Here is a 70,815-nt window from a genome sequence, read left to right as displayed (position 1 = left end):
GAGCCTTAACAAGCTCGCAAGACAACGTGGATGGCGGAACATATCGTCGATCGAAGAGGTAGTGAGCTTGAGAGAAGTCCTTATAACGCGGCAGGTGGGGACTTGGAGGGGCGGCGCGGGTCGGAGGGTGTAGCGAGGGGAGGAAGCATCCGATGTGCAGAATAGCTGGGCAACCACAGTGTCGTCGATGAAGGGCTGCGGCTAGCCATGGAATGGGTAAGGAAATCATGAGATGAATGGCTCCGACGACGCACCCGTTGTCTCTGGATCCACTGCAATGCCATCCCGCGCTTCAACGTCCCCCTCCCTTAACTCGGACTCTGGACGCTGCATCCAGTCGCGCAGCGCGTCAGCGTCTGGCTCGGAGCTCCTTATCCGGGCTTGGCGTTGGGAAAGACGCCTCGGCGTACGGGTTAGCGGAGTGGCGGTGGACAGTGGACGGTGGTTACATGCTGCGGAGGCGAAGGCGAAGAAGACGATTCCTTGGGCAAGTCGTGGCGGCAGGAAGAGAAGAGCCGATGACGTGATCCACGCGCGCGTGACGCGCGATCAATTTGTCAACACACTCTTGCCGACAACCACGACATCGCCGTGGGCGTCGTCGTGCTGGCGCCCCGCGTTCAACGCGCGCACATGGCGTTGGGCACTACCGCTGATGCGGGCACCACGGCCGATCTCGGGATCGATTGAGCTAAAACGGTGCTGACTGAAGCCATTCGCAGAACGCGAAGGTCCACGAGGTCGACCTCGGGCCGCAGGAGCCAATTGGCTTCAACTTTGCTTCCCTGGTTCGTCCTTCCCTTTGGACGCGCGTACCGTCCCGATCCCTGTGCGGTGCCCGTCCCGGGGTCGGGGCAGAAGGTGCGTCTCCCCCAATCCTCCCTTGTATCCCTCGTGTCTCGCACATGACCAGCAACGTCCCAGCTGGCCGACGCTGGCCCGGAATCCCCGCTCCGTCTCCGGTGCCCGCCGCCGCCAAGCCCGCCGCTCGTGCTAAAGCCGGGACACCTTCGCGGAGATCTCTGATCCACCTCCCCGCCGCAACCGGCATCATCCCCGTGCGTGTGCCGGGCATTACTTCCATCTGACGCGCTGACGTGTGTGTGGTCTTCTCGCAGCCGAACCCCGGGCGTGAGGAGGAGGCGCACCCCGGAGCTGAAGAGCTCATCGACAAGGTCACAAGTTGTCTACGCCCCTGCAGCCCGCAGGCGGCCCGCTTGCATACCGCGCGAACGTGAATTTTCGAAGGCAAGATGCAGCGACAGGCGGCGAGATTGTGCAGGGATGGATATCGATGTCTGGGGCGTTCGTAGCCAGATATGGCCGAAGGAAATAAGTGTCGAGGACTCAACGGAGGTCTTTGCGCAGGGAGAATAATGGAGATCGCCCGGGCCTGCCACCGGCTCCATCGTCCGTGCACGAAGTCGACCAGGGGAGAGCCTGAGACTGGGATAGAAGTTCGAAGGGGGCGAGGAAGAGATAATGACAACCCTCTGTCGCCCGTTCACTCCCGCAAAACGCCCCAGCGCTCCTGAACTAGCGAACAGTGCTCCGGCCCTCCGGCGCCAAAATCTGCTGAGGAGTCCATCGACAAGGCCTGTCCGGAAAATAGCTTGGCCCGTCTGTGGCCTCGCACCTCGGCCTGCATCCGGCGGGCGCCTGAGTGCGAATTAACCAGCATAGGCGTGGCCAACAGGAATGGATATCGCATCTAAGGCCAGGTAGTGGCTAAATATGAGGGGGGAACGAGTGTCGTGGGCTCCCGTCCTTGCGAGGAAAGAATGTGGCCAAATATGATCGCAGGGGAGTAAGCTACTCTTCGGCAGCAGAGAGCGCTCGCCGAGATTGAGCCACTGGACACTGGAAAGACCTTGGGATAAGGATGGTCCAACCAACGACTCGGACAACATGGCCAACATAACACAGCTGCCTGCGCTTTCCGACCCTTCAATGAGAATGCAAAGTTTGAGGCGGGACAGCGCGATCATGATCACGTACGTACTCGTTGCCTCAGATGACACCGCAATGACCCTCCAGTTCCACCGTTGTGCCCGTCGCGGCCCTTTCCCCCTCCCACTCTGCTCAGCAAATCCGGTCGCGGTTGCGGCGGCGTGGTCCGGTCGTGTTCTAGGACAAAGGACAAAGTATTGTGTGTTTGCGAAGGACACACAAAAGGCGCGTTCATGGCGTCCATGGTGGAGGTGAAGTCCAAGGAAAAAAGCCTGGTGACGTGATCCACGTGGAAACGCCTCGGCATGACGACCGATCAATTTGTCAACGAACACTTCCCGCAGACGCACGAGCCGTGTGGTATTCCCCTCTTTCTGCTGTTGACATGTCACACCCAAGTCAGAACTCAGATCTGGTCACCATGCACATCGAACCTGAGAGACGCCCGTTTTAGCGCCGCAGCATCGCTCTGGCCAGCAACGTATGCCGCGGCGGACAGAACGGAAGCAGAACGGAAGTATTTGGACATCAGAAGATGGATCGTTGTCGGGCACATCAGTAAAACAGCAGGTTGGTCTTTCACTACTTTGGTCTTTCCATATCATCTTTGGTCTTTCAGATCCAGTCTTTCATCTTCCACAGCCAGTCTTTGAGCTTGTATGCCATCTTTCATCTTTCTACTATTGTGCTTGTTAAAATACCATTCATGGGTGATTTTTTCTGGACTCTGGTAGCTATATATATTCATTTCTCTGGAATCAAGTTTGAGAACTAAATGATAATAATATCTTGTCTCTTGTCCCAATTTTTAATCACTGGCACTTACCGGGTACCTATTGATGAGGGGGTAACAGACCAACAGTTAAGCAACTAGCATCATGACCTTCAATACTTAGTCTACAGCAAGATGTCAAGCTGAAAAGTACTTGCAGATTGCTGGAACGGCTCAATACTGCAGCAACGACCATGTGCCGTCCATCAATCAATCACACCATCACCTGTCACCACGCAAAAGTGGCGCCATCGATGGGCGATCGATGGGCAATTTTCTTCTCTGCTCTTCCCTCCATGTCCCCAGCCGCCACTCTATCGTCCACTCAATGCTCTCCCCTACAGCCGTCAACCATCAACCGTCAACTCAAAGCAAGCATGTTCCTAACTCCCGTCTCAAAGCCTCAAGCCCAGCAAGCAGCCTGCCATGCCAATGAGCCTCACAAGTAGCCGCAAGAACCTCAAGAAGCTTCAAGAGCGCTTCCATATGCAATATCTTTCAAGATACTAATTTCTCCTCAATGCTGCTCGCAACTCAACCGAAACATTACCACAACGACGAACGAGTGGATAAGGCGAGGCTGCGAGGGAGGATGTCGGGGTGTCGGAGACTAAACTGGTGAGTTGTTATGCTCCGCAGCGCATGCTTGGATTCATATCTTCGCAGTGGCGGCAGCGCAAATACTTCCGACATGCACTCCGCACTGATGCGCAGTGTCTGGTGGGAAATTTGGGTCAGGTGTGCGCGAGGGGAACTGGCCGCGCAAGGGGGGACTGGCTGCGCGACGGTTACTGGCTGCGCGAGTGAGGACTCGCTGCGCAGCGACGGTGACTGGCTGTAGTCGAGCGGTGGTATTCGTAGCTACATAAGCCAATATTATTATGTCTTTGGACATCTTTTCCTGTGTCTTATGAGGATGTATCGGAATCTTTGAGCGCACTTTCATAAGACTTCTCAGTCTTTTGAAAGACAATGGTCTTGCCGCAAGATAGGTGAACCTACTTATGAAAGATGTCACGTCTTTGGTCTTTTTCGTCTTTCCGGTCTTTCGAAAGACCAGAAAGACGAAAAAGACGAACATGCTGTTTTACTGATGCAATTGGTTCTGGATTACCTAGTAACCCGGAATCAATTGCAAATTCCGGCTCCACCGTGACAGGCAGGCATATCCTACTTAGAACGGCCGCGCCTTCCCTCGCACGACCATGCCCCAACTTTCCCCCTTGACCACGCTTGGCAGCGACTGGTCGCACTCCGATGCACAAGGGCCCACAATCAACCTGCATACCGCTGCAAAGCCGCTCATTCGATTCATGCATAATCACCAGGCGCTCAAGCTTATCCGGGCTCATGGAGATAAGCCCCTCACAGCAGATGTGCTGCATCAGATCTTGGGATATCTCGATTCTCAAGTATGTCATCCACAAATACTCGCTGTTAGCCGAATTAACCCCCCCAGTGGTGCCAATGTTGCTGTTTCCACAAAACTACAGATCCTGTCAGATTTGCGCAGCAGAGTGACACAACATGCTAGGGATGCAGAACTACTTGGGGCCTCAATGAATGATCCTCAAAGCCTCTCCATCTATCATGTGCTGGTGAATGATGTTGATTCAAGAGTGCAGCTGCAAATGTGGAAAATCATTGGGCAGTTGTGCCAGAATCAAATATCACTTCCATCCAACCTCCTTGTAGCATGTGTTGGCCCTATGATTACCTACCCCAGGTCAGCTCATTTTTGTTTAACCTTGACATTTCTCTGTACAGCTGACACCATATGCAATAGAGCAGAATATCATATAATTCTAGCACAGATGTGCTGCATCACTACTTCAGCCACCCTAGTTGTGAACACTATCAAATCTTCTCAGTCCTTATTCATGATCCCATCTATTGCCCTACTTCTTGTAGACATTCTACTTGAAAAGTTGTCCAATGCTTGGGAGTCTCAACCCACAAGAAGATGCTCCCTCCAAATACCTATCTACAAGCCAATAGAGTGGGTAATCATATAGTTCATTTGTAACATTACTTATACTATCCAGCCATAAACATGATACAGAGATGGCAGTTGAGATTTTGCATAAAATCATAACTTCGGGAGAGACTATTGCAGCAAGAAATAGCAAAGATCAAAATCTTTACTTGATCCATAAAGCACTAGCAATCTTTAGTGATAGCAGAGACTCTGCTACTTATCAAGTCTTTGCTTGCCAATATGCGGCAGCCTTGGCAGCACAGTGGAGGCTGTCATGGAAGCAACTCAATGAAATTCAGCAATGCTTGCGAAATCTAGAAATGTACAGTTTGACTATGCCCTGTCGTTAAATATTACTGCTAATGATATAATTTCAGTGACAAAAGTGTAGGATCAATCCTCAAAGCTGAAATTCAGACAGCTTTCAAGATTATATCTGAGACTCTCCAAGATATGGAGAGGACCTCTGACAATGAGGAGTTATATATGATATCCTCATTGAAATATCATCAAGGAACTGTATTACTTTGTGTTTGATTGTTAAGAACTCACACACCTGTGTCCTATATGTCAATATGTTTTATATATCCAAGGTTGGATAGCATTGAATTCCTGATATAAACACAGCAGAAAATCACCAAGTTTGAGTTAGGTATAATCTCATTGGGTAATATACCAGGGCTGTTGGTTGTATATATTACACCAGAGGTATTGACTATGGTATCCTGACGTTTTTGTAAGGGCAACCCTGGAGACTCCGACAAAAGCCTAGCAGGGGAGGATCCAAAGAGAAGAAACTCTAAGGGACTGCCTGCTAGGGCGCCAACTATATACTGGTCATCCGTAACTGCTGACGTAGAGCGCAGAAGGCCTGAGCGGCATCGCAGGCTCTGTCCCAAGGTGATCGTTGGGAGGGTCTTGATGGATTGGTGATTGTACGATGGTCGGGATAGGTTGGAGCGTCCGAGGGGGCACCGGTTGGATGCGCCTCGGATGCGTTACGACAGTCCAAAGGAGGCCGAAGCAGGGTTCCCCTGACAGTTTCACAGATGTTAGGTTATGATAGATAAGGCCACCTGTGGATTCCACATATCCTCTCTTATCAGAATGACCATTACTGTAGCAATTTATTCAATTCGGCAGTCACACGTCACAACCGGCCCTCCGGCACCGAATATTTTGGTATGTCACGGGCCCCACAGCCAGATGGCGAATGTCAAATGACCATCAAAGCATCAAAAGATTTTGGCTAAATAGGCCGAAAATTTTCGGGTGTCACACGCATTGACAGGCAGTGCTGAAAATTTAATTTCGGCACCAATGTCACACCATTTTGGGGTGCCGAATTGAATAAATTACTATAGTAAGTACCCCCACTGGCCATTTTAATTAGGAGAGATGGCTCTGAAACCCCTACACTGTAATAGATATAGTGATGGCCAAATCTCGTTTGGTCCAGTTCTTGGCCTATTTTGGCCAAATGCCAGACTGCCAATTCCATTCAAAACGCAAATTCGGTGAAACTGAACGCCAAACCCCAGTTGCAACCGGCCCCAAACCGGCCTTTTTAGGACAAAAACCACTGAACCCAAGCTTCAGTTTGGTTTGGAAGAGGCTTTGGCCAAACACAATTTTACACAAACACTGAACCCCAGTTCGGTCTAGTTAAGTGTGCGTTTGGACCGACTATTCGAACCAAATGTGGCCATTACTAAATAAATATTCCAATAAACCTGCTATACAGTGAATGAATCCCAGGCTGGAATTTTTAGCAATAGCAGTCGCTTCGTTGACCAGAAACCGATGGAAAGTGGACGTAACAAAGTGGGGTGCCGACAGCGCCCCACGCAATTTAAATACACCCTGTATTAATTATCACATGCGCTGGGATTGTCTCCCGGTTGACTGGGGGACACCGGATCTAAATCCTAACAGGAATCTTGCAAGGTAACCTTAGCCTTGGACACCAACACTAGTATGTGACATCACATCATCACAAAGGGACTAATTACTAACTATTTTATTTCTAGTTATGAAAATTTTAAATAAGAAACACAAACACAAGCAGTAATAAATGTTCAAAACTAGTTATAAATGGTTTTGGTGATCAGACCCAGATTGAGCACTTTGTTCCACAATGAGCTTGAATATCTTGTTTATCTTTATGATCTAGTGTATATTAACAGAGAGGAAACATAATTCCTTCAGCTGTAACAACCTTTTCCATCTACTTCAACCATTAAAGTGAACTCTCTGTTGATTATATTAGTAACTCAGGCAACATAAAATTTGGTTGCACAGCAAAAGGAAATAATTTGACCTTAGGGTGATTTTCAAGAGAGTGTCAAAGTGTTTCTAAAGCCCAGAAATAGATGCACTGCACTGTTAATGTCAGTGTCGTCGAACTGCGAATGGGTCTGAGGAGCATGAAATGATGGGGTTTAGCACAGAGAATAGACAATATTAGCCTGATAACTACATCCTATAGGTACAACTTTATACGCTAGAGTATTAGTGATAAGGCGACACCGCATGCAAGAGGTCCACCAATACATGCAATAGTGCTTGCTGCGGTGTACAGGCTGTTGCGCACCGTGAGCGGGGAGTTGGGTGTCCGTGCACGCCACACGGGAGTGCGATAGGGTCAGTCCGGGGCGTGCACCACCTGCTGTACCCGTACGCACGATTTATCCAGCGCTGTCCATATGGTGACAATTTCTCGCAGAACAGTGTTTCAGTGTTCCGCTTCAAGGGGGGGTTCAAGTCTTGAATCATGAATATAGGGTAGGAACTTTTTCTTCTGACCGCTGGAGGACCTCCCCCTCCTGCCATATCGGGTAATATGTGATCAAAAAGTGGGATAAAAAATTCAATCTTTGTGAAACTTTTTTTGCAATTTTTTTTTATATATGGGTATGTGTATATGTGTATGTATGTCTGTAACAAGCACACATGGCAGGCCATATCAACTCCTCAACATGTGCACCTCTCATCAATTACCTGATGATGGACCTTTGAGAGAGTGGGCTATCCAAGCTCATGGGCCTGGAAGTATATAGATGTAAGTATGAGAGTTGTGAGGTATAGAAATTGGAGTATACTGTAATAATTTATTCAATTCGGCGATGAAAAACTGTGTGATATCGGCGCCGAAATGAAAATTTCAGCGCTGCCTGGTAATCTGTGTGACACGGCAGGCAACTCTAAGTCCTTTGGCAAAGAGTTGCCCAGTGTCCCTTGGGCGTCCCTTGCCACTGCGCTTTGGTGCCTCTATATTAAGTACTTATACATACAAGTACTATGGCCTAAAATAATACTTACTTCCTTCTTTGAGTTTCCAGTTTTTACCAACATTTCCAATTTTATGGCATCAACACCGACTTTGGTAGGATTGGTGGTGATTTCCAACAAATCCTGCCCGTTGTCCGAAAGGGCTCTTGCGCGTCTATTCGGCATTCACATCATGATCTCTGGGGCTGCATTTATGATTTCCTACAGGTGAAGTTACATCAAAACATGTGCTTGGCGGCAGGAGGAGCGCAATTTTGCAGCCTTTCTATTGGATTTGCAACTTGATGACGGAAGAAGTTTGGCCGCCAACAGTGCAGTCCCTCTTCGTCCTCGCATGCGCTGCAATGACACAAGCATCCTCATCAATTCCCTCCGAGTCTACGTATACAGCCCTACCCTGGCAGTTCTGATGTCGTTACTACACCATGAACCCGACCCGGCGGGAGTGTTGAGGGGCAGTGCCAGGCCGACAAAGCCTAGCCTGAAATCAGGCCGGGCCGGCCGCCCCGCCCGCCCTGGCCTGGCAGAGGACTTGCACTGAGTGGCTACATCATGTGAGAACCGGCTTCCGCGGGTGCGGGTGCGGGCCGCCCTGAACCTCAGGTGGGCTGCCCTGAACCCGCTGGCCCGCTGCTTGGCCTGCCGGGCCCAGCATGTCCGGGCCAGTGATCGGCCGGGCTGCCGGGGCAATCTTGTCACTGGATGATGGCTGCCTCCAGCAATACCAAGTCGATGGCAACAACCACTCAGTTGCATACGCCGTATCTCCATCATAGTCAGGCGGGCCTCGGGAAAGCGGGCCGCTGGTGGGAGATGGTCTCATGAGTTATGGAATTAATATTCATATTTTGGAGTGAAATCTCGCTCCGACACTCTTGATGCCAGTGGCCTCACAATATAGTTGCTTTTACCGCTATTATTGCTTTTGTAAATATTTTTAATGAACAGAGGTAACAAAGCTCCAACAAAGCCTTAACAAAGCATCCATAAGATGGAAAGGGACAATGGCGACACTTTAGCCAAAGGACTTCACATTGCCCGCCGTGTGACCGCCGGAAAAAATTCGGCATATTCAGCGGCCCGATGGCCGTCTGACATTCGGCATCTGAATAATAAGTTGTGACACGCCGAAATATTTTGGTGCCGGAGGTCCGGGTGTGAAGCCTGACCGCCGAATTGAATAAATTGATACAGTATACACTATATTTCCAGTGTCTTTACTGTTGAAAATGGCGATTGATCCGAGGAATGATGGGATCAAAAGGAGCAAGAGATGTTTGCAATCGCAAACTGGTGAGAGTTCGATGCATTAGGGCAAACGATGCCCAACACCAAAGTTATTTTCGGTATATACACTACAGTCCATATATCTAGTATATTCTACAGTGTTCTGAATGGTATGTAAGCATGCGGGCAGAATAATCTAGAAGAATCACGGCGAGTCGCACTGGTGACACGTCAATCTTCAACATTTATACCCATATAAGGCCCAAATCTTTTATATACAAAAAATTTTGTTTACCTCCTGGGGACCCCCCCTACCCCAGGTCCCTGATGAGGATCTCGAACCCCCCTTGTTCCGCTTACGCTGATGCAAGGATAAAATGTGGTCTGACTCGGAGCTGGGGGTAGATTTGCTCGTAGACAGCCTGAGTGGGCTCGTTGGACATAAATAGCGTCCTTGCTGTTACACCTTGCCATTGCGATGGACAAATACATACAATGACCGCATCGTGATTTGTGAATCGGCCCGGCATCCGCCGGCCGCGTCAGCCGGCGTGACGGCCAGTGACGTGGCGTGACGGCGAGTGACGTGGTTACGTGTCTTTCTTTTCTCCCCCGTCATGAGCTCTGCAGCGTCTATCCTACGGCGTCTGCCAGCGCATTCGCACTGATGCACAACGGGCTCGCATCGCCACGCGCTAGTGCTCGCCCACACTCCAGCGAAGAGAAGTTTCCAGATCATTCCAAATGGCGCCACAGCCCGGCCTCGAGGTGCTGGGAGTCATCAGAAGCGCGGCACCGACTCGCACTGCCCGATGCGGATGCGCCGATAGACCGCCGCGTGCCTATTACGCGGCCTATTTCGAGCGCTATAAAGTGCGCGTGCCCGGGAGCGCTTCTGTGACTCCTCTCCTTCCCACCCCCATGTCGCTGCACACCACCCTCCTCCGCCTGCTCGTCCCGCTCTCGCTCGCGCTTGCCGTCGTCGCAGGCGCCGTTGCCTTCGGCGTGGACGGGCTCGTGCTTGGCACCGTCGACTCGGATGCAGAGCTGCTCGTCGTGCGCGGTGCAGCGCTGTTGCTCGCTGCGTTCTGGGGCTGCGCCGCTGGTGCTGTCTACGGGTATCTTAAGAAGAACAAGGCCGTCAATGATCTGGAGAGTGGTGTACCCCTTGAAGAAAAGGCTGTACTCCCCATTGTGACGCCTGCCACCAACGCACCGTACATCCCACCCGTCCAGCCCATCGTCCCCGCACCATTCCCCACCATCACTCCAACGAGCACTACCGCTGCGTCGACTGCCCCGCGCTGTTCTCCCTCCCCGGCCAGCTCGCCGACCACATGGAGGACTGCCACGGCTGGGCGCAGTACCCCGCCACGCCGGCCGCCAGCGACGGCTACAAGTGCGTCGACTGCCCCGCGGTCCTCCCCGATGCCTTCGACCTGCGAAGGCACATGCAGGGCGTCCACGCCTGGGGCTACGTCCTCCGCATCCCGCCCGTCGTGGCGAAGTGCGCGTGTGTCGACTGTCCGCGCGGCTTCGCCGACAGGTCCGCGCTGCGGGCCCACCTCGAGGACGCCCACGGGCGCTGGCCGGACTCGGTCCCCCCCCTCGTGACGCCCACTGACATGCCTGTGACCGTGGCCTGCAGCGTTGCGCCAGCCTCAGTACCGATCTACCCCGCAGCACCACTGGGATCGCGCTACACCCCCTCCCCGAAGCCGGGCACCCCGAGTACCTTCGCCACCTACCCGGCCTTCAGCACCGGCCCCGACGCATGGCACCCCGGCGCCGGCTGGGCCGCCCGCCCCATTTTCCCGGCGCTAGCTCCGACCACCACGCGTCCGCCCTACCCGTCGTTTAACGCGGACGCGGCCCCGCTCGTGCCCCCCCGCGCCGTGGACGCCGCCGCCGCTGCGGACGCCGTCCCCAGACTCGGAGATGTACGCGTCCCCCCACCCGCGCCCGCTGGCGGACATCACCGAGCTTACGGAGGCGGGCGAGGGCGTGCCGGTGCTGGTGCCGGGTGGTCCGGAGAAGGAGGAGTAGATAGAGCGCCAAAGGGGGGCGGGCGTTGGGCTGAAAGGAAGTGCAGTGGTTTTCTTGGTGTATGAGTGTAGCTCCGCGGATTGCGCTGACGAAGAATGAAAATTGGTTAGTGGGATTTGCCCTAGTACTATGGGGAGCCTGAGATTGAATTGGTGATGCTGTTTTCATTCTCGAGCGAGGTTGAAGCATGGCAGCAATGTATCGGTCGGTCCGCCGAACAGGGACCAGGGTCCCCCGGAGGCCGACTCGGAATCCAGGCGGAAGGAGAAGAGTGCGTGCACCCACCTACTCTCCGAACGACTTCCCAGCATGTGGGGCGGTATCACCTCCCCCTGCTACCCCGTTGGTGGTCGTCCGGGACAAGCAAGTGGCGTGTTGATCGGACTTACGCCTGGCGATCAATCCGCCTGCGTGATAGTGTGCCAAACTTGCGGGAAACCACCATATGCATCGACCATCCCTTTTACACGATCTTTCCGGCCAGAGATGATGTTCACACATGCAGCTGTTCAAGATCACAACAGCATACCGCAGCTGATCAGGCTGCTCTTTCCTTTTTTGGCTTGGTGAAAGACTGGTGCGTGTCTCACTCAACCATGCCCTCTTGAAGTTGTTGATGAGAGATCAGGATCAAGCCTGTTGTGCTGGAGAATGTCTATTCCACAAGCCTGAGTGTGCTTGCGCTCCTCCTGTCTACCTATGCTTAAGCTTCACTTATCTGAAATAGCATTGTTGCATACAACCCGCAGTTCGGCTGAGCTGTGTTGTGAACTACCTGCTACAGGGTTCACAGAAACCGCTGAGCCATCCGAACATGATCAACAAACTTATCAATTGATAATAGATGCTCTGCTAAGTCGTAGATATGATTATTCCAATCACCCTAAAGAATCACAGAGGTGTGCATGCTATAGCATCTTCTCATTTTTTTTGTTTGTTGTCTGTGATGGCTCTCCTGGTGGTCATCTATCACAGGTGCAAGGATATCAAATGCTACCTTTAGTTTTGTTGATATCTGTTACAGTCCCATCATAGGCCAAATAACAGTGAGAATATTGTCAGGCGTATACGGGTTTTTTTTTAAAAAGATCCCTTGTAATTAGAATATTAACATTTTTAAAAAACATCAGTGATTTACAAGTCTTCCCCTCATTTTAATAAAATCCACGCTGTCAAACTCCGTATCTTTCTTGGCACCTTGGCATCAACAATTTTTTTCATCTTTTTTAGCCTTTCCCCTACTCAGTATTTTCCCCATACTTAAGGAATTTTCCACACGTCAGGTCTGGGGCCTTATAGCTACCACACTGCCCACCCTGACAAGGCTTTTCAACCTTTTAAACCTTTTTTTGATCTCTCATTTCCCTATGTAAAACCCGCCTTTTGGCAGGGGCATAAATTAGAGGCATTTTTTAAAAACATTAACACTGGTAATGAGAAGGCTTTTTTAAAAAAAACCCCGTGTACAGGTGATATTGTATGAATAGCCAGATTATTCATAGCAGTCCTATGGTTGCTGATCATCTTTCTGCTATGTTTGGACTACTAGATCGAACTTGCAAGGAGATAAAAAGGAGATCTATGGCCCTGGCATGCCTAATCTCCTTTCTCTCCTCTCCTTTCTTTTGTCTCAGCCTGTGGGCTGTGCCCCGAGGTTGACCATGGCCAATAGTAGTGCACTGCCACCAGCAGCACCCTTTACAGCCCTTTTTCTTGTCCTCTTAACAATCCCACATCACTGGCGGATGCGCAGCTTTGCAACACTTTCAATAATTACCTGGCTTGTAGTGCACAACCTAGCGCAGGGTGTAAACTCCGCAGTCTGGGACAAGGATGTGGATAATTATGGATTGTCCTCTAAAGTGTGGTGTGACATCAGTATGTGAATGTTCTTTGTTGTGTTATGATACTCTGATAGATCAAAGGTACCAAGCTGCTGTTAGGTGCAGAAGTTGGCTTGTCGGGGTCATGTCTATGTCTTGCACGAAGGCTCTATCGGATTGTATCTGGTTATGAGCTTACAGAACCAACACGCTATAGTCATGTCATTGACATCTGGCTTTCCTGGGGAATGCCACTTCTCACTATGTCTCTCCGTGTGTTGTTTTACCTCATAACCTATATCAATGTTGACTAACTTGGTAGTCAGATATCATTGTGCACGCTTTGACATCATTGAGATAGTAGGCTGTGCACCTACAGTCTATATCTCCTGGCCTGCAGTCCTCATTGTCAACCTCACTTTCTTCCTCTATGGGCTCCTCTCTCCTATCTATTCTATATGCATTTTTTATGCATTTTACACCCGGCACCGCACTGTTCGCATCTGTATCCAGTATCACAGCACAAGCAGAGGACACAAATATGCAATGACTTTTGCATCTTTCCTACGCCTTATGATCATCACAATCCTGGTTGGAACATTAACAACTGGCTTCACTGTGTATACATTGTACACAATGATTGCCTATGGGGAACTGCAGCCATGGACATTTTGGGCAATGGTCCATGATGGGTTCAGTGACATCTGGCTCTTTATGCCGACAGACCTTGACTATGAGGAGTTAGTCGAACTATATCTATTTTGGTGGTTATACCCTGCTGGCAGTCTGATCTTTTTCCTGGTATTTGGGCTCACTGTAGAGGCAAGGGCAGAGTGGAGGCAAATATTCATATGGGTATGGCATGGCCACAACAAGTCTGTCACTGGAAGCTTGTCAGTGGGAAGCATGCCAGTGGGTTGCCAGGAGGCAAGGCCAGATGTAGAGAGGGGAGAGATATGGGATGTAGTGCTTGACATCAAGCCTGACGAGCAGTAACCTGGCCCCTGCAGTTTATAGATCACTGGGGTGGCAAATTACCAGGTCAAGGACCTGTGGGAATACACTATATAGCTAGCACTAGGTACCAACTATACTACTTTGAATGCATGTCAAAGGGACCCGTAACTGTTTCGCTGAAACCTATTACTTGATTAGGAATGGAAATTTTGAAGTTTTGCCCAATTGGGACGCTTTGGGACCGAAAAAAATCAGCTGTGACCTGTGACCCACTGAAATATTTCGGCCAAAAAATCTGATGTGACTGTGACCGGCAGAATTGAATGAAATAGGTCAGTATTTATGAAGATAAAGGCCTATTAGTTATATATCTGCTGATAATTGGTCATTGTTGATACTATAGGTTACTTAATGACACTATAGGTTACTTAGTGAAAGCTGTTCATATAGTCAAAATAGACAACTTTGATTTTGGTGATTATCTGTGAGATTCTCCAATGATTGCATCAAAGGGAAAATTTCCTTTTCTGGAAAATGCATTATGCTTATTACTCTATATTGTAGTAATGTGATGTGGCAAAATCATGCGCCCGGAACAGAACAGACGAATTGTGGGGCCGTAAGCAGGGCGGGCGGGGTAGATCGAAACTGAAAGGGCCTGTTAACTCGGTCCCGTGTCGCTGTCAGTGGTCAAAGGTTCGAATCGGACCGTCTCAGGCCCCCTGTGTCAGTGATTCCTCCTCGCACAGAGAGAACTGGTACTATAGACAATCTAAGCAATAGAGTACGTGGTACACTATCCTACATTAATATATGTGGGCCCGCAAAGGGGTAATTAGACACCCTGACCTATCCTGCTCCTCCTTGGCCCCGTTCCTGGCCGCAGAGGGGACGATCATTCACCTCGGTCACGTGCTCTGAAGCGCTGACCTGTCTCTCACTCATGACCCCCCTCTTGTTCTTCCTTTTAGTGGCTCATCCACCATGTGCTGTCTTGTACGTCCTTCGCCGGCCTTCTGTCCTTTGTCTCAGACTGTTTCCTCATGTTGGCCCATGTAGCGGCCTTTCGTGTGTTTCCGTGGGAGGATGTGTCCCCGCCCATTGTGTTGACCCAGCTTTTGGGTCTCCTCCCGTCATCACTAGTGCCGCCATTTCTGCAGGCCGATCAATGGCCCTCCTTTGTTTGGGTAGTCTCTTCCCCCAATCCTCGTGAGGAGATTATGTTCACGGGTGGCCCGTCGTTGGAGGAGGCCGAGGTGGGGGTTTCCTTCAGCTTTTTGCCCCTGGCGATCTGGCTGGATGCTCGCTTCCCGAGCCCCGACGATAATCCAACAACAGCTCCAACAATAGCGCCCAAGCGGACGGGTCGGGTCTTATCTGTGACAGTCGTGAACATAGCACTGATAAAGCAAGTCAGCATTAGTGCTCTGCCGGGCCGGGCTGCCCGAGCCCAGCCCGATTTCGGGCCCGGCTTTGTCGGGCCTGGGCCGTGGAATTCCCAAGCCCGAGCCCGGGGCCCTTGACAGGCCCGGCCCGAGCCCTCAGGCTTTAAGCCCGGGCCCGGCATGGGTACAACAGAAGCCCAAGGTCGGGCCTTGGGATTTCCCAGGCCCGAGCCTCAGGCCCGCCGAAGCCCGAGCCCTGATCCGGGCCGGGCTCGGGCTGCCCGACGCGGGCTGGGCCGGGCTTCGGGCTCCAAGCCCGGCCCGGCAGAGCACTAGTCAGCATCAAGTTGTGTATGGCAGATACTCTTACCCACAAAGCAAAATAGCACCAACACCAAGCCCCATCTTGTTCTGGAGGGTGTAGTTGGTGCCTGCTTACCCACTGGGCTGTGGAATTTGCTTGAGAGGCCCATCCGCGTCATCACTAGCAGTCACACCCCTTCCTGTTTAGAAACACCAGCAATAACTTTTGTTGATTTTTTTTGGATTCTTAGGTGACTTTTGAATCCATCAACAAAGTGGTAATCTGACCAAATTGAACGAAGTAGTACAGTATAGATATCAGGATTTTACTCAGTTTCAATGTCATATCATTAACTATGGTACTACCATAAGATTCTATCTTGGATTCTATTCAATCTGTATGTCACATGTCACACGACCGATGTTATCCACTTTTGTTTTTTTGTTCATCACAGCAAAAAGTGATTTTTGGCTGCCTTAAATGAATGGGTTACAGCCCCCAGGGCCATTCGAATTGAATAAAATCTGACTGTATAGTACTGTCCCATTTTGATCCAGTGTCTAGCACTTTTTTGAGATTCGGGACCATAAATTTTTCTTTTGATTTATTGCAATTTTTGAGAAGGACTTTTTAGTCAATGTAGCGCGTAACGTGGACAGGTTGACCTAAATAGGACAGTATTTTACACAATCCAAATGGCAAAAATGGTCTGACATTTAATATAAAAATCTTTCTGAAATAGCAAGTTTTTGGTGGCCCAGAAACGTCAAAAATTGCTCTTTTGGGACAGGATTTTAAGCAAAATGGTAATATGGGAAAAATCTGATTTTTAGCCAGTGTGAAATGTAACATATAAATTGAGCAACATACCACAGTAATGTAGTAGCTCAATAGTGCACCAACAAACTCATAATATTACAGGCTTACACAAAAAATTTCATTATTGGTAATTATTCACTCACCCTATTTTTGATATGATTTTGTTCCCCAGCAGATATCAGGATTCAGGCAACAGTGTTTCCTGATGTCTCCTGGGTCTGAAACACAGTATATTTGTGGTTGCAGTACTGCTAAAAACTCTTTGAGTCCGGGGGCCTTACTGTGGCCCAGATGGTACTTCACTATTCAGGCCAACAGTGACAGCTTGACAGGTTCCTCCCGCTGCATTCCAGCTACCAGATACAGGGCACAGATCCACAACATATCTCATGGAGGGCAACATGATTATTGCAGTTGCAGGGTATGGGTCGGCAACACATCTCCTAGGTGATATCATAATCATCAGGATAATCAGGATAGGGATTGCATCACTGCTCCGAGGCCATAGCACAGGGCTGCTGAATATAGTGTTCAATGCATCAGAACTTTGGGTGGAGAGATATAAGAAGTCCATTTGCAATCAGTCCCCATTACTCAAGCCAAGTTTGACACTCAGTAAAATCAACTCTCCTTCATTCTCCATTCGACTCTCTTGCAACGCAGCGCGTTGCTTTTCATCCTCTCTTCAAGCCCTCATTAAACTTGAACATCCAAAGACTCGCAAGAAACAATACACAATGCACACCAGACTTACTCTGTCCATTGTCTGCGCAGTTATGCTCACCATGAGCACTCTTGCTACGCCCATACCCGGAGTGCATCACATTGCCAGTGTCCACCAAGATGACAACAAGCTTGTGGTGCGCGAGCAGTGATTCGGAGGCCACGGACATGTAAGCTAGCCCTGGCGACACACTTATTGGTAAGCCATGCTGACTCGGATGACAGAAGCCTGTGGCCACCATGGGACGACGCAACCGCGAGCAGCGCTCACCAGGCCGCCAGGACAGCGGCAATCAGCCTGATGCCCTTGCATCTCGAGAGGACACACTTGTCAGTTCCAATTTTGGCAAGCAGTCAACAATGTGCTCACAAAGTTTTGCCAACAGCGGACCACTGGCACGGCTGAGAAGGTGCGCCTGGCGCGCGAGCAGCGGAAAAGTGGCTATGTACACTGGCAAGACACTTGTTGGTGGGCCATGCTAACTCCGAAATGACAGCGGCCTATGATTAATATTGGGACCACCTTGAAAAAACGCAGCCGCAAGCGCCGCTTACCGGGTGTGGCACTTTCCGTCGTAGGCCGCCAGGACAGCGACAATCCGCCTGACGTCCTTGCACTCAAAGAAGAAGACACACTTGTCAGTCCAACTTCGGCAAGAAGTCAACAATGTGCTCACAAAGTTTCAACAACAGCAGACCACTGGCACGGCCGACAAGGTGCGCCTGGCGCGCGAGAAGCAGACCAAAAACTATGTAAGTGCATGTGCACCCCCAGTAATGAACGCCCGTCTGTGAGCCAATGCTGACACGGGTGGCAGAGGCCCAACATTGAAGCCACCATGGGACGACGCAACCGCAAGCGGAGCTCAGCGGGTGCGGCACTTCCCGTCGTGCCCGGGGACGCTACTGCGGTGTCCGACCGACCTGGACAGGCTGGTAAGCCATTTGTATCTCGTTCCTCGATAATGCACTTACCACGCTGTCTATCTGCCCAGCTTAAGGGAAGGGAGGTAGTTCTGCACGATGTTCTTCGTGTGTATCCAGGCTCCCGGTGTCATTGTATATCATACTGCCAGTCGGCGGGCTTGAAGTCCGTAAGCATGTAAACCAGAGAGGCAGTGCCGGGTTCTCGAAACCAGGTAAAGTCCTGCTCCCTAAGTCCAGGAGTAGATCCAATCAGTAAGGAGCGTACGACGAACAGGCACTGACAGGTGGCTTCGATGCCGGGCCCCGGCCAAGCGGCTCGGATTGAAGAAAGTGCGCGTTTTGTCGCCAGTCAAGCACAGGTCGGGAAAGTTTGCAGTCGTTGTCATCGTCGAGAAAAAGAAAGCAAGAAGAAAGATCATGATGCGGTCGCGTTATGCCCCAATCCTGCCTTGAAGATATGAACGAGAGCGCCGCATCGTGTCGTGAAGGGAGAGGAAGAAAATCGCGCGATCATGATTACGTCCCATGACTCATTGCGATCAATTTGTCAACAGTCGGGGTGACATCCCGATTGATTGGATTGTGTGACACGGTTGCGGGAAACCACCATGTCTGATATCGAGCATCCGTTAGATGCGATATTTCCGCCGGAGCTCGAATATGTGATCTTCAAGCTTGCGGCTGCGCAGGATCGGGGGAGCATACCGCGGCTGATGCTCGTCGCTTGGCGGGTCAAAGAATGGTGCGTGTCTCAACCATGCCCCGTCGAAGGCGTTGACAACTAGTCAGGCTGGAGCCGCTGCTGTACCAGCCGCTCATTTTTGACAGCCAAACCACGCGCGATAACAACCTTGGGCCCGTCTTCCCGTTCGAACGCCTACCCCAGCTTAGTCCCAATGCGGCGGCCGGCGTGAAAAGCAGCATGATCAGCATATTCCCCGCTGCGTCCGTCCTGGCCATCATGGAGAAGCTTACGTCCCTCGAAAACGTCTTCTCTACACCGACACCGAGCCGCTCCCCGCCGCGTTCACGCGGCTGCCCTTCCGCCATCTGTATTGTGCGCTGGGGGACCTTTTGTTCCTCCCGGCACTCGATTCCCTCGAGCACCACTGCTTCGCGGGCCTCACGCATTTCGAGCTCTTCTCCGAGCCCACCCGCTGGGGCGTCGACACCTCGCCCTGGCCGGCCAACCGCAATTCGTGGGCGCTGATCGCCGCGCTGCCGAGTCTCACGCACTTTGCGCTGAACGACGTGTATCCTGCTACTCTGGTCGCGTTCCTCCTATCTGCTTGCACGCGCCTCACGTGCCTCGTGCTCCTCAGCGTCGCGGCGCGGGGCGGGCGGTACACGCCGGATGTCGCACATGACCCGCGGTTTGTCGTCATGCGGCCGAACTTTGTCATCGGCTACCTCCGGGACTGGGTCAGCGGTGCAGAGGGCGGGCCCGACTACTGGGCGCGCGCGGATGCGTTTATCGCGGAGCGCCGGGCGCGGCAGGGGGCAGGCGAAGGTCAGTGACTTGTTCGTCTTCAACTTTTTTGTTATCAATACCTTCCAGCAGATGATACGTTCATCTATCCGGACGAGCCGGAGTCAGATGCGTCCGACGAGGAGTGATACGACTCTGCCGTAGACCGAATATATCCTTTTACTACTCCACGTCCGCTGATAAGCAAAGTCACAGGAGCCTGAGAATCATTTGCAACCCCCAGTTGACTGCAATGAATGCTCTATCATGATTCCGGAAGTAACACCCAGACACATTCCCTGAAGGACCTCCTTGCGTCACCACGAGCCACGGTCACCATCGATTGTGCTACTTAGTATCGATAGTATCCTCCGTATGACTGTTTTGCAGCGACCCGCACCGCGTGCTGCCGAGCAAAGAACTCCGCCACACCCGCCGCCGCCGCCGGGCTGCAGGACGCGACGGGCTGGGCGCCGGGGGTGCCGTCACAGTAGTACGACGGGACGGCGCCAGTGCGGATCTGCTCCCAGTGCTCGTCGCACTCCCTGCCGCGAAGTGTCAACCCGTGGATACTCCTAGGAATAGCGACGTACTTGTCCATCTCCTCGGTCGGCGGCGGCTCCTCCATGGGGACCCGGAGGTGCGCGACCTCTAGGTGGTCGCAGAGCGTAATGCGGTCCGAAAAGCTAAACGGGCAGTCGACACAGGCATATACCAGGGCGATCTTGTCCGACCCCGGGGCCGTCGCTGTCACTGCCAGTGGTTACAGCCGTCTGTTGGGCGCTGGCCCGCTCCTTTCCTAGTCCCATCTGTCCGTTGACATCCCCAGGGCGAGCCTCTGAGTGGTAAGGTCTCAGGCTGTGTGTGTGGCTGCGACGACATGCGAGTGGGAAGGGGAAAAATGGAGGGCCGTCCGAGTCATAGTGCGATTTATATACTTACCCGCCTTATAGGGTGAGACATAACAAAGACAAACTTGCTCCTCCGATTAACTTGCGTGGGAAGTTCCAGCGAGGAGGCAGAGGAACGCTGTTCAGAGGAAGTCCTGACTCCTTACGCGCTATGAGATCCAGTCGGGACAATCGAAACCACGAGCAGCGCCTCCGGCCCGGGCAGGTCCCGCAACTTCAACGGGCTCATAAGTGGCCGCAAATCCTGAAATTAGCTCCTCAGCAGCAAAGGAGATATTCGGTCTACGCGAGATATCACTCCGAGTCAGACGTATCTGACTCCGGCTCGCCCGGATAGATGAAGGTATCATCTGCTGCAACATATCAGCGACAAACAAGTCCAAGACGAGTAAACGACCGACCTTCGCCGCCTGTCCGCTGCCGCGCCCGCCGCTCCGCGATAAAGGCATCCGCGCGCGCCCAGTAATCGGGCCCGCCCTCCGCACCGCTGACCCAGTCCCGGAGGTACCCGACGACAAAACTCGGCCGCATGACAACGAACCGCGGGTCATGTGCGACGGCAGGTGGGTACCGCCCGCCCCGCGCCGCAACGCTGAGGAGCACAAGGCACGTGAGGCGCGTGCAAGCAGACAGGAGGAACCCGATCAGACTCGCGGGATAGACGTTGTTTAGCGCAAAGTGCGTGAGGCTCGGCAGCGCGGCGATCAGCGCCCACGAATTGCGGTTGGCCGGCCAGGGCGAGGTGTCGACGCCCCAGCGGGTGGGCTCGGAGAAGAGCTCGAAATGCGTGAGGCCCGCGAAGCAGTGGTACTCGAGGGAATCGAGTGCCGGGAGGAACAAAAGGTCCCCCAGCGCGCAATACAGATGGCGGAAGGGCAGCCGCGTGAACGCCGCAGGGAGCGGCTCGCCGGGCTCGGAGTCGGTGTAGAGCTTCTCCGCGACAGAGAGAAACACGTTCTCGAGGGACGGCAGCTTGTCCAGGATGGCCAGGACGGACGCAGCGGGGAATATACTGCTTTTCACGCCAGCAGCCACATTTGGACTAAGCTGCGGCAGCCGCTCGAACGGGAAGACAGGCCCAAGGTTGTTATCGCGCGTGATTTGACTTTCAAAAAGCAGCGGCTGGTACATCAGCGGCTCGATCCTGATCATTCGTAAACGCCTGCAAGTTCCAGCGAGCATACGCACCATTCTTTCACCCGCCAAGCGACGAGCATCAGCCGCGGTATGCTCCCCCGATCCTGCCCAGCCGCAAGCTTGAAGATCACATATTCGAGCTCCGGCGGAAAGATCGTATCCGAGGGATGGTCGATATCAGACATGGTGGTTTCCTGCAGACTTGTCACAGGGATGTCACCCCGATCGTTGACAAATTGATCGTAATGAGTCATGGGACGTAATCATGATCGCGCGATTTTCTTCCTCTCCCTTCACGACACGGAACACCATTTCGATGCAGCGCTCTAGCTCAACTTCAAGGCCGGAATCCCAATATAAATGCCTGCCATGAGCTCTCAACACGCCACTTGCTTGGCCCGAACGACCACCAACGGGGGGAGCAAGCGGAGGTGATACCGCCCCCCACACCCTCCCGGTGGGAAGTCGTTCGGATAACGGGTGGGTGCATCGCGCACTCCTCCCGTTCCGCCTGGTTTCCGAGTCGGCCTCCGACCGGCGCTCGCTGACGACCAGCTGCTGACGCTCACACGTGCTCGGGCGCGCATCCGTGCATGGGCCAGCGTCGCTCGTGATGGCCGCCGCGGCTGCGGGGGAATGCATTCGGAGCCACGCCAGCGCGCGTCAGGCAGCGTAAATGGCTTACGGTGGCTGGGCGAGGTATAAAAGCTTCGACATCGGGCAGTGGTCTTAGTGGTCTTGAAGATATGGCAGCAGTGGCGTTTCCTGAGGGCGGTGCCCGTGCGTGGGCGACTGTGGGCGGAGCGTGCGTGCTGAAGTGTTGCGCGTTTGGGAGGGCCACTGACTTGGCGATAGGTGGTGCATCCAGTTTGTGGGCTTTGGGTACATGACGTCGTTTGGCGTCTATCAAGGCGCGTTGTCTTTTGTCTCTCATTCTTCGTTCTCACTCATGCTTTTTCTCAGATTTCTATACCCGAGATTATCTCTCCACACGCTCGCCATCGACCATCGCGTCCGTCTTGTCCTGTCCTATTCTCTGCCTTCATTGATTTGAAATTCTAGGTGGATTGGCAGTGTCAATGCTTTTTTAATCGTCTTTGGTGGATTGGTATCTGGACGGCTGTTCGACTGCGGCTACTTGTGTGTCCGCTCCATCCTCTTCGCTAGTAATCTGACGCATTACCAGCTACCACCTCCTTTATGGCGGCTGTCTCCTCCAATGCTTTAGTCTCTTCATGCTCTCGCTCTGCAGGCCGCAACAGCTCTACCAGATATTCCTCGCACAAGGCGTCGGGGTCGCCGTCGGCGCGGGCATCGTCTATGTCCCATCCGTTTCTGTCGTCTCTCACTACTTCCAGCGCAGACGCGCACTTGCACTGACAATTGTCGCGAGCGGGTCCTCCCTCGGAGCAGTCATACACCCCATTCTCCTCAACAATCTGCTGAAGACGCGGGGGTTTGCTGTCGCCGTTCGCGCGAGTGCGGGGCTCGTCTCAGGAATGGTGCTCATCGCATGTCTACTGATGCGCTCGCGCTTGCCGCCCCCGCGCGAGTAGGCGCCGCTGTGGGCGTCGGTCAGGCGGTTCTCTGGGGACAGGGTGTTTGTTCTCGCCACGATAGGGTATGTCTGCTGTCGCGAGTTGGATTTCTCTCTTCTGATGCGGTTTGGAGGATGACGCTGTTCACGATGGGGCCCAACTTCCCCATCTTCTACTTCCAGCTCAATGCGGTCAAGCATGGCATCGATGAGGGCTTCGCGTTCTATGCGGTGCGCCACACCGTGCCTTTCGCTGGGTATTTTGTGTAACAATTCGCAAGCTCGTCATTATGAACTCTGCGTCTGTGCTCGGCCGTCTCTCGCCCGGCGTGCTGCTCCCGCACCTGGGCCCGTTCGGCATCGTTTACCTAGTCACCGGCGCCGCGTTTTGCGCCAGCATCTTGATCTTCGCGATGATTGCACTCAAAAGTGTCGCGAGCTTCGTCATTATCGGTGTCCTCTATGGGCTGTGTGCAGGGCTATGTGCGTCCTATTCCTCTGCTACATCTCCTGCTGGAGGCTGATGCAGACAGACATCACCCTCAGCCCGCCGCTCGTCGCGTTTTTGACGAAGGACATGGGCGAACTAGGGTATGTTTTCGTCTCAGAGGTTGGATGATACTCAGCACTTTGGTCCCCAGGCTCCGGAGACTTCGCACATGGGCGTGGCCAAACGGCGTGGGCCTGCGCCAACGGGCGTGCACGCCCGTGATGGCGTGGGCGTGGCGTGGGCGGGCGTGGGGACTTCTTTGGGCCTCATGTCGGGCACCAAGGCGAGGATTGGATTTGCTTGACGGCCATGCGATGGCTAACCCCCGCTCGATACTGCATATGCCTACGCCGTGAAATCCATCAAACTCCGCCGATCATCGTCCGCCGCGATGCCAAGCGCTCTTGGCAAGGACCACGTTGACGAGGATAAGGCCTGTATGTTGCCGAGTTCGACTTAGGTCCATATCGGAGTCGTCGCTCAACCGTTGGCCGGCGACGCCAGAAGAGTTTGCTGGCACCCCTGGGCCGGCCGATCCCCGCCAAGCGCCAACCGGCGTCCGGTCCGCGGCAAGCCGCAGTGCAGCAATTTTGGCACTGCGCCGCCCCATATTGGAGCTGAATAGCTTCAAGACAGCCTGAAATGGGCTGTGGCTCAACAGTACACCGTGCCGGACACGATTCGGCGCACTGACCGGACTGAAGGGGTGTGTGGCGGACCAGCCGGCGTGGCCGGGCGATGTGGACTCGGCCACCCGCCAGTGATAGTCACTCTGGTGGCTGCGCGGGCCAAGTGTTGGTGGTCGGCGGTCAACGATTGACCGGCCACGCCTTGTAATGTCGGGAGGACTTGGAATATTGGGAAGCCCACGCCCATTTGTCGGGCGTGCCAAGCCGACAAACGGGCGTGCCAAGCCGACCAATGGGCGTGGCACGCGCCAGGTGACGTTTAAAATTCACAAGGCTCATAAAGGTGCCTGCAAGCACTCCAAGGCCATGTTTGCATTTATGGGACTCTCATCCTTGCAATTGCCTTGGGGCCTTGAGCACCTTGCAAGCATGAGATTCCTTTAAATGCTCTGATTCCTTGACAGCCTCATTTACTCCTATGGCCCTTGTAGGGGACTTGTGGAAGCCTTGCAAGAACCTTGCAGACAGATCCCAAAGCCTCAATACCTTCACAAATGCTCCCACAAATATTATAATACAAATTATATTTCTAACTCCAATACTATTAGTAGAAGCACATGCAGGTGAGTAAGTGACGAGAGAGTGTGATGGCTTTAATACATCAGCAAGCAAGCAATTGAGATGAAGAACAACATACCAGGAGAACAATGCAGAGAAAAGCAGCAGCGGCAGATAAGAAACCTCACAAAATAATAGGTGAGTGAACAGACTCGATGGATAAACATGAGCTTACTTGAGCATTGTGATTGAAAGAAAAGCATGTCTGTGAATTGCCAGATCAGCACGTACCAGGAAGGAGGGTATGTCTTACCGGAATATACTACATAAACTCAGCGAGCAGGTCATCAGCAGCGTTTGAGAGGTTCTGGAGGGCATGGTCGAAGCTTTGCAGGTCATTGCCGTTGAAGATGGCGCTAATCAGTGGTCAGCACAAACTCGACCGGAGAGGACACGAACTCGGTGAGCTCGTCGAGCGTTGCTTGGGCCCATGCTTCCACCTCCGGTTTGTCCTTCGTCTCCAAGAGCTTGATGACACCATTGAACAGCTCGTCATAGCTGTATGCGCCAATTTTCCGCTTCCACGGGCTGTCCTGCAACATGGTCCGGAGCTCGCAGTAATCAGCTGTAGGGAACACGGAATGGAGGTCAACACACACTTGACAGAACTGTCAGGGAAACCCCCCTTTCGGCCCCAGCTACGGACAAGCAGTATATAGCCAGCTCCCTAGCAGGCGGACCCTTAGAGTTTCTTCTCTTTGGATCCTCCCCTGCTAGGTCAGCTTCATTTGTATTTGCTTACCAATGTTCATGCTTTGGATCCTCCCCTGCTAGGACCTTGATCTCAGGCCTCCGGGGTTGCCCTTACAAGAACGTGTATCCAAGCATGCGGGCCGTGAATTTATATATGCGATGGCGCCGAGCGTTGCAGCGAGGGGGATGGGGTCATCGCCAGTTAGACCTTGAAGTGACTTGAGCTTTCCAATCCAGAGGAATCTTGCAAACTTGGAGTTGGTCAGCCGTCAAATATCGAATCAACATTGCAAGCTCACACAAATAACCGGAAACCCCAGGAATAAACCATCCCGGGGTGTTAGGCAATGGCACAGGTAAGCACTCCGGGGTTTCCGCCAAAAAACGGCCCCCGAAGGAGGACTTATTTGTAACAAATGCGGGTACAAAACAACGGAGCTGATTTTCAGAAAAAATAAGCGCCCTGATTTGACTGCACGTGACATGGGCATCTTCTTCGCCGTTGTTGCCCTCGGTGGGCTCGTTGCGCCGCCAATCAGCGGCGCGCTCCTGACGGACGGCTACCGCTGGTGGCGCGCTGCGGTCTTCAGCGGTGTGCGTCTCTCAGTCTCATGCTTTCCCTTGTCGTCTTGATGTTGACGACACGGTTCACTGGCAGGTCATGGCACTTGCTGGCGCATGCGTCTTCGTGCTCCTCGTGTTTGCTGTTCGCAGAGATGCACGGAGGACGCTGGACACGGACACGGACACGGCCGCGCGGGAGGGGGGGACAAGGCCCGCGCGGAGCAAGGCCTAGGTAATATGGCTAGTTTAGATATCAACAATACAAGTAATAAATAGACCCTCCCCTCCGAGCCGTTTACACTCTGAGACTTGCAGGGTTGTTCACAGGCTTGATTGGAGCTCTTTGGAGGGTGGCGTCCGTCGGGCGCTCGAGCCGCAATATTAATGTCGGGACTTGGCCTCCGAGCTGGGCACGGGTTCAGCGGCTGTGGCCATGAATCATGATGACGGCGGAAATAACGGAAATGGCGAGAGCGGTACGCATGGCGGTGGGCTGTCGGGAAACAAATAACGCTGTGCGGAGCGTTAGACAATGGAACAGGACTCGCCTGAGGGAATGTCAAGTCCTTTCTTGCGGGATCATATATTTCGCCGTGTACCGCCGCGCACCTACCGCGCACCGCCGCGTCATCGCCGCGCACCTCCAAGGGGGGTTCAAGATCCTTATCGGGCACATAGGGTGGGGGGGTCCCTGGGGGGTAAAAAAAACTTTTTATATATGAAAGATTTCAGGCTTATATAGGGATAGGGACATCAAAAATACAGTCCATATACTTCAATTTCTATAGTTCTCAGCCCTCATACTTGTAAATTAATTATATACATCAACTTCCAGGCCTATAAGCTTGGAAAGCCCAAGGTGTGATCATGGTGTGACCTGGTCATCATCAGGCAGGTGAGCATACTCATGACTCGATATGGCCTTCCATGGGTGTTTAAAGGTTTCAGGTACATACATACCTATACCTATACACATACCCATCCATAAAAAAATTTCAAAAAAAAAGTTTTCCAAAGATTGAATTTTTTATGCCACCTTTTGATCGCATCAGTGGTCACATGATGCTGATCGTGAGAATATATTACTATATAGGGCAGGAGGGGGGAGGGGGGGGGGCCCAGAGGGTCGGAAAAAAACTTTCTGACCCTATATCCGTGATTCGAATGATGAACCCCCCTTGCGCACCTCTGTCACGCTGCCGCGCCCGTCACAGCGGTGGGTGCGCGGCGAAGTACTTAATCTGACATAATCATGGACTTCGCCACTCACCCTTGTCGAAGCCGTTGCGTCAAACGACGTGGGAGATGCCGCGACAAGTACAGATATGCATGAGAGGGACCCCGACCAAGAGCTGAATCTCTCCCACAGTCTGTAGCACGCTCCACTGGCAGCGCTGTCATCGTGCGTCCACCGCCGCCACCCTATGGTAGTCACTTTGGGGAAATATTCCCCCGCTACTTATTGTAACAATTTTCGCGTTTTGCGCGATTTTTCTGCACATTTTCAGTAGCGCAATAAAATTTATGACAAACTTTGCAGGTGTCCTCCTGATCTACGCAATATCTGTTGATTGACTGTTTTGGTGACTAAGTATATCAATCCATATGTAGCCTTGGTGGCTTCTGGCAGCTCTAATCTTTTTCAGTAACTTTAACTGAGATCATCAATGTTGTCCTCATATGACAGAGCTGTAGTAGCCATTATGAAGCACTTCTGAAGGCGCGTCGGAAGAAGTGCGCTGTCTTGGGTGGAGTGAAGTGATGCAGGTGTGACCGTCACCCTGTCATACCTGTCTCTTCCTGACACACCGCATCAACTACACGACACCAACGACCAGCTTCAGCCCACCCACCCTCTCCTTTTCTTCATACACTAACAATGATAGGTAGATATTTGTAGCGACCTGGGGTTCATCCTCCGACCTCAGCGTCGTGCCCAGGAGCAGGCTGTGCCTGATTCCTCCTAGCCCATGAATAACAAATGCCTACCTAGTTTGACTCTCTCCCGAGCCTCTTTGTGTGATCTAAGCGAACGGAGTGAGACACCCAAGACAATGTTGTCCTCATATGACAGAGCTGTAGTAGCCATGTGAAAAAATTAAAATCATAATATGAAACAATATATTACCTACTAGTGCTGGCCAGAATTATATTATAGTTGATTAAATATTGAATATATTCAGAATATTATGAATATATTATGCCCTTGGTGGATCACTTGAATATGATTATGTTGGAATATATTATATTATATTATGACTATATTATATTATATTATGACTATACTATATTATAGTCACAGAATATTCAAATATAGTAAGGTGGATGATCACAGCTATTTTCTTAGTCCATGTACTCAGTCATAGTACTAATCTTAGTCTGAGTTAGCCTTACTTATAATAAATGTCACATATTATCTATTATCTATGGTGATTCATACATTACACCTATTAGGAACAAGTGTCAGGAGTGATCACTTTGGGTTGACCATATTAAACATAGTGTAGAACCCCTGATCAAGTGTCTACAGGCCAACCTAATGCTAGTGACAATGTCCCTGATTGTATCTTGAGAGTCCTATATAGCCAAGGTTGGAATTAGAGAGGCCTAATAGGAAGTTGCCCTGACAATCCAGCATGTATCTTATGTTTTGAATCTTTTTCTAGCAGTAAATATATCAAATATACGAAGAGATACGCAGACTAGATTATAGTTGAATATATTCATTTCATATTCATATTTTGCTGCTGAATATGATTATACTATACTACAAGTATATTATTGTGTTGGAGCTCTGAATATGATATGACTATAATATATTCTGCCCATAAAATAATATAATCATATTTGGCCAGCACTATTACCTACTCTTATACTTACAAACCTAGCATCACATTCACAATACTCCAGTATAGCAGGTGAATTCAACACTATCTATGCAAGATCATACAGTCATTCAATCTATATAGATAGTTGATTTATAGATAGTTAATTGATATTTACACTGTATTTCTTGGTGGATTTGACTGGAACTAACTATGATAGTATAAAGTTATATATGTTACCTCAATGAGGCATTCCCAACTTAAAAAAAAGTTACATACTGGGACTTATGTGGCATTTATTAGTGATTGCCTTTTTTGGAAGAGCAGTTAAATGCTGCCAAACAACGGTGGCATCCAAATGTGGGTACCACCTTCCTCAGCCGCCCGATTACTGACACTATCCTCAGCAATGTCTCTAAGCCTCACAGTGCAGACTTCACGTTTGCCATGGAGCCCAGAGATCGCATGAGCTAGATGGCGGAGAGTGCATTTGTCGAGAACGGCACAGTGGATGTGGTGTACTTCCGCCCAAGGTGGCAGACCGGCCGGGCTTCCCAGACACGAGGTGCGTGATGCTTCATCTCTGCAGTAGTCATCACGAGAACTGTACACTCATTTCCAGGCCCTTAAGAGGTCCTTGGAAGTGCCCCAAGGGACTGGAAATGGCTCAAAGGGCTTCTGAACAGATTCCAGGTGACGTTTAAAATTCACAAGGCTCATAAAGGTGCCTGCAAGCACTCCAAGGCCATGTTTGCATTTATGGGACTCTCATCCTTGCAATTGCCTTGGGGCCTTGAGCACCTTGCAAGCATGAGATTCCTTTAAATGCTCTGATTCCTTGACAGCCTCATTTACTCCTATGGCCCTTGTAGGGGACTTGTGGAAGCCTTGCAAGAACCTTGCAGACAGATCCCAAAGCCTCAATACCTTCACAAATGCTCCCACAAATATTATAATACAAATTATATTTCTAACTCCAATACTATTAGTAGAAGCACATGCAGGTGAGTAAGTGACGAGAGAGTGTGATGGCTTTAATACATCAGCAAGCAAGCAATTGAGATGAAGAACAACATACCAGGAGAACAATGCAGAGAAAAGCAGCAGCGGCAGATAAGAAACCTCACAAAATAATAGGTGAGTGAACAGACTCGATGGATAAACATGAGCTTACTTGAGCATTGTGATTGAAAGAAAAGCATGTCTGTGAATTGCCAGATCAGCACGTACCAGGAAGGAGGGTATGTCTTACCGGAATATACTACATAAACTCAGCGAGCAGGTCATCAGCAGCGTTTGAGAGGTTCTGGAGGGCATGGTCGAAGCTTTGCAGGTCATTGCCGTTGAAGATGGCGCTAATCAGTGGTCAGCACAAACTCGACCGGAGAGGACACGAACTCGGTGAGCTCGTCGAGCGTTGCTTGGGCCCATGCTTCCACCTCCGGTTTGTCCTTCGTCTCCAAGAGCTTGATGACACCATTGAACAGCTCGTCATAGCTGTATGCGCCAATTTTCCGCTTCCACGGGCTGTCCTGCAACATGGTCCGGAGCTCGCAGTAATCAGCTGTAGGGAACACGGAATGGAGGTCAACACACACTTGACAGAACTGTCAGGGAAACCCCCCCTTTCGGCCCCAGCTACGGACAAGCAGTATATAGCCAGCTCCCTAGCAGGCGGACCCTTAGAGTTTCTTCTCTTTGGATCCTCCCCTGCTAGGTCAGCTTCATTTGTATTTGCTTACCAATGTTCATGCTTTGGATCCTCCCCTGCTAGGACCTTGATCTCAGGCCTCCGGGGTTGCCCTTACAAGAACGTGTATCCAAGCATGCGGGCCGTGAATTTATATATGCGATGGCGCCGAGCGTTGCAGCGAGGGGGGATGGGGTCATCGCCAGTTAGACCTTGAAGTGACTTGAGCTTTCCAATCCAGAGGAATCTTGCAAACTTGGAGTTGGTCAGCCGTCAAATATCGAATCAACATTGCAAGCTCACACAAATAACCGGAAACCCCAGGAATAAACCATCCCGGGTGTTAGGCAATGGCACGGGTAAGCACTCCGGGGTTTCCGCCAAAAAACGGCCCCCGAAGGAGGACTTATTTGTAACAAATGCGGGTACAAAACAACGGAGCTGATTTTCAGAAAAAATAAGCGCCCTGATTTGACTGCACGTGACATGGGCATCTTCTTCGCCGTTGTTGCCCTCGGTGGGCTCGTTGCGCCGCCAATCAGCGGCGCGCTCCTGACGGACGGCTACCGCTGGTGGCGCGCTGCGGTCTTCAGCGGTGTGCGTCTCTCAGTCTCATGCTTTCCCTTGTCGTCTTGATGTTGACGACACGGTTCACTGGCAGGTCATGGCACTTGCTGGCGCATGCGTCTTCGTGCTCCTCGTGTTTGCTGTTCGCAGAGATGCACGGAGGACGCTGGACACGGACACGGACACGGCCGCGGGGAGGGGGGACAAGGCCCGCGGAGCAAGGCCTAGGTAATATGGCTAGTTTAGATATCAACAATACAAGTAATAAATAGACCCTCCCCTCCGAGCCGTTTACACTCTGAGACTTGCAGGGTTGTTCACAGGCTTGATTGGAGCTCTTTGGAGGGTGGCGTCCGTCGGGCGCTCGAGCCGCAATATTAATGTCGGGACTTGGCCTCCGAGCTGGGCACGGGTTCAGCGGCTGTGGCCATGAATCATGATGACGGCGGAAATAACGGAAATGGCGAGAGCGGTACGCATGGCGGTGGGCTGTCGGGAAACAAATAACGCTGTGCGGAGCGTTAGACAATGGAACAGGACTCGCCTGAGGGAATGTCAAGTCCTTTCTTGCGGGATCATATATTTCGCCGTGTACCGCCGCGCACCTACCCACCGCACCGCCGCGTCATCGCCGCCACCTCCAAGGGGGTTCAAGATCCTTATCGGGCACATAGGGTGGGGGTCCCTGGGGGGTAAAAAAAATCTTTTTTATATATGAAAGATTTCAGGCTTATATAGGGATAGGGACATCAAAAATACAGTCCATATACTTCAATTTCTATAGTTCTCAGCCCTCATACTTGTAAATTAATTATATACATCAACTTCCAGGCCTATAAGCTTGGAAAGCCCAAGGTGTGATCATGGTGTGACCTGGTCATCATCAGGCAGGTGAGCATACTCATGACTCGATATGGCCTTCCATGGGTGTTTAAAGGTTTCAGGTACATACATACCTATACCTATACACATACCCATCCATAAAAAAATTTCAAAAAAAAGTTTTCCAAAGATTGAATTTTTTATGCCACCTTTTGATCGCATCAGTGGTCACATGATGCTGATCGTGAGAATATATTACTATATAGGGCAGGAGGGGGGGGGGGGGGCCCAGAGGGTCGGAAAAAAACTTTCTGACCCTATATCCGTGATTCGAATGATGAACCCCCCTTGCGCACCTCTGTCACGCTGCCGCGCCCGTCACAGCGGTGGGTGCGCGGCGAAGTACTTAATCTGACATAATCATGGACTTCGCCACTCACCCTTGTCGAAGCCGTTGCGTCAAACGACGTGGGAGATGCCGCGACAAGTACAGATATGCATGAGAGGGACCCCGACCAAGAGCTGAATCTCTCCCACAGTCTGTAGCACGCTCCACTGGCAGCGCTGTCATCGTGCGTCCACCGCCGCCACCCTATGGTAGTCACTTTGGGGAAATATTCCCCGCTACTTATTGTAACAATTTTCGCGTTTTTTGATTTTTCTGCACATTTTCAGTAGCGCAATAAAATTTATGACAAACTTTGCAGGTGTCCTCCTGATCTACGCAATATCTGTTGATTGACTGTTTTGGTGACTAAGTATATCAATCCATATGTAGCCTTGGTGGCTTCTGGCAGCTCTAATCTTTTTCAGTAACTTTAACTGAGATCATCAATGTTGTCCTCATATGACAGAGCTGTAGTAGCCATTATGAAGCACTTCTGAAGGCGCGTCGGAAGAAGTGCGCTGTTTTGGGTGGAGTGAAGTGATGCAGGTGTGACCGTCACCCTGTCATACCTGTCTCTTCCTGACACACCGCATCAACTACACGACACCAACGACCAGCTTCAGCCCACCCACCCTCTCCTTTTCTTCATACACTAACAATGATAGGTAGATATTTGTAGCGACCTGGGGTTCATCCTCCGACCTCAGCGTCGTGCCCAGGAGCAGGCTGTGCCTGATTCCTCCTAGCCCATGAATAACAAATGCCTACCTAGTTTGACTCTCTCCCGAGCCTCTTTGTGTGATCTAAGCGAACGGAGTGAGACACCCAAGACAATGTTGTCCTCATATGACAGAGCTGTAGTAGCCATGTGAAAAAATTAAAATCATAATATGAAACAATATATTACCTACTAGTGCTGGCCAGAATTATATTATAGTTGATTAAATATTGAATATATTCAGAATATTATGAATATATTATGCCCTTGGTGGATCACTTGAATATGATTATGTTGGAATATATTATATTATATTATGACTATATTATATTATATTATGACTATACTATATTATAGTCACAGAATATTCAAATATAGTAAGGTGGATGATCACAGCTATTTTCTTAGTCCATGTACTCAGTCATAGTACTAATCTTAGTCTGAGTTAGCCTTACTTATAATAAATGTCACATATTATCTATTATCTATGGTGATTCATACATTACACCTATTAGGAACAAGTGTCAGGAGTGATCACTTTGGGTTGACCATATTAAACATAGTGTAGAACCCCTGATCAAGTGTCTACAGGCCAACCTAATGCTAGTGACAATGTCCCTGATTGTATCTTGAGAGTCCTATATAGCCAAGGTTGGAATTAGAGAGGCCTAATAGGAAGTTGCCCTGACAATCCAGCATGTATCTTATGTTTTGAATCTTTTTCTAGCAGTAAATATATCAAATATACGAAGAGATACGCAGACTAGATTATAGTTGAATATATTCATTTCATATTCATATTTTGCTGCTGAATATGATTATACTATACTACAAGTATATTATTGTGTTGGAGCTCTGAATATGATATGACTATAATATATTCTGCCCATAAAATAATATAATCATATTTGGCCAGCACTATTACCTACTCTTATACTTACAAACCTAGCATCACATTCACAATACTCCAGTATAGCAGGTGAATTCAACACTATCTATGCAAGATCATACAGTCATTCAATCTATATAGATAGTTGATTTATAGATAGTTAATTGATATTTACACTGTATTTCTTGGTGGATTTGACTGGAACTAACTATGATAGTATAAAGTTATATATGTTACCTCAATGAGGCATTCCCAACTTAAAAAAAGTTACATACTGGGACTTATGTGGCATTTATTAGTGATTGCCTTTTTTGGAAGAGCAGTTAAATGCTGCCAAACAACGGTGGCATCCAAATGTGGGTACCACCTTCCTCAGCCGCCGCATTACTGACACTATCCTCAGCAATGTCTCTAAGCCTCACAGTGCAGACTTCACGTTTGCCATGGAGCCCAGAGATCGCATGAGCTAGATGGCGGAGAGTGCATTTGTCGAGAACGGCACAGTGGATGTGGTGTACTTCCGCCCAAGGTGGCAGACCGGCCGGGCTTCCCAGACACGAGGTGCGTGATGCTTCATCTCTGCAGTAGTCATCACGAGAACTGTACACTCATTTCCAGGCCCTTAAGAGGTCCTTGGAAGTGCCCCAAGGGACTGGAAATGGCTCAAAGGGCTTCTGAACAGATTCCAGGTGACGTTTAAAATTCACAAGGCTCATAAAGGTGCCTGCAAGCACTCCAAGGCCATGTTTGCATTTATGGGACTCTCATCCTTGCAATTGCCTTGGGGCCTTGAGCACCTTGCAAGCATGAGATTCCTTTAAATGCTCTGATTCCTTGACAGCCTCATTTACTCCTATGGCCCTTGTAGGGGACTTGTGGAAGCCTTGCAAGAACCTTGCAGACAGATCCCAAAGCCTCAATACCTTCACAAATGCTCCCACAAATATTATAATACAAATTATATTTCTAACTCCAATACTATTAGTAGAAGCACATGCAGGTGAGTAAGTGACGAGAGAGTGTGATGGCTTTAATACATCAGCAAGCAAGCAATTGAGATGAAGAACAACATACCAGGAGAACAATGCAGAGAAAAGCAGCAGCGGCAGATAAGAAACCTCACAAAATAATAGGTGAGTGAACAGACTCGATGGATAAACATGAGCTTACTTGAGCATTGTGATTGAAAGAAAAGCATGTCTGTGAATTGCCAGATCAGCACGTACCAGGAAGGAGGGTATGTCTTACCGGAATATACTACATAAACTCAGCGAGCAGGTCATCAGCAGCGTTTGAGAGGTTCTGGAGGGCATGGTCGAAGCTTTGCAGGTCATTGCCGTTGAAGATGGCGCTAATCAGTGGTCAGCACAAACTCGACCGGAGAGGACACGAACTCGGTGAGCTCGTCGAGCGTTGCTTGGGCCCATGCTTCCACCTCCGGTTTGTCCTTCGTCTCCAAGAGCTTGATGACACCATTGAACAGCTCGTCATAGCTGTATGCGCCAATTTTCCGCTTCCACGGGCTGTCCTGCAACATGGTCCGGAGCTCGCAGTAATCAGCTGTAGGGAACACGGAATGGAGGTCAACACACACTTGACAGAACTGTCAGGGAAACCCCCCTTTCGGCCCCAGCTACGGACAAGCAGTATATAGCCAGCTCCCTAGCAGGCGGACCCTTAGAGTTTCTTCTCTTTGGATCCTCCCCTGCTAGGTCAGCTTCATTTGTATTTGCTTACCAATGTTCATGCTTTGGATCCTCCCCTGCTAGGACCTTGATCTCAGGCCTCCGGGGTTGCCCTTACAAGAACGTGTATCCAAGCATGCGGGCCATGAATTTATATATGCGATGGCGCCCGAGCGTTGCAGCGAGGGGGGATGGGGTCATCGCCAGTTAGACCTTGAAGTGACTTGAGCTTTCCAATCCAGAGGAATCTTGCAAACTTGGAGTTGGTCAGCCGTCAAATATCGAATCAACATTGCAAGCTCACACAAATAACCGGAAACCCCAGGAATAAACCATCCCGGGTGTTAGGCAATGGCACGGGTAAGCACTCCGGGGTTTCCGCCAAAAAACGGCCCCCGAAGGAGGACTTATTTGTAACAAATGCGGGTACAAAACAACGGAGCTGATTTTCAGAAAAAATAAGCGCCCTGATTTGACTGCACGTGACCGGGAATTACCTTATTTGGTAATTTGCGAGTCACATCAGGGGACTGGATTTGAGTCCAATTGGGCGACCATTTTTGGCAGCAACTTTCTCACAAATAAATCCTGCTTTGGGCCGCTGTTTTTGTGGGAAACCCCAGTGTGAAGGTATACCCGTGCGGGTACGCGGGTTTTACCCGCGCGGGTACGGGTATAGATCGGAAAATTCCTACCTGCCGACCCATGGGTGCATAACCCATGGGTAGATCAGATAAGATGTGATATATCCATTGATCGCCGCATGCCACAATTGAGATCGATCGCCACGTGCAATCGATCTCTCCATCTTAGCTCTTGATCTCATGTCATTCGGTGGGTGCCACAGCCGCCAATTCAGCGGCATCTACAACGCTCAACACATCACCCACTGTCCCGACACCTTCTGAACCGAAACACGCCCGCAAAGCTGCACCAGATCCGGTCCCACAACTGGTCACAGACACTCCTCGCGAAGCGGCGGGTCGAAAGGCTGTCAAGAAGACAACTGAAGGTGTGTGGCCTTGGTATTAAGCCTTGATTGACTCTAATACTCCAGCTAGGTCGTGCGGCCAACGCTGCAAAGACGCCGAGCGGTGCTGTCAAGGAGACGACTGAAGGTGCATGGCCTCGGTATTAAGCCTTGATTGACTCTAATACTCCAGCTAGGTTACCCATGAGTAAAACCCATACCCATACTCATGACTACTCATACCCCTACCCATGGGTATGGGTATGGTGGCTGTGCAGGTACGAGTATGAGTAAGGCTCTGGATACCCAAGGGTTTACTCATGCCATTGCCTACTGGGTGTTGCCAGGTTGGAGCGTTGAGTAGTCCCGCCAGAAGATGGACGGAAACTTGGCGTTGCTGTAGCGATATTTGCCATTCGCAAGGTCGGTGATGATTCTATGCATATGGGAAGCATCGGCAATCGACAGAGGAAAATGACATACTGTTGGGCTTCGAGACTGAACAGCTCACTTAGCATCGTGACAAGGTAAGGCGATATCCGGCGTACAAGTATTCAGCACTGTAGATAATTGAGTGTGAAGCCTTGACAAACCAAAAACTCGACGTACATGGCATCAGCAGCTGTAAATGTCAACTCCGGAAACTTGGCGTGTTCGGATGGTGGTAGCAGGTATGCGCGGCAGACGGGATGATTTGACCCACGATTGGATTTGCTTTCATCGCTCTCAATAAGCGGAGGGTGAAGACTATGGCCTTGACTTGGTTCGGGAACGAGGTACGTGAATTGGCACTTGAGCTTGTTCGTGTTCTGCTCGTGTTCTGTCTGCGACGCGTCATGGATCTGGAGTGAAAAGCTCAGGGCTCGGAAATGAATAGGACAAGACATACCACATCGACAAGTGCGGACCAGACCTTTGCCTGGTGGATGAAGATGAAGCGAAGGATGGGCTCCAGTTCGTGCTCGGCGTTGAAGGTTGTTGTGTGGTCGAACCAGACAGCGAAATTGGTGACATAGCGCTCGTGAGCAGCCTTGTCTGCACTGTAAGCAGAGTAAGCCAACAGTTATATAGCCGAGTCTCATCACGCACGGACGGTCTGGAACAAGTGTCGAGAGGGCGCGTGCAGAGCTCCACTTTGCAGTAGCGCCATGGAGAGCAGTGTTCTTGAAGCTGTCGGTGGCGTGAACTGCGAGACGATAGAAGTGCCCGGAGCAGATAATGTGCGTGAATACATCTTTGTCGGGGCTGAAAAGTCAGTTTAGCTGGAATGACGCGCAAAAAACGGTGACACACTCGTATATCGTGAAATCATCATTCGTCGTCTTTGCCCGCTTACGCGGTGGTCCATCCTCCTCCTCTTCGCCATCTCCGTTTGCCGCTGCAGGCCGGACAGTATTACCGTCGGTGTCCATCGCGAAAAAGCCCAGCTTGACGCGTATGAGATTGACATTGCTGAGCTGGGTGTTGGAAAGGTCCGCAAGGGCAAGCTGGAGGCGGGAGCGGCCATGAGCTGCGGCGCCAGGCGGCATGGAGAGGATACCGAGTCGTGGGGGGGGTGGTCGTGGTCGAGAGAGAAGAAGGAATGGGTGTGACGCGACGCGACGCGCCGGGCATCACAGCGACGCGCCGGGCATCACAGATCAATACCAGTGCCAGCGAAGTACATCCTTCTTCTCTTTCTCTCTTCACCAGCTGGCCGCCGCTACTCGTATCTCTCTTCTGCCACACCCTGCTGCCCACCCAACTCTCCTGCTGCCCACCCAACTTGTCTGACAGCGATCTCACTGCCTCTCGGACTCCGCACCATGCTGACCAAACACACCCGCCACTCTTGTTGAGGTAAGCACATCAGGCTACTTGCTGCTTATTGGCGTCTGCTGACCATTTCTCTCAGAATTAAAGGCAATCAATGGATTTTTTTGATACTCTACGATCGATACTCTACGATGGATCCAGCCCGGCTGCATCATACTCTGCGTCCTGCATCATACTCTGCGTCGTCTCCAACCAGAACAGTGCCTGCTTCGCCACCTTCTTCTTCGACTGCACCACTGTCTTGTTCATCTTCCTGATCTGACTCCATGAACTCATCAAGTTCGGTCTCCTCCCTGTCTTTGGTGTCGTCTGCTCGCGCTCGTCGCTGTGCACTCGCTTCCTCCATGTCCGACTCGACATTCATTCGGGTTGGCAGGGGTTCGCAGCTCGTCCTCCCAATCATCATCCTCACCCGCCACTGTACCCTCCCACACATGCCGATGTCCAATCGCTTCCCACTGGAAATGCATGAACATGTCGCGATCGACCACGCCCGTTCACATAGTAGGCGTGATAGTCTTCATCGTTGTCCGAATCGGGACGGATAATCGAGGGCGGGAGGAATTTGGTCGTCGTTCCTGAAGCAAATGCGGGGATGACATAAGAGGCCCGAACGACAACAGCTGGGTCGATAAACCCAAATGCGTCTGGGTTGCGGTAGTCGACGAAGTGGAGACGAGGGTTTCGTGGCCTGTGGGGGATGCAGCAAACACACGTGTCGCGCTCAAAACGGCGAATGAATAAGAACTCGAGGGATTTGTAACCGGTCGTCGCTGGCAGCTTGACATTTGCGTGGCATATGGCGACAACCCGGGCATATTCATATGGATGGGTGTCGCTCGGATCGGTTGAAAGAAGCATTAGGTCAGGATGGGTCCGGGGGCTTATCATGTCCTGGTCACGCTGTAAGTCGTATGTTGTGTAATTCAGTCTCATCGTTGCATGTGTATAGATCCGGCTGTCCTTGAAGTGGACTTCGAGCAGCTCGTGGGGCTGGTAGGTTTGATCAGCAGGATGGTCAGGCTCGAGCCGGCGGGCGGGCAGCAGAACGAAGTTTGAGAAGGATGTCCTGGCCACCCATGAGCACATGAACACCATGACATTGAGGAATGTAGGAAGCTCTCAGAGGCAGGAAGCTTGTGATATGAGTCCAGTGTGCGTTGGGCACTATACATCTCGCCATACAGCTCGTCGTGACTGGGGGGGAGGAGCGGAAGACCGCAGTTGTTGAGTTCACATTCAGCAGAATATGGGTCGGGGTCGCCCTTGTTGTGATTTCGGTCAACGCGGAGAGAGAATGGGGTGGTATGGAGGCGAGAGAAAGTGGATGTAGAAAAGACCTCCATGATGATTTCAAGTAGCGGTCGATAGAGGATGTCATTGATGGTTATTACGAGCATGGCTTTGGTGGATTTGCGTCCAGGAGGTATAGAGAGAGTGACAGACCCAGTTTTCCAGCCGTTTGGAGGCTCGCCAGGAGGTGTTGAGGCAATTTTATCGAGGACAGCATGTCCCTTGGCAACACTGAAGTCCCCAATGTCTGCCTGTCAGAATTCGCCTGCTGGATTGCGCAGCATGTCGAAAAGCATGTTGCTGCCTGCCTCAGACCCTTTTGGCACCAGCAGGTGGTAGTTCATCAGCATGGCATGTGTCGCGTTGCTGAAAGGGTGATACCAAGGCTGCTGAGGCTCTGTTGGTGCTGCTTCTTCAAGCTCTGATGTCCGACAGAGGTCTCCAACCGTTTTTTTTACGGTCAGGGTCATGTGTTGGCTGTCGCGGATACACTTTGTACACCCCAAAGCAGTTTGGCTTAGTAGCCACCCAGCGCGGAGCGGTTGGAGTGTTGATTTGTGGTGGATCAAGGATAGGCAGTGGCTCAGGAAGTGGCTGGGGGAGCAGTGCCGCAGGCGGAAGCTCAGGAAGTGGGTGAATGTAGCGTTTGGGAAGGCGGCGGTTTGTGCGCTCAGGACGACCGTCCGAGACACGAAATTGAACTGGTGGGGGTGGGGGTGGTGGCTATATAAAAATCTGAGTATTGAGCTACCATGAAATCGACTCAAAACACGCACCTGGAGTGCCTCTATTGCTTCTGGTACAGCAACCTCAGCCTGAACTGCCTCAGCAGCACGCTCGTGGCGCTCTTCTACCTCCATCTCAGCTGCTTCCGCCTGAGCTTTTGCCAGAAAGTCCTTCTTCTTTTCGCATTTTCCACTGTGAGTGTCATAAGACTTGCCTTCCCTATAGTACTTTTGACAGAATGAGCATTGAATGTTGCCAGAGCGATTCATTGAGCCTAAAAACCATTTTGAGTCACGTAGAAGGTAGAACACAGCTCAGACCATGCCTTGAGAGGGCCCCAGAAGGCTTGAGACAGGTTGGCAAGGCTAGATAAAGGTTTTTGATGTCTGTGTAAGGCCCTGGAAATGCTAGATAAGAATCCTTGCCAGTGCCTTGAGGTAGAATCACAAGCCTTGAGACAGCCTTGAGAGCACAATAGAAGTCTGGTTGCACTCTTGTGTGCAGGAGAAAGCTTTGAGGTATGATTGGAAGATGGTGGTCAGGAAGCAAGAAGGATTGATGTGACCTTATTTGACCTTGATGATTGATCAAGGCCTTGCAATGAGCCTGTATCTTTGGTGATGCTATGAAGTGTTGATGGTTCGATAGGGCCTGGGTATACTGACAAAGGTGTGGAGCAAGGTGTTGGTCACACTGGGTGCAAACCTAACAGCAGTTTGCTAATGGGAGACCCAACGGGAGTGGAAAGAAAGACAAAGATTTCTTTGTTTCAAACAAAGGAAAAAAATTTGCTTTCAAACTCCCGTTGGACCCCCCTTAGCCAACTGCCATTGCCTTTGCTACCAGTGTCATGGCAGCTGTGTGCTCCCATGGTGTGTCGTTAACTTGTGGTCTTCTCTCATTAACTCTATTTAATAGTCTTGATGGCAGGCGGCACATTTGCCAACTCCGCCGCCTCATCTGTTGTCGTTTTAGGAGAGCTATGGTGGTTGTCCAGTGGCCCGTGAGCCGTCATGCTGGGCACGGGCGCCAGTGCATCGCAGATGCTACACGAGCGGTGCATTCAGACACAGGCCTGCAGCCTGGTGGCATCCCAGCTTATCTGGTGGCGCTGGTAGTGGGGTTCAAGTAGTACCTGTGTATTTGCTTACTCTTTTATAATTTTTTTGTGCAATTTTTGTGTTTTTTTTTTTTGACATTTTACCTACCTGCCTACATACACCACCAAAGTGTCCACAGCTGTCAATCAGCTGGACATTCCAGCTGGTTTCCACATAACTCAACATCTGGGTCCAGATGGTTTCCAGCTGAATTCCAGCAGTTCTGCTCAGCTGGAAATTCCAGCTGGAATCCAGATGACATGATTGTCTACATCCTAGCCCTTCTCCCACATAAACTTTTTTTTTTTTACTTCTTTGAAATCTGTAGAAGATTGACCAAATTTGCCATTTCTAGTAGTTCATAGATTTTTCAATCTATATGCCAACCAAATAGTCAATACAGACAAGAAATAAATTGTAATAAACCATGATATTCTTTAGGGCCGGCATCCAGCAGTGAACTTACACTGACCGACTTGTTGCGATCTGTCAGGGGAACCCCCCTTTTGGCCCCTCGGAGACGCCTCCGTCTCCGGTCCGATTCCGGTTCCGTCTCCGGTCCGGCCCCCCATCTCGCCCGTACAATCACCGATCTGTCAACACCCTCCCAACGGTCGCCCTGGGACCTTGCCTGCGACGCCGCCCAAGCCTTCTGTGCCCGACAGCGGCAGCTACGGACAAGCAGTATATAGCCAGCTCCCTAGCAGGCGGACCCTTAGAGTTTCTTCTCTTTGGATCCTCCCCTGCTAGGTCAGCTTCATTTGTATTTGCTTACCAATGTTCACGCTTTGGATCCTCCCCTGCTAGGACCTTGATCTCAGGCCTCCGGGGTTGCCCTTACACGATCAACGATCGAGCGCCCAACGCCACACGTCGACCGGGAATTGATCCGGTTCCTAGGCAAGGAAAATTTTCCGTCACACTCATCCCTTCTTCCTTTTTCCCTCCTCCTCCAGAGTGAGCGCCTCACATGGAGGTCGGAGAGTTCGGGCATCTCAACCAAAGGCAAGTGTCTCCCGCCTCTGCATGCCTCCCTGACCCACGCATCCGTCAAGTGCGGCCCCGGCCACTCAAGCATGCCCCACCTCAAGATGTGCTTGCCTGCCCAACGGTTTGGCCCTCCCACTCTACCGACAGTGGTCTACAATGCTGACTACTCCTTCAGAGTGCTGATCGCCTCTGCGCGCCTCCCTGACTCATGCGTCCACCAAGTGCAGCCCAGGCCGCCGATGCGCGGCTACGAAGGCCACTGCCACGCTTGCCCGCCAATGGTGTTAGCATTGACGGTCGCGGGTCGCGGGACAGATTGTCTTGTCCTTACCTGCCGTGCGTCCGTCCCCCAATCTGTCCCCACCACTGACCTCCCACAGTCTGCGCCAACTCCCCGCGAGGTCCTCGCTGCTCGCAAGCCCGTCGCCGAGGAGGCCGTCTGCGGTCTTCTGCACGGCCGCGAGCGCCGGGCGCCGACGAAGTCCGCGGCCTTCGTCGTGGTGAGCAGGGTCTTCAGGCCTGCGGAACATCGGGTCGGGGAGGATGAGCCCGATCGAGCGGATGGTGCCGGCCTGTGCGGCGACGTCGGCAACGAGTGCTTGCGTCTGCGCGGTGTTGCACCCTATGGCTTGGCGCGGGAAGAGCGGGGCTGGGGGGCGTTAGCGGGAGGGGAAAGGGAAAGGGGGGGACAAGGGGGGACGAGCCGGCAAGGGCACCCGAGGCGACCATCGCGTAGGGACCTCGGTATTCCTGTACATAATATATTGGCAATAAATTTTTTTTCTATCTAATATTTCCATAAGGTGATCAATAAGTACCAGGGGGGACAGGTTGTGTTGCTACCAGGGAAAATATACAATATACATCTGGATTTCCAGCTGGCACCCAGACATTCTGGACCCAGCATGGATCCATTTGCGACCAAACATGGAAACCATGTGGCGCTGATCCGGGAATCAGCCGGGTATCACATGTGTCCACCGGGGATCTTCCAGCTGTAATACAGCTGGAATCCCGTTGGCGGTGTACTGTGTCTGTTATAGCAGGTAAGCTACAAGGCAGCTACCTGGGTCTCCGGCTGGTTTCCAGGCACTCTGGATCCAGCATGGACCCATTTGCGTCCAAACATGGATGACAGCTGATGTTGATCATGGATCCAGCTAGGTCTCACATATGTCTGCCGCGGATTTCCCGGCTATGTTGCAGCTGGGAAATCATTGGTGGTGTAGGTTATAAGAGTCTTATTAAGTGCTAATATGTCCTAAATCCCATAAACCTGGCTAAATGCCTGCCTAATGTACCACAATTATGAATAATCATCCTTGATCAGTGAATCTGGGTTTTCCTGATGTAATTGTCCGACGTTGAATCGATGATTGGCTCCGCATGTCAGATGATGTCACCGTGTTGACAAATTGATTGTTAGTCACGCGTCTGCGGATGATGTAAGTCACGACTTCTTCTTTTCTCTCCTCCACGCGCCGGCACTCGTAGGCTGTTCTGTTCTCGTGCAACGCCGCACAAACGTTCGAGCCGGTCGACATCGAATGACGAAGACGGACGACACGAGCATTTGCACTGACAGGACTCCGCCCTCTACATGCACGCTAGTCCCTGGATAACACGATGGTCTTGACTCTTCTGTGTCTACGCCAACGCAATGACGCACGCGGACGGGGGCCCGGCTCCTCTTCGAACTGCTTCGCGGTCAGCCATACTGACCAGCCACAGAGGTACGCTGGCTGGACTCCTCGAGTGGCTCATCGATCCTCGTAGACTGAGCACCTCAAACTCGGGGTTGACCGTGCGGCTGGACACTTCGAGGGGGTGGGGGGGAGGGGTAGACCACAGCGCGGCTAGCGCTGAGCATGGCCACGCAAATGACGGAGATGGTCAATAGGGTGCGCATGTAAATTTTGGATTGATACTTGCGTCTCGTTTTCTGACAATGCAGACGCGCAAATTTAAACAACGCGTTACGCTCAGCGTTGGAGTTCAATTTGCTCTTGAGAAAAACAAGCAATCGGGGAGGGGGAGCCGGAGGAAGGAACACTGAAGGCTTCGTTCTATCGGAAGTCCGAATACGACCCGAGTCGTAGCGCCGCACGATGCGAGGCTACCAGCCACCGCAGCTTCTCGCGCATCGCCGCCGAGCTGGCGCCGCTCCCCCTCACCCGTCTCCTCGTCGCCGAATTCGACCCCGGCCCTCGGGCCGCAAGGAAATGGAACAAAGTGACGATAATTGTGCAGAAATATACAGCGGACGAGGTGAGTACACTGTCCAATGACTATATGGGCTCCACCAACGTATTGAAGAGAAACTTGGGTTTACGTTGAACCGTCTGCAACACACGTCAATGAAAATCATCCGACGACGAGGCAACAAGAGAACGCACTTGTCGTGCGCTTCATGCCGCGCGGCGTCGGGGGCACTGGTTACCTGGGTCTGGGTCTTGCTCACCACCGCCGTTCCCAGGGTCTGGGTCTTGCTCGCCGCCGCCGCCGTTCCCGGGGTCTGGGTCCTGCTCACTGCCGCCGCCGTTCCCGGGGTCCGGATCTTGCTCACCGTCCCCGCCGCCGGGCTGAGGGTCTTCCTCCTGGCGGGCCATCAGGTGGACGGAATATAGGGCTGGGTCGTCGGGTGCCCGGCGGGCAATGGCGGTTTCGTCGTCGCGCCGCATGCGAACTGCACTGGGGAGTGCAGCCGCGAAGACCGCAGGGAGGAGAAGCGCGGAGAGGAGGCGTGTTGGGCGCATGTTGTTGTTGGTTTGGGATGCGCTGTGGGTTAAACAAACGAAGGGAGAATAATTCGCCAGCGTTTATATACGCCCCCGAAACGCCGACTCAAGTCGTCTTCTTCTCTTTGATGCACCGGGTTCAAGTTGTTGACATGGTCGGGTATGTCCCCGCTCCAGACTCAACAACAACGCCGGTCGTGTCACGACGGTTGGGATCGGATCAAGACGCCGCGGGATCAAGCGGACTCTCGGCGCTCGCATGACGCAGCGGGAACAATGAACCCTCCCGTCCACTGGCGCGCGGGCAACCGCCATCAATAGCCAACAATGGGGTTGTGATCTTGAACTTGCGCGCTCGCGGCACACCTATGGCCCATGCCTCGGGATACACATCGTTCTGTCGTTTTGTTACCGTGCTATCGGTATCCTCAGCAACAAGAACTCAAAACTGGGGTGCGTACCCCAATGGGTCGGCCAGCAATTGCGACTGCCGTCACGGTCGCGACGCACCCGCAACAACTATCAACATTCTTATGCCGCGGCGCGCAACAACGCCGCTCGTGTTCCGGTTGAGATAATCGGACCAAGAGTCAACTTGAAGACGCCGCGGCATCAAGTGGGTGATCTTGAACTTTCGTCCGGCTGCACTAGTACTCGGGGTGTTCGCCAGCGTGAGCTATCGGCATATTACATACCGGCACGGGCAACTCCGAGTTACCTACCATGGCTCAGTGAGCCCAAAGTGCGCCCCGTCCACAAGAATGCCAAGAACGAACGCAAAAGGTGAAAATTTATGACGCGCTGTGGTTGATCCGGAGGAGGGCGGACGCTGCATACCGCGGGTGCTTTTGATCGCTTTTCCGGCGCGCCCATGTGGCGTGTGGCGCACTCCATGATATATCGCCATTACCCAATGGTTTCTGGACCCGATGGAGCAAGCGTATTGAGTCTGGGGTGGCTGGGACGGCTTGGGCTGTGGGTATCAGCGGGTAGCTGGCGTACGCCGTAAACTCGAACGAGCCGTGCGGCGTGCGGCGTCAGTTCGCGAACGTCAGAAGTTGCGAAAAAAAGACGACAAGAAAGCAACGCGGGCACCCCGGGCGTATATAAACGCGGGACAGACGACGTCTATCGGCATTGATATCCACACTACCATGTTCCCCAAACTTCTCCTCTCCGCGCTTCTCCTCCCCGCTCTCATCGCCGGGGCCGTCCCCGCCGGCCGCATGCGGCGCCAGGACGAAGGCACCAACATCGCACTGCCCCCTCCGGAGGATCCGGAGACGTCCGATGCCCTCCCTCCCCCCGCCCGAGCCGACCGATTTGGTCCCGCCTCCCGAGGACACCAACATTGCGCTGCCCCCGGAGCAGACGTCCGACGCCCTCCCTCCTCCGCCCGAGCCGACCGATTTGGTCCCGCCTCCCGAGGACACGAACATCGCGCTGCCTCCGGAGCAGACGTCCGATGCCGTGCCTTTTCCCGAGCCCACCGATGTGCCCCGTCTTCCCGACGAGACCGAATTCGAACGTCGCGTGGTTCACGCCGACGACTAGCATGGAGCCGTCGACCCCCAAGTAAGTCCATCGCTTTCAGAGTATCCAAGCCGTGCTGACGCATGCTGCAAGGACGCCACGGTTCGTTCGCTGGCCGCGCGCAAGTGTAGTGTCCTCATGTTTTCCTGTACTATCGAAAAACCATCGTTATTTATTGCCACCTTTTTGGACCACTAGGCTTTCCCAGTTGGCATTGCCGCATCGTGCAGTAGGAACGGGAACGGGAATTACAAGGGCAGCCCCTCCGTGCTTCTGGCTTGAATATCCACCGCTACACTGAGGCTGCCCCGGCCCCCATGGCATGTCCGATGGAATACTGCCGAAACATTCCCCGTCCGTTGGCACAGTGTTGGTGTGGAGGATATGGTGAAAAGGAGAGGCATCCATATCTATCGGAGTCAGCCGTAGCAAAGTGTAGGAAAACCAGCCTCACCGTGGAGGCGATGGCGGGATGGTGGTCGAGAGCAACCTGATTCAGTAATCAGGCTTCTTTTTTTGGTTGCCTGAGATCACGTGCTACACGGCTGCGTCGAAGACGCTTGTTCGAGCCCTGACCAGGGCAATAATTTTAAAGAAACAGAAACATCGCAGTTCTAGTGATAGAATATATGATTTATGGGAACAATGGTGTTCCCATGAGAGGGGAAGCTCGCCAAATCAGAGTGGCTTAGTGAATATTTTACTTTATAAAAACAACATATAATAACCTCTTTTGGCTACACTGAGGTTGTGTGGTCCTAAAGTATTTTACTTCTTTTGAATGTCATATGTCATACACCCCAAGGACTCAGAAGAAAGCTGGAGGTTTTTTTTAAAAAAATTTATTGCTATTTTCATAAATGATGCATTTCAAAAAAAAAAAATTGTATAACTCTGGTGGTTGTGGGTAGGTAGGTTGGTGCTTGGCACATTGTATCAGCATGTCAACATCTCACTGAACAAGTATACTTAGTCTCCCATCATGATGTTCTACTTATAGCTCAGTGATGGCCCCAAGCTCTTAAGGGCCTTATCTGGTAAGGGCAATAGAGGGCCTAGAAGCCCTAGAATAGGGCCCTGCACACCAGCCTAAGTAGGGCCCTATCCCTTATGTTATCTAATTATTAAAATTCAATAAATTATCTGGTGCTCTAAGAAAAGACAGTCTTACTAGTATTCCCTATATAGCTTCCTACACCAAACAAAGAGCTATATAAGGATTACAAACTGTGTTTTACTGAGCTGATATGTCATATAAATGCCAAAAATGGTGTGACATTTGATACAAAAATCTGAATTCAAATTACTTCCTAATTCGGAAGATCTTGGTGCTGGAGGCATGTAGAGACCTCATTCAGATTGTAAGACTCGTAGGACTCCAATCGTTTAGTTTTCGATTATAGAAAGTTCAAATTAAATGAAAATGATTAAAAAACGTTTAAAAACAGTTTAAATCATTTAAAAACAGTTTAAATCATTTAAAAGCGATTTTATATTAGTAATATTTTGTTATGTAAATAAGATACTACAGGTCCGGGAAGTAGCCAGACTTGATCCACATCTTAGTTAGCATCGCCTCCATAATAGTCTCAGCCTTGAGTGATGCACGTGTCTCTGCACATAAATACCGTGACTTGGAGAAGAGGCGCTCCACAGATACACTGGTCGCGGGAATAGCCAGATAGTCACGCCGCAATGCGCGAAACAATGACAAACAAGTGGCCGAATTCCTGTATAATGTGAACTAACATAGTCAAGAAGGAATGAGACGATATACCTTCCACCAATCAAGGGGCTTATCTGGTTCACCCCGACCATACAACTCGAAGGCGAGAAGAAATCGCTGAAGCTCATTGTCGATCGGAGTTGGAGTTACCGGACTTGTGTTTTGGAAGTAGAGAATCCTCCCCAGAAGGGAGTTCGATGAGTGTTGGGGCCGCGCAGGCTGTGGTACAGACATATTTTGCACCCGCTCTGCATCGTAAGTCTGCTTGTATGACTGATTGTGATGGAATCTATTTATATTGGAGCCTCAATGTACTTAAATATTTCCTTTTTGGGAAAAAGTGCTTATTTATTGTTTGTATCACTTTGATCACATCATTGATCATATCAATTTTCCGAAATGCATTGAACATGCTATGATCAAAGTGTTATTGACTCTGCAATCCAGAACAATAAGTCTTCTTGTGATTCATTCTAACATCTGACTTAGAATGACTCACCATAATTGTTTCTGACTGTGCATCACCTGTGCTTGACTGTGCATACTGTACATTAACTGTGCATAACTGTGCATACTATGCATCAACTGTGCTTAACTGTGCATCAACTGTGCATGACTTTGCATCAACTGTGCTTGACTGTGCAAACTGTGCATTAACTGTGCATTGACTGTGCAAACTGTGCATTTGACTGTGCATGCAGGAACAATAGAGTTTAGTAATAAATTCTTGACTTGGAATGACTCATTTCAATTGTTCTTGACTGTGCAATTCAGAACAATTGAACAAACAATTCAAACTTTGGAGAGTCATACTGACTCATGGTGACTCAGCATGACTCTGCCCAAAGGTATAAATACAGCTCACTTCCCTAGTAGTTACACATCCTCTTTTGTATCAGATACTACCTGAATTGACACTGTCATTCACTACACCTTACTCTGTGGTTATTACAGAAGCCTTTATCCGAGGTTATACGGAGAACCCTTTACTCTGTAGGTTGACAGAAGCCTTGCTCTGAGGTTATACGGAGAAAGCCTTGAATCTGAGGTTATACCAAGATTACCATTTCTATTTTCTTTTCACAGTAGCTTTACTGTTTTTGCTATCTCATCTTCTCTTATTCTAAGAGAAGACTCAATCAACTGACTTGGAGGATTGTTTGATATTTGGGTGTCGTCGCACGAACCGAACTGAACTGAACCCTAAACACATTATCAATTGATAACGCCAAATCGTACACTCTACGCTACATCTATCAATTATCAATTATCTTTGACTACGCGTTTCGCTAACACTGATAGACATGTTCTAGAAGAGCTACAGCCCTCCGTTCACGCTCACCCATTTGCATTACTGGAGCTATTGCCGGTTGAGCGGTGGCGGCCGCTGCAGGGGCTGGCGCGGGAGTGGTCGAGGCGGTGCCGACAGCCTGAGCGGGAACAGGAATGGCGGTGGCGGCGGCAGAGGCTGCAGCAAGACGGTCTTGTTCGCGGAACTAGCCAACACCAAGTGAGGGATGTAATACTGTTTCTCATCAGTCGGAATTGCAAATGAAAATAAAGGACAGAACATACACGTTGCAATAACATTGAACTGTGACTTCTGGGCCAAATCATGATAGTGCTCCAGCTTCGGTAAAGCGGCATTCGCAGCTGTGCGCAGCTCAAAGCCCAACATTAGATCGTCGCGGCAGGCACGGAGATGCTGGAGCATCATTTCATACATGGGGAGAACCCACGGTAGTGTTAGCTCGAATGACTTGGACATTTGAAGTGTCGCCTCCGTGAAGACCTTCATTGTGATAAGAAATGGTGCATATTTTATTGAATTTATACTGACCGTGAGCATCTTGTTCAGGCCAGAAAGCATCTGCCACTGCTCGGGCTCGAGTATCAGTGGTCGCAGCTCTGGCTTCTCGAATAGCCACTTTTCCTTGGCCTTGAGTTTAGGTACATCAGCATGGTCAGATGAAACCAGACCATCAACATACCTTCTGAAGAAGCTGGCCTTGTTCAATGCTACACTGTGCATAGTTCCAGCGGTGCTTAACATTGGGGATAGGCATGAGCGACGCGACAAGTCGTCCTTCTTTTCCGTTAGGGAGAATATGACGCTGATTACCATAGACCTCCGTCTGAATCGCGCGGAAGTGCTCACGACGCTGAGGCGAGGCACATATTTTTATCTGCATCATGCGAAACTGAAGAAGCAATAAGTGGGCGAAATGAGCTTTGTGGACAGCATACCTTCTCCAATGTACTTAAATTTGCAAGCTCATCCCATCTTGCCATCAAAATCTCGGTCTCCATGCCCTCCTCGTCTCGTCGCTTAGTGTCAAGATCGATCTCGGATGGCGTTTCATTCTCCATATCATTGAGATCATCATCCTTCTCGGGGTCGTAGTGGAATGGCATATTCTTGTTTGCCATCATCATCAGCCCCAGTGTCCGGATCTTCTGCATCGCCAAGTGCCGAAAGGAGTTTCTGGACGACCAGGTTGATAACGTGCGCGATACAGTGTATTTGCGAATTGTCGGCATGGAAATGGTGTCCAAACTTTGTGCGCAGGATTCGTTCCAGTGCACGACAAAAGAACATCATTGACTGATGCATTATCGAGAGTAACGGCCGATAAGTGGACGATTGTTAGTAATTGAGTTCGAGCACTGAAGCACTGACTTATCTTTTGGACCAGACCGAGCTCCAGCATAAGCTGAGCCATTCCGGCTGCAGCATACTCGCCCTCATGACCTTTGTCCTTGATGCACTGGAACCCAATCACCCGCTCCACCAGTTTCCAATCGGCCGTAATCCAGAAAGCAACGGTGCCAGAGAAGGTGAATGTCATCGCTCGTGTTGTCCAGGTGTCCTTGGAGACAGCAATGAGTGAACCAACCGCCTGAAGAACATAGTCGGTCAAAGCAGTCTGAGCAAAAAAAAAAAAAGAGACGGACTTCAAGTTCACCACGAAGTTTCTCAAAGAGTTCCATATACATCCGAGCGACAGTGTTGCGAACAGTGGTATCGCTAGGCAGCTCGAAACGCGAGTAAATGTATTTGAAAAGTCGCTTGAGACTCGGAGCTTTGTCCGTTGACCACGGAAGGTCCTCCTCAAGGCACCATGCAGCGAATATCTTGTAAAAACCAACCTGTGTCGGTACAACTCCCGGGCGCAGCTTGCCGTTTAACAAAAATGTCTCCATCATCTTCGCTGAAGCCGTTGTATCACCACGAATCTCTTTTGGTGCTGGTTGGTCAAGGATGGCAAGGGTCGCCAGTTTGCCGTGTTGTTTTAGATGGGTTGCGAGATTTCCCAAGGCCGGCTGGTTCGGCTCGTCGGTGAAGCAGGAGGTATTCAACACTGTTCGCTTGACAGTAACTGTGCTATGAGTAGAATTCAGTGGCTGGCACATGCATATATAGGCCAAAACTTACGTTGAGCAGCGAAGACAAACCCAAACCCTGGCTCTAATGGATGAATCATGATGAGTTGTGCCTGCACTACAGCCACAACGCTCACCTTCTTTTTCTTTTTGGACTTGCGCTTTGACTTCCCATCAATCGTAATCGCCTTACACTTGCCATTCTGTTGAGTGAAGTCAAATTATTATCCCAGGAAACACACGGGCAACACACCTGCGCAATGGGTTCCGATATCTCCTCTAAATCATCGTCTTCCTCTTCCTCAGAGTGACGACCCGGCCAGCCGCCCTTGTAGCTGGCATCGGATTCGCTATCGCCGTCGTCATCCCGGTCGCCCCCAGCAACCTGGTCCTTCTTCAGAAGGAATGCTGCGTTGAAATATGCTACAAATGCTCAGTCAGGAGCAAGCCAAATACTAGCTTGATGAGGCCCATACCATCCTTGTTTTTCTCCCAATTGACAGGGAGAAATTTGGGCCCAGTGGCGGCGGAGACAGAACTTGACGCCTGCCCAGTGGGTGCAAATCATGTGGTCTTCTTTTTCTTTGCTGGACTATAAACTGAATTAGAAACCGAACGATAGTATTTAAGAATCATCCTACCAGAGGATTTCGAGGCTCGTCGCCGATGCGCTGCAGTTTTAGCATGGCAATGTCAATTGGGATGTCACCCAAGTCCCAGCGGATCGATTTGAGGTAGCCAACAACGAATTTCAGGCCATAATCTCCGCGTCGAATGTTTGCGAGCCGCCCGTCGTCGTCGCGACAGTCTTCCCCATACAGAATATCGATTCGACGGTTGAATGTCGATGCTGGCTCGCCATCAAGGCCTTCGACCTCGGTTATGACACGATGTATCTCGCCGGGAGTGGACGCCTCGATGATAGTGTCTGGGAGTCTTGTAGAGAGTGACTCTATTTTGCGAATAAGATCAAGGATTGGCTTCGCTGGCAAAGACGGTCAAACGACAGAAGACTGGACATCCATAACTCACCGGCGAGAACCTTCTCATGAGCTGCATTTGGCGCCTCGTCGTTGTTGGCATCCGCGACTCTGGCTCCAGGCATGCAGGAACGCTGAGAGCGTGGACGCTGGGTAATGGTATCTGACTCCATGCGATGGATGGAGATTTTTGCTGGCGCTTTTTAAACAAGAGCAATGCCCAGCTCATGGTGAGCATGAACGGATCGTCATGGGCAGGGTGGGCTGCGGACGCAGACTGCGGAAACTGCGCGTGCATCCTGACACACAGTCGCTTGGGTCCAAGAGGGATGATGTGGCTGTGCCTCGGGGCCGATGACAAACTCGCCACGGCGTAATCTGTACAGTCACGCGATATTAGTTAACCACAGAAAAACATTAGTGTTTGAAACATTTATTTTTATTTGTTTATCATTTGTCCCTGAAGCAAATAAAATGAATCTTTAAACGTTTATTATCGTGTACAAATGAATTCAAACAAAAACGATTGGAGTCCTATGTAAGAGCAACCCTGGAGGCCTGAGATCAAGGTCCTAGCAGAGATCACAGGCCTGCAGAATTGAGTGAAATAGTATAGTATGTTGTCATATCCGTGCATCTGTCATGTGCCTCGGGCCCGATCCGCTCCAGTCACTCCGGTGACCTTGTACTCCATATGTGACTTAATAGTGAATGGATAGGTAGGTGGTCTGGTGGGTTCTGGCCTAAGTTGGAGACCTTGCTGACCACTACCTTCCAGTTTTGCTGTTCTGTTTTTATTTATTTCTTAAATCCTTAACAACTTTCTTCAAAAGAAAGTTGTAGATATTGTTTGGAATAGCAGAGATAGATTTATGGATAATGCAGACACCTTTCACTAACTATGGAAAGAAAGTTGACATTTAAGTAGGTGGACTACAGTCAGTATTCAATTATAAGTATTTCTATCAATAAGCTGCAAACTTTGGAATTATCTCAACCCTGGCATTGGCAGTGCCAATTTCTGATGATTACACTATCTGTTTCTAAGTTATAACATTTTATGAAAATAAAAGTGGGAAAGTTCCATACAGTAGCACTACAAATTTTGGTCAGAAGCAAGAGTAAAGGATAGATAATACATGTGAGTCCAAGATATCTATGTGAGGTGTGGGGCTTCAAGAAGTAAAAGCCTGTGGGCAAGGTGAGGCTTAGTAGCATAGCTGACTAGCAAAAGTCTCATAGCTGTCAAGGCATGTGACGAAGCAACCAGTCAGCAAGCGACCGCGGAGCGGTCGCTGACAAATCGCTTTGTAAGCGAGGCGCCGCCCCATCACAAATTGGAGGGCAGGGGGAGTGACATGCACCCCGAGGAATGGGAACAAAAATGGAGGATTTTTTTAAATGTTAATTAAGGTAATAATGACCCCAAAAAGGGACACCTTTATTTGTTGGGAAAAATGGATTTAAAAAGACCCAATAAGTACAACAGCAATCTTATCAGAAAAAAAGGAATCAACATTGTTATACAAAAAAGCCTCTTATGCCCAGATATCTTCCATTTTTTCCACATATGCACCCTTTTTCTCCTACAATCTGAGAAACATTTTTCTGGTCAGATTTCCTTCCTATCTAGTTGACATTATTTAAACCTTTTTTTCTAATCATTAAAGGTCACCATTTTTTCAACCATTATTACCTTCATTAAAATTTAAAAAAATCCTCCAGTTTTCTTCTCAGTTGTCGGGGTGATGGGAATGGGGAAGCAAGTTTCCCCATCAACGAGTCAAATCATCCCGCAGCCCTCTCCCTGCGCTCCATCGCCATTCGCGCATCGTCAAACATATCCGGCACGCGCCGCGACCACGCGTCCCACGTGCCATCCACGGCCGGCCGGAGGTGCACGTAAACGCCGCTCGCGCGCCGAAACGCGCTCCTCCTGCATCCGCTGCACCGAAAAGCTGCGCTGCGTGCGGCTGTCCGTCACGAGCACGACGGCCACATGTGGCACCACATCGAGCACCGTCTGGAGCTCGGTCCCGAGCCCGGGGCCGGCCGACGGATCCGAGAACGCGTCGGCGCCGACGGCGAGCGCGTGCAGGGCGGGCAGCCCTTCAAACAGGGGAGCGAGCGCCGCCGCGGTATGTGGAATGGCAGCTGAGATGCCGAGGTGGGTGAGCGTCGTGGCCCAAGGCGGCAGCGGCGCGCGCGGCCCGGGGTCGAATTCGGCGACAAGGAGACGGGTCAGGGGGAGCGGCGTCAGCTCTGCAGCGATGCGCGAAAAACTCTGGTGACAGCCGACGGTAACAGCCCGGGTACATACGCGCAGCACAGCTCGGACGTCTGCGAGCGGGATGCGGTAGTCGAAATAGATGACCTGCACGTGGTCCGCAAAGAAGTTTGCCGGGCGCGCGGAGACGGTATGGAGAAATTCGGGGCACCCGAGCGGGCCGTTGAGGCTCTCGAGCAGCGCGATGCGGCGGTATATCGCCGGTTCAAACCTGGATAACAATTTCTCTCCTTCAAGTTCAAGTTCAAGCAAGAAACGCACCAGGCTTGCGTCCTTTTTGCACACCAGCGGCATTGCCAGGAGCGTCGCACTATAATCCTGCCGCGGCCACACCGGCGGCTCGTCGCTTATAACCGCCAGCTCAAAAATGAGCCGCTCCAGCTCCGGTGGCAAGCGCGGCTCGCCAGTGATAAGAGCCGTATTCCGCCTCAGGGGTGCCGGCTCCGTCGGGCTTTGCGGGTCGGCGACGGTGGAAGAGACGGCCCAGCTGTGCATGGTGAGACGGCTAGAGTTAATGCTGCTTAGTCGTCACCTTGTCGAGCAACATGGTGGAGGAAGGAGAGAAAGAAGAAGGGTGCACAGCCTTAATTGTGATCCGGTCACGGTATATGATGCCATCATTTTGACTCGTTGATTCTAATTTCTAAGATCTCTAATCACAGTACGGGACATCCGAGTAATTTCTATCACTAGAGCTGTGATGTGCCTAAAGTACCACACCAGTTTCTGGTTCTTAAAAATTATCCCTGGTCAGGGGCTCGAACAAGCGTCATGTAGCACGTGATCTTAGGCAACCAAAAAAGAAGCCTGATTACTAAATCAGGTTGCTCTCGACCACCATCCCGCCATCGCCTCCACGGTAAGGCTGGTTTTCCTACACTTTCCTACGGCTGACTCCGATAGATATGGATGCCTCTCCTTTTCACCATATCCTCCACACCAACACTGTGCCAACTGACGAGGAATGCGACGTCATTCGCCAGTTTGTTGCCCCGCATAACGCCAGGCTATCGGGGTTACATGCGCACGTCGAGGATATGCGGCGGCCCTTGAAGCAAGAAACGCACCAGGCTTGCGTCCTTTTGCACACCAGCGGCATTGCCAGGAGCGTCGCACTATAATCCTGCCGCGGCCACACCGGGCGGCTCGTCGCTTATAACCGCCAGCTCAAAAATGAGCCGCTCCAGCTCCGGTGGCAAGCGCGGCTCGCCAGTGATAAGAGCCGTATTCCGCCTCAGGGGTGCCGGCTCCGCGTCGGGCTTTGCGGGTCGGCGACGGTGGAAGAGACGGCCCAGCTGTGCATGGTGAGACGGCTAGAGTTAATGCTGCTTAGTCGTCACCTTGTCGAGCAACATGGTGGAGGAAGGAGAGAAAGAAGAAGGGTGCACAGCCTTAATTGTGATCCGGTCACGGTATATGATGCCATCATTTTGACTCGTTGATTCTAATTTCTAAGATCTCTAATCACAGTACGGGACATCCGAGTAATTTCTATCACTAGAGCTGTGATGTGCCTAAAGTACCACACCAGTTTCTGGTTCTTAAAAATTATCCCTGGTCAGGGCTCGAACAAGCGTCATGTAGCACGTGATCTTAGGCAACCAAAAAAGAAGCCTGATTACTGAATCAGGTTGCTCTCGACCACCATCCCGCCATCGCCTCCACGGTAAGGCTGGTTTTCCTACACTTTCCTACGGCTGACTCCGATAGATATGGATGCCTCTCCTTTTCACCATATCCTCCACACCAACACTGTGCCAACTGACGAGGAATGCGACGTCATTCGCCAGTTTGTTGCCCCGCATAACGCCAGGCTATCTGGGTTACATGCGCACGTCGAGGATATGCGGCGGCTCTTTGTCGCCGCGGTCGCGGAGCGTGACCAGTTGGCCAACTTCATCACCTCGCACGAGGCCCTCCTCTCGCCCATGCGGCGCGTCCCCGAGGACATCCTACGGCTCATCTTCTTGGAGACGCTCCCCGAATACCGCAACACGGCGATGCATCCGCGCGAGGGGCCACTTCTGCTCTTGCAGGTGTGCCATTACTGGCGGAAAATTGCGTTGGCGCTTCCACAGCTGTGGTCGGCAATTCATCTGGTCGCTCGGCCGCGCCGGAGTGAGGCTGGGGCCCTCGAGCACTTGGTCCTTTGGTTGAAGCGCGGGGCTGGACTCCCACTGGACGTTACGATGCAAGCGCGGCAGGAACATCCCGCGATCATTATGCAGGAGCGCGCGGCCTTGGACAGTAACCCACCAAGATTCGAAGGACAGTCTGTCATCGAGGCCCTCGTCACCGCCGCCCCCCGCTGGCGCAGCATGAAACTATGGCTGCAAGATGCGCGTGACGAGCAAGTCCTCGCACTGCTCGAGGTCAGCGATGTGCCTCAGCTGCATACACTCGAACTTTATTTGTGCGGAAGCAGCGGCTTGCAAATCCCCCTCCTCGCGGCTCCTTCTCTTCGTCGTCTCTCCATCCAGGGCCCCTATCCTGCAATTCCCGCGGACATGCCATGGGGCAACCTCGTGGCGCTGGATATTCAAGCCAGAAGCACGGAGGGGTTGCCTTTGGAATTCCCGTTCTCGTTCCTTGTCCAGTGCAACTCGCTTGAGACGCTCTCCATTTCACTTTCCGGGTACTCGCTCTTTGCGCTCACGCCGAGCTACATTCCGCTCGCGCAGCTCACTACGCTCGACATCGGCATTTTTCAACATGAGGACGGCGACTACCTGTCATATATGCTCGCTCTTCTTGAGGGCCCCCCGTCTCCACACGCTCGATCTATCCCATGGCCAGCTGCAAGCGCTCAATCCGATGAGCCTCCAGAACCTCGGCCACATCCGGCATCTCGTTCTCGTGCTCCACGTCATCACCACCGATGCACTCGTGGCAGCGCTTCAACAGCTGCCTTCTATCGAGGACTTGGAGCTCCTCGGCGAGCCCCGGCCGCCTGGCGCCCCACCCGCCCCATTCGGCTTCGAGCCCTTCGACGGGGCCGACGCCAACTTCCTTGCCTGGCTCCTCCCCACGGCAAACACCGCCACGCTATGTCCCGCTGTGCGCTGCCTTAGCCTCTCCCGTGTGCAAGCGACGCCTGACGAGCTTATCGTGCGCCTCGTCCGCGCCCGGGCCCGCACCCTCGAGGCCCCGGCGATCGCCGGCCAGGGCGCGGGACAAGGTGTGGAGCGACTCGTCCAGTTCTACTGCCACATATTGCGCGGGCCGCAGCTCGACATGCATGCGGCGCTCGCAGACTGCGCGGGTCTGACAGCACACATCCGCCACAACACAGAGTTCGATATCAATCCCGATGATATGCCTTGGTATTAACGCCGTCACGGTCGCGGGGATCCTCCACCTTGGGTCCTCGTGCGAGGCAGTGTGTGTGCATGCTTTCTTGCGGAGATTAGTTCAAGTTGTCCATCTTGCTTTCGTGTTTATTTCGTGATTTCTTGTAGCAGCAGTAAGTAAACTTGTAAGTAGTAAGTATGTACGATATGACTGTGTAAACTTGTAGCTTGTTTGGAAACTATTTGGTCCTTGGGGCGTAATTGTTGGCCGTCGCTGCGAAAACTCTATCAAAGGAACTCTCCACTAGCATTCGGACATGTTCCGGCTGTAGTAGTTCAAACTTCACTGTCCGTGCAATGTCCGTGCGCCCCAGAATGCTTCAACCCCAACTTGAATTTTAAAAAAAGCTTGCAGTGCTTGCTCTAGCATGGTCAAGTGAACGGCAAGGAGTGGAGGGTCTGTCTTTCATTATTTGTATATATACTAGTACTGTGTCTGCAGTGTTAGTTCTAAGGCTCTTCTACTTCAAGTGGTAGCGAAAGCCTCGATGGATTCTCCGAGCCAAGACCAGCTGGCGCCTTCTCCTCCACTCTCGTCTCCGTATCCAGTTCTCGACAACGTGCATCTCTGCGAACGGCCGTGGTAAGGATGAGCAGCACGAACACGCATGCGCCAGCAAGTGTCATGACCTGACCCATGCCACCAACACCAACACGACAAGGGAACGCATGCGCACGAGAGGGAGATGCACGCCGCTGAACACCGCCGCGCGCCACCATGGCCAGCGGTAGCCCCGCACACAGCCCGTAGAGGACGCCGATGACGACGACGCTCGCGACGCTCTCGAGCGCGATCATCGCAAAGATCAAGACGCTCGCGACGCTTCGCAACGTCCTCCTGCACGATTTACAAGTTTCCCCGTGCCTCCCAAAAAGGCAGGTAACCTGCCAAATCGGGTAGGAGCACAAGTCAAGGTCAATATTGCAGGATGGGGAGATGCGTGGGAGCAAGTGGAGGGATTCGATGGTGATGATGGCGAAAATAGCGAAAAAAAAAATGTTTTGAGTAGATGCCTTGACTTGAGAGTGAAATATGTAGATTGAAACGGATGAGAAGAGGTCCGAAGAGAAGGGGAAAAACGAAGTAGTATAGTGTACGTGCAAAGGCGGAAAGAGGAATATGAAAGTATAAGCATGACAAGGACGCAGCCAGGTGTGGGCAGCGCTGTCCCAGGAAGCAATATGCTTTTTTGTACTCGTCGTTGAATTGGCAATATCGGAATAAAATGGGAGCAAAGGATCAAGATAGTGGTTGGAGGTATGAGTCGTGTCGATGTCATAAGGGCCAAGTACCGAAAAACAGTTGACACAGCCATTTCGACGCAGTAGTAGTGCAAAGGTAGTGACATTCGACCATTGCGAGCTTTCGGTGGCTTTGAGTCTGGCATCCGACCATGGCAGTCTATGACAGGCGACTGAATGAGACCATGTTCAATTGCCAATCAGCCTTCCGCGCGAGGACCTCGAAGAATTTCATCCCGTAAACGCGTTACGGAAGTGCTTGAAATATCTTCCAAAACAGGTCCCCCGTCTCTGGGGAGAGTTGTAGCCTCCCCTCTCTATCCCAAGACCACGAAAGAATTGCTCCAAGCCGATTGACGTCGTAGAAGACGAGTTAGTCGCAGAAAAGGACCATTCTGTGGAGCCAAGGCGGTCAAAATCGATATACGACAGGCCATACTGATGGAACGTCGGGAGATCGGGTCGCTGCGGCGATTTCGGAGGGAGGAGAGGATGAAGAGGGGGGAAGAAAGGTGCAGTAGGCTCCAAGCGGAATAAAAGGAGATGGTATTGGATAACGGATTCTTGAAGTTGACTCCCCTCAGTTGTCGGACAAACGAATTGAAAGCAGTGTCGGAGTCCCAAGGACTCCAGTCTTCCAGTTGTTCCAGCATATTCTAGCACATCGTGATACTAGTATCGAGCCTTCGCTGTTGTGGGTCTATTATGAGGGGAAAACCGCGGCGAGTGCTGTACAAACGGCATTGGAGTCGGAATTGGGAACCGTGTTGTGGCCCCCTTGTCGTCAGAATGTGACGGGGATGTGCACAAACTGCGGTTGCGGCGGAGTTGGGGGAGTAGAAGGAGGGCGCGCGGAGGATTCGAAGGATGGCTTGATAAACGACAAGCGGGAAAAATTGTCTCTGATGGCTCAGATGAGAGCCAGCTGTTGAAGAGGCCTCGAGATAGCCTTGTCAGCGAGACTAGAGTCTAGCAGTGTGAATGTGGCGTACCTTTAGGCATCCACTTCACTGTCGCCCATCGATAACAACTACATTTCAGCATCGAATTTGCACCATAGAAACATAAAAGTGTTGTCTGCCGCCGGTTTAACGCAGCCCTCGAACTCTTGTTACTCGTAGAGGCTGCCGACCAGTACGCCAGGGTCCTAAACTGAGCGGGGACATGGTGGTGTCGCGGAAGAGCTGACCAGCATCAGCTCTCGGGCAAGGAAGCAAAATCATTACACACCTTTGCGCGTGGTGCCAGTACCTTCGTTGGCTACTAGGTGCGGTGTCTAGTTGTTCCTCGTTGTAGAAGAACTGGCAAGCAGACGTGTTGTGCTGACTCACCAGCGTGACACTTTTTTCGTCTTGACCACGACGACCACCTGGAGCGTCCCCAGCCGGCAGACACGTCAGAACGCTTGTTGCAGCAGCATAACAAGCGGTATGCTTTGCTCTGCTCTGGACTTTAAGCCTTTTTCTCATCCTCTTATAGCTGGAAGCGACGTTTTTCGCAGTCGCCGCAGTTCACCCATTCCAACCTCTGTGGCAACACCCATGACGAAAGTGACTCCTTCAAGGGCATAAATCGATCCCAGACGATCGGTAGAATCGTGCTGTGGTAGTGCATATTCACCAAGGGCTGGGATGATAACCGAGGCTTTGGGCTCGAAGGCAAGTCTGCTCCTTCCCATATCTCTGCACGTCCTTGGGGCTCAAAACTTCTCTTTTGTCAGACTCATTATCGCGATTTGACATTGTCAACGAGCCTCCGCCGCCTCCACAACCAACAGCACCCTCACCCAACCGCCTCTTTGCTCCTCCTCAGCCGCCAAAAAGACACGTTCAAGGCCGGCAACTGTGTTGATTCGACAATAATGCGGCCATACACGACGCTGGAGATGTGAAGGAGGGCATTTCAGCCGGGGAATGGTGTCGTGAATGCGATGCGCCGGAAGGGACGGTCAAGACTTGCATGTAGTCTTGAATTCCGAGCCAACCATGGCCATGCGTGCGTTAACCTCACTCTCCTCGCAACTATCTGCATGCTCATCGATGCAAAGGACGATTTCTCTTTCCGCCGCCATGGACTGGGCCATGTCCCGACCCGGTACTCAGTCCAACGGCATTTTTACTGTCTTCCAGCCTTGCAGCCCATCGCCGAAAAACTCTGCAATATCTGCAACGTATACTATCGCGAACGTCAAGTACGGGGGTGGATTCAGGTCTCACCGACTTTGTTTGGGGTAAGTCAAAACTTTTACTTTGTGGCTGTTTTGCGTCTCCCTGACAAGTCCTCCAGCTCATCTCCGGCCACTGCACGATCTCCGTCGACATTTGATATCCTGTCGATGACGATTTTGCCGCCTTCAGCTCTCATTCACATATTCCTTCAATTCCATCCACCCTGCCACTTTCCCGACGACAATTCCTTTGAAAATGCAGGACGTGGACCTGATCCCTCCGCCACGAACCCCGCATACCCTCTTGTAGTCATCAGTGGCTCCTACTGCCGACACGTTCTCACCCTTCGGGGCAAGAAAGACACCTTTGTCCGCGCACAATCCTGGTGACTCGTACACGCGCTCCCGCGACTGCTCGTATCATTCAAACAAGGGGGAAGCAGCTTTCGAAGGAATCCGAGGTCTTCAAGGACGTCGTCGTGGTCGTTTTGGGTGACGAAATGACGAATCGATATCATTCCATGCCCCCGGCCGCAGCTATGCCCACGATCTCGCATGCGATATGTCTATCGCCGGTCGTGTTTACGCTTACGAACGTCGAAGGATGGGCACGAAGGCAGATACTTCAATTTCGCCACTTGCCTAATTTGGAAAGTCAGTCGACAAAACCTGTCTTTTTCCTTCGAACTCATGCGTTGTCCCCCAGTCGCATTCCCTTCATCAACATATGGAGCTCCTTTAGCTCCCTATCAACCCCGTTAACTGTTAACGACCTTGCTCATGCAACTTTCCCCCAATCCAAAAGTCACCTTTCATCCCGCCATTTCCTGTGCGCCAACGCCGCCAATCGATTCGATATCACGGTCTTCGCCAGTGATATGTCAACCACTCTCCTCCCTTACGGGCAATCGGGACTCTCTTTCTTCAGCAGAGACCAGCGGTGGTCGGCGTTTAGCCTCCGCTCGCAGACCTAGAGGTATTCACTGCCTGGTCACTCGCTCTTCGCTGCACAAGTAGCAAGTTACATTCCTTCCGGTCATCGCTTTCCAACACCATCGCACTATTCCCCATCCCCATTACTTCAAACATATCCCTTTCGTCGTTGGCTTTGGAGCGAGCTCACTTATATTTGTCCTTCATTTCGAATACTTTCCTGCACATTCCGTTCTTTCTTTCTTCGTGGAAATTATCTACCTGAAATCCATGAATACTTTCACCTAGGACTACTCCCATATATATCAGACTTACGACTCATCATACTCTTGGTCATCTTCGTCGACAGTTGTTACCCAGTCTCCTAGTCGATGGTGGAATGTACTTTGCGCCTTGTCGCAAGGGGATGGGACGCTCTCAAACGCTAGTGGTTGTCCGCCAGACACAAACAGAACCACACACCGAAGTCCCGCAGTTGCGGTAGCCCAGGCAGGTGTGGTTGCCAGCAGCAAGCGATGTATCAGCAGAACGGGACGCACATAGCCCCGCACACAGCCCATAGAGGACGCCGATGACGACGAAAGCTGGCAAATCGTCAACCAAAATGCGCAGGGAAAGTCCGAGTCACGGTGTGTCGCACCGTACAGAACGCGACGCCCTCGTCGACGCCATGCTTGACCGCGTCGAGCGGGAAGTAGAAGATGGGGAAGTTGGGCCCCATCGTGAACAGCGTCACTGCTGCGTCATCCTCAAAACTGCATTAGAAGAGAGAAATCCATGTCGCGATCGCAGACGTACCCTATCGTGGCAAGAACAAACGCCCTGTCCTCGGCGAACCGCCTGACCGACGCCCACACCGGCCAGATACCAATCCACCAAAGACGATTGAAAGGGCATTGACACTGCCAATCCACCTATAATTTCGTCAACGAAGGCAGAGAACAGGATAGGGCACGACAGACGCGATGGCCGATGGCGAGTGTGTGGACTCGTGGAGAGATAACCTCACGTATAAAAATCCAAGCGCGCTGAGACCGGCATCACTAACCGCGAGGAATTGAGATTGAGAAGCACCTTCTAAACGTCCAGGCTGAGGCTTGGACGATAGAATTGCATGATGTTTCATGCTCGACGCATTCAGAAACTAACCAGCCGCTCTGCAAGGGCCTGCACCAGTTACAATTTTTTACAATTTCCGCACTGTCTCCCAAAAAGGCAGGTAACCTGCCAAATCGGGCAGGAGCACAAGTCGAGGTCGATATGGCAGGATGCGGAGATGCATGAGAGCAAGTGTAGGGATTTGATGGTGATGATAGCGAAACGTGAAAATAGCGAAAACGGAAGTATCATGCGTTTGAGTAGATGCCTCGAATGGAGAGTGAAATATGTAGATTGAAACGGATGAGAAGAGGTCCTAAAGGAAGAGGTCCGAAAGGAAGAGGTAAAACGAAGTAGTATAGTATGCATGCAAAGGTGGAAGGGGGTAATACGAAAGTATAAGCATGAGAAGGACGCAGCCAAGTGTGGCCAGCGCTCTCCCAGAAAGCAATATGTACAGCATCTTTCCGTACTCAATGGGCGGTATCGGAATGAAATGGGAGCACAGGATCAGATATGGTGGTTTGGAGGGACGAGTGTTGTGTGCGTGAGTTACGTCGATGTCATGAGGGGGCCAAGTACCGAAAGACGGTTTGGACACATGTACAGCCATATCGACACGGTAGTAGTGCAGGGGTGGTGGCATTTGATCCTTGCAAGCCTTCTGCGACTTCGAGTCCAGCTGCTTCGGCACCCGAAGACGGCAGTCGAAGACAGTGGACTGATAGGGACCATGTCCAATCGGCCTTCCAGGCGGGGACAAAAAATTTCGTTCCGTAAATGCATTACGGAAGTGCTTGAATATCTTCCAAGACGGGTCCCCCGTCTCTGGGGAAGTTGTAGCCCCCCTCTCTATCCCAAGACCACGAAAGAATTGCTCCAAGCCGACTGACGTCGTAGAAGACGACTCAGTCGCAGAAAAGGACCATTCCGTGAAGCCAAAGCGGCCAAAATCGATATACGACAGGCCATACTGATGGAACGTCGGGAGATCGGGTCGCTGCAGCGACTGGTGTCCACTTTGGGTAGGTAGCAAAACGCTCAGGAGTGACGGTCACCCCCGGTGACATAGCGAGAAATTGTGTCGCAAGATTTCGGAGGGAGGAGAGGAGGATGAGGGGGGGAGAAAGGTGCAGCAGGATCCAAGGGGAATGAAAGGAGATGGTATTGGATAACGGATTCTTGAAGTTGACTCCCCTCAGTTGCCGGGCAAACAAACTGAAAGCAGTCTCGGAGTCCCAAGGATTCCAGTCTTCTAGTCGTTCCAGCATATTCTAGCACATCGTGATATCGAGGCCTCGCTGTTGTGCGTCTATTATGAGGGGAAAACCACGACGAGTGCTGTAAAAACGGCATTGGAGTCGGAATTGGGAACCGTGTTGTGGTCCCTGTCGTCAGAATGTGAGGGGGATGTGCACAAGCTGCAGTTGCGGAGGAGTTGGGGGGAGTAGAAGGAGGGCGCGCGGAGGATTCGAAGGATAGCTTGATAAACGACGGCAAGCAGGAAAATGGTGAGATGGCGCAGACTAGCGGCCACAGCTGTGACGCGGTTTGTCGCAGGGAAATTTCGAAGGCAGGGAATAAGGCCAAACGAAATGGAAAGGTGCGGAAAGTTCGAAGAGTGACGAAAGGAAAGTGGGTATCGAGTAAGGGGTAAAATGTGAAGTTTTGCTGTCGTTTGCTGGCGAAAAGAAGGTTCCCAATCCATGTTTTTTCATAGTTTTGTAGGGTTCATACGAAAGGTTCTCCCCTCCGACTTCGTCTATCGAGCGGCGACAAGCAACCTGAGGATATGCGTTTGTAGGGTGTCGTTGCTGTAAAAAAAGCATGAACTTAGGCATTAGTAGCTATAGTATAGCTACGCACCAGATATAACCCTTCCCTATGTTTCTGGGTAGCAGTTGCACGGGCTCTATTTGCTCCATCTTATATTCCGGTCCTATCAGTAGACGAAGAGCGAGCGCATTGAGTGAAATGACAACGGTGCTGAACGAGAGGCGGCCGAAATGCTTTCCATGGTAGGTCTTTCGTGAATACTGTACATGCTGGTCAGCCAAGAGAAGGTGGTAAATCGTCTAACGGCGCACCATATCGAGTTGTTTCCATTCAAGCGCTGACTCTTCTCCTGTCTTTTTGTAAAGCGCTCGGGAAGCTGGCAATATGAAAGCAAATTTGAATTGCTGTCGAGTTGGACAATTGGCATGAGGGGGATTGGGCAGCTAGAAGCGAAATAAGTCGTTGTTGACGGCACGACGACAAACAAGGCTGACCAAGGACAAGACTACGAGAAGAAGCCTCCCTGAGCAGCGACACTCTGGCTATGCGCAGAGCTAGCGGCCAGACACGCAAAGCTGTGAGCACTCGTCAACTTCCCTGCAAATGCAAAAGAAAGAAACGGCGCACCAATTCCTTGCCCGTTTTCATTCCCGCACTAGCCTGAGCTCCTGGATTCTGCAAGAAAGCGCACGAAGGCGCGCGAGAGTCGCCTCATCCTGGTCGAGTTGTTCGGACCCGTGTCGAAGGAATCGGTGGGTGACAGTCAGGAAGAAGATTTTGTAGATCACGGGGACAATCAATCGACTCCACCGAATACTACTTACTACATCATCTCTTGGGCATGGAGAGCCCCGGCCTACTCAAAACCATTCGAGCGCTCAGAAAACCTATGTTGCTGCCCTTCAGTGTTAATGGATGCCGCGAGCGCCACGATTTATGACACCTACTCGCACGATTCAATGTGTCTCGCGCTGGAAAGCCTGCAAGAATCATGGCGGCCCTCAAAATACTAGTGGCATCGGTCCTTTCGCGACTCGAATTTCTGGACTACGCTCGAGGTGTGTCTCTCACAAATGCCGACACTTCTCTTCTCACTAGCAAAACTCAGGCGGACGAACAACCACTCGCGTTCTTTCAAACACAAACCAGCCTTACCGACCGCGAGGACATTGAGAAGGGTGTTGTCTAGACCCGGGTGCGGTATAATTAAATGCTCCATCCGTACGCGTTGCTGACTGGAGTGCAGTCATTTCCTCATGCATAGATCGAACCGACATAGCTCTTTTACCGGTCCATTCCCCCGCTATCAAGCACCTCCTCAAGCGACCTACAACATTTACTCAGTCTCCTCGATGCTGGCCAGTGGCTGTTTGTGTCTGCCAGTGTCTTGCCAGTCTGCGACGAAAAAATGGCAAAGACTGTGACCCCACTCACAAGGGCATTGCTTGTGGCCTGCGCCGAGGTCAGTCTTTTGCATATCCGTGTGTTTTCCGCCCACCCTCTTTAGACTTTTGCAGCTTCGACATGCCCTCTTCAAATCAGCACGGGCGTCTTTCCCAGCAACATCAAACATCCGAGTCCTAGGCTCCATGTTCCTTTCTTTCACTGCCAGCATCGTCTTCCACCTCTTCTCCGCCATATAACAACTCATGCTCGTCGCTGCCTTCAAGTTGCTGCCTCAACCATCCTCTTACTGGCACTGGCAGGCTCCGTAATTCTTCTGCGACGAAGCCGAGCGCGCATTGGGCAATGGCCATTGGCCCTACCACTCGCCCGCTTGAAAACGCGAAATCTTGAAGGGCTTGTTCGAGCCTGAGTTCCCGCAAGGGAGCGTTCATATCGAGAGGCACTTCGTGGACATCGGTGGCTGCAGAGGATTTCGTGCCGGTGGGCATGCGCAGGGAGAGGGCGATTTTGATTAATCATGCGAGCGGCCTTAAAGTTGATGTTAAGAAACGCCTTTGCTTTTGGTTAAGTCTTGAGAAAACTTGACAGAAGCCTGGGCGGAGTCTGTAGAACTGCTGCGTGGTGCAAATGATGGAACCACTGGCACAAGTACGTCACTGCTGTGGACAAGCTGTGTACGCTTTAGACGGCAGAAGTACACCGCCTCGATTGTGTGTGTGTAAGGTGCGGACACAGATGATACAAATCCGGGAAACATCATACTTACTCAATACAAGTAGCAATAAACAAACAAGTGTCAACACTATATCGATTTGACAATTACCAGCCGCGCGTCGGGTAGAAACGGTCGTAAACACCGGTGCTCAACGAACAAGGACACAACAACAAAGCGGCACACACAGAATAATAACAAGACTCGGACCTGCAACAAAAACAAAGGCAATCTGACCGCCCGCCGTGTACTTAATCAATCGTTGTTTCCTCAAGTGGTTGTCTCTGACTCGTGTGATCGAGCACACAATCAGTGCCCATCCACGAGGGTCACTATAAAGCAAGCCATGACTCTGAGTTGAAACCTACATCCTCCCGCCATACCTTCCTTCCTCCCTCATCCACCGCACAAGTCCAACTTCTAGAGACTTCCCCCCCTCCCAAGCATGCCTCCCAATATCAGGACCACTCGACAGAGACGACAGTCACGAAGCCTGGTTGCGCTACAACCCAGAAAACGACGAGGAACGAGGCAAGTCGGAGTTCGAAAGTGGTGATACGGCGTCGCATTTGTCTGACTCTGTCCACAGCCTACATGCCCATGTGGCTCCCGTCCCCCGCAGACCTAGTTACGATGCGGCACAGCACTTGAGTTTCCCCCCGCCGCCACCACCTCCCTATATTAACATTGATGATGTCGCCGACCTCGACTACGAGGAGAGGCTTTGTCTCTGCGCGATGAACGTGGCCGACTCTGGTGAATGGATTCACCTGCCTCCCCCTCCCGGGCATATTGAAGGCATAAAGACGGCGCATGGTGAAGACGAACGAATAAAGAATCTGAGGAAGGATCCCTTCTGCGATAATCTCAGGTATCGCTTCGACCCAAAGTCAGGAAAATGGCGGTGGGTGGTTGACTGTTGGGGCTGTGGTAGGGAAATCCAGCTGGACAACAGGAGGGAGGTGTATCCACACGCCTGGAACAAGCATCGCTCGACATGTCTGTGCGTACAGCTGCTCGCATTGTGCATTGAGCCAGTGGGTCCCTTCTGTCAGCGCCACTTTCCTGCATTTGACAAAGACGCAGCGCAGAGCACAGGAAGAAGATACAAGACTTGCGAGCGGAGAGATAAAGCATCGCAGGCTCATACGAAAGTATCTGCCCAAGATAAGAAATAATCCAAAGGCCTCTCGCCATCCCACTGGCAGAGGAATTGCGATCAAGATGTTGCTCTGCTAGGCATAGTCTATTGTCTCTACTATTGAGTGAGTCACAGAACTACAAGTAGATACACAGTCCACTGACCTTTTCCCAGCGACGCTTGCAGGGTTGCGGAAGTTTTCGGCTTGTACGGACTTGTTCTTGGTTTACGACACGATACTATAGTACTTATCCCGTTTGTGACATAATGTGATAAATTTCCCCTTGGCCTGAGGTGTCTGTTGCGAGGGAGGCAGCTTCGGAAACAGGGCATGCAGGCCGCAACTCCTCGTCAGACCACACGATTGACGAGTACAGGTTTGAAGGTAGCTTGACAAGCCTTTTCCACCATCGAGCTCGGGGTTGACGATGACAATATGGCAGTAATAGATTGAATTGCGTTAGAGTAGTGTACTACACCACTACAGTAAACGCGAGCATTTGCGCATGGGAAGTTGCAAGCGATGGCTCAGAAAACAAATTTCCCCACTCAGATGTATCGAAATACCGCGATCTCGTCGATAAGCCCGGATTCAGCTCGTTAGCCAAAAACTCCATCGACGAGGATATTGAGGGGGGAAATTCGGTCCGAGAAGAATTAGGGTCACTGAAGAGGATGTATTGCACGACGAGATACGGTCGATGGAAGCGCAGGTGTTGTAGATACAGAGTCGCGAACTCGTGTCCTTGCAGCGTGACAGTGACAGATGTGACCTTCGGGAAAAAGACGACGATGAAAAGGGTCGCCGGAGGAGGCGCGGCGGCGGCGAACATTTTCAAGTAGGAAGGAAGATCCTGTAGCATCACTAGAGACACTTGATGAGTTGTCTGAGCAACATCCTGGCCTCTTGAATGGCTTTGGGGGCTGAAAAAACACCAAAATGACGGATGAGGTCGAGTACAGCCAGTCGATGTGTTCGGAAATGTTGGTAGGAAGGATAGTGAGCCGTCGGCGATCGTGTAGTACAAGTTTGCCAGTCGGAATCCCTCGCAAGTTGTACTACAAGTCGATTCTGGCCCTGTCGATGCCGTTGGAGAAAACGGTGTCGACGAGGACCTTAACGGTCGTATTCGAGCCCAAGAAGAATTGAGTGAAGTATATGTTGTCTATTGCACCATAAGATGCGGTGCATAGAGGAGTAGGTTTCGTACATTGAAACTTGCAAAATTGCGTGCTTGCAGCGTGACCGTGACGCGTGTGACTCGAAATAAGAAGACGCGAAAAGGCGTCGTTGAAGCGGTGTCGTCTCTGCTATGGGTTTGGAATGCATAAAGAGGGCTATGGAGGAAAGCATAGGGAGTCGAAAAGACTCGTAATGCCAGTCAGGCATCCGAGAGATGTCGCGCCGTATACACAGGGCGGGTCAGGAAAATGCGTTTGCGGAATCATCCCAGTGTGTCGTGGTTGCCGAAGAACGTGCCCGTCATTTGACGGAGATACTTGGTGAATGGACGGAGCGCAGTGTTTAGTCTGGACCCCACAATGCTTGGTTCCTCCGCTCCGGTAGCTCCGCTGTACGCCCATGGCCATTGACGATAGATTTCGGGAAGTAGT

General features: G+C 51.4%; 9 protein-coding genes across 9 annotated transcripts in view; 5 read left to right on the top strand and 4 right to left on the bottom strand.

The window, feature by feature from the left end:
• The window catches only part of MIND_00655200 (uncharacterized protein), a gene marked incomplete at both ends in the record, with an annotated part of 545 nt that extends 261 nt beyond the window's left edge, over positions 1-284 (bottom strand). The window contains 2 exons of the mRNA XM_037363279.1: positions 1-201; positions 255-284. The exon at positions 1-201 is cut by the window's left edge and continues 261 nt beyond it. Of these exons, the coding sequence (XP_037221200.1) occupies positions 1-201; positions 255-284 (231 nt within the window). The remainder of the gene's footprint in view (positions 202-254) is intronic.
• Positions 285-9,962: 9,678 nt separating this feature from the next.
• On the top strand, positions 9,963-10,832 carry MIND_00655100 (uncharacterized protein; the record flags this gene model as incomplete). The annotated part of the gene is made up of 1 exon (XM_037363278.1): positions 9,963-10,832. The coding sequence occupies one exon, from the start codon at positions 9,963-9,965 to the stop codon at positions 10,830-10,832; it is 870 nt and encodes a 289-aa protein (XP_037221199.1).
• A 10,043-nt stretch (positions 10,833-20,875) lies between these two features.
• Positions 20,876-21,903, bottom strand: MIND_00655000 (uncharacterized protein; the record flags this gene model as incomplete). Its single annotated transcript, XM_037363277.1, has 3 exons — positions 20,876-20,931; positions 20,983-21,725; positions 21,770-21,903. 3 exons carry the CDS (start codon positions 21,901-21,903, stop codon positions 20,876-20,878), a joined length of 933 nt encoding a protein of 310 aa, XP_037221198.1.
• A 561-nt stretch (positions 21,904-22,464) lies between these two features.
• Positions 22,465-23,874, top strand: MIND_00654900 (MFS general substrate transporter; the record flags this gene model as incomplete). The annotated part of the gene is made up of 8 exons (XM_037363276.1): positions 22,465-22,498; positions 22,682-22,730; positions 22,781-22,858; positions 22,905-23,270; positions 23,316-23,339; positions 23,390-23,486; positions 23,537-23,738; positions 23,789-23,874. 8 exons carry the CDS (start codon positions 22,465-22,467, stop codon positions 23,872-23,874), a joined length of 936 nt encoding a protein of 311 aa, XP_037221197.1.
• A 2,294-nt stretch (positions 23,875-26,168) lies between these two features.
• MIND_00654800 (MFS general substrate transporter) lies at positions 26,169-26,481 on the top strand (the record flags this gene model as incomplete). Its single annotated transcript, XM_037363275.1, has 2 exons — positions 26,169-26,279; positions 26,344-26,481. 2 exons carry the CDS (start codon positions 26,169-26,171, stop codon positions 26,479-26,481), a joined length of 249 nt encoding a protein of 82 aa, XP_037221196.1.
• Positions 26,482-31,250: 4,769 nt separating this feature from the next.
• MIND_00654700 (MFS general substrate transporter) lies at positions 31,251-31,563 on the top strand (the record flags this gene model as incomplete). Its single annotated transcript, XM_037363274.1, has 2 exons — positions 31,251-31,361; positions 31,426-31,563. The coding sequence occupies 2 exons, from the start codon at positions 31,251-31,253 to the stop codon at positions 31,561-31,563; spliced, it is 249 nt and encodes an 82-aa protein (XP_037221195.1).
• A 7,463-nt stretch (positions 31,564-39,026) lies between these two features.
• Positions 39,027-40,771, bottom strand: MIND_00654600 (uncharacterized protein; the record flags this gene model as incomplete). The annotated part of the gene is made up of 4 exons (XM_037363273.1): positions 39,027-39,687; positions 39,804-40,162; positions 40,404-40,634; positions 40,688-40,771. The coding sequence occupies 4 exons, from the start codon at positions 40,769-40,771 to the stop codon at positions 39,027-39,029; spliced, it is 1,335 nt and encodes a 444-aa protein (XP_037221194.1).
• An 18,404-nt stretch (positions 40,772-59,175) lies between these two features.
• On the bottom strand, positions 59,176-59,532 carry MIND_00654400 (uncharacterized protein; the record flags this gene model as incomplete). The annotated part of the gene is made up of 1 exon (XM_037363272.1): positions 59,176-59,532. Exon 1 carries the CDS (start codon positions 59,521-59,523, stop codon positions 59,176-59,178), a length of 348 nt encoding a protein of 115 aa, XP_037221193.1. The 5' UTR covers positions 59,524-59,532.
• Positions 59,533-61,897: 2,365 nt separating this feature from the next.
• On the top strand, positions 61,898-62,524 carry MIND_00654300 (uncharacterized protein; the record flags this gene model as incomplete). Its single annotated transcript, XM_037363271.1, has 3 exons — positions 61,898-61,962; positions 62,015-62,197; positions 62,254-62,524. 3 exons carry the CDS (start codon positions 61,898-61,900, stop codon positions 62,522-62,524), a joined length of 519 nt encoding a protein of 172 aa, XP_037221192.1.
• Positions 62,525-70,815: the final 8,291 nt, after the last annotated feature.

The sequence above is a fragment of the Mycena indigotica genome (assembly GCF_014461135.1).
Source record: "Mycena indigotica strain 171206Taipei chromosome Unknown Mind.scaff0005, whole genome shotgun sequence".
Classification (NCBI taxonomy): Eukaryota; Fungi; Basidiomycota; class Agaricomycetes; order Agaricales; family Mycenaceae; genus Mycena; species Mycena indigotica.
Note: the sequence above shows the minus strand (reverse complement) of the source record. Positions and strands in the feature narration are given on the sequence as shown.